At 37.0% G+C, this 70,842-nt stretch overlaps 6 protein-coding genes and 1 long non-coding RNA gene across 8 annotated transcripts in view; 5 read left to right on the forward strand and 2 right to left on the reverse strand.

Moving 5' to 3' along the window:
• Nucleotides 1-8,960: 8,960 nt before the first annotated feature.
• Nucleotides 8,961-13,780, reverse strand: aar2 (AAR2 splicing factor). The gene is made up of 4 exons (XM_058763566.1): nt 13,640-13,780; nt 12,542-13,300; nt 10,878-11,107; nt 8,961-9,290 (listed from the first exon to the last, which is right to left on the reverse strand). Exons 2-4 carry the CDS (start codon nt 13,296-13,298, stop codon nt 9,123-9,125), a joined length of 1,155 nt encoding a protein of 384 aa, XP_058619549.1. The 5' UTR covers nt 13,299-13,300; nt 13,640-13,780; the 3' UTR covers nt 8,961-9,122.
• A 729-nt stretch (nt 13,781-14,509) lies between these two features.
• zgc:113278 (Translocating chain-associated membrane protein 1-like 1-like) lies at nt 14,510-28,874 on the forward strand. The gene is made up of 11 exons (XM_058763889.1): nt 14,510-14,760; nt 15,697-15,763; nt 16,693-16,817; nt 17,810-17,926; nt 18,009-18,067; nt 18,582-18,666; nt 18,763-18,833; nt 19,039-19,143; nt 19,318-19,461; nt 21,065-21,222; nt 24,921-28,874. Exons 1-11 carry the CDS (start codon nt 14,641-14,643, stop codon nt 24,992-24,994), a joined length of 1,125 nt encoding a protein of 374 aa, XP_058619872.1. The 5' UTR covers nt 14,510-14,640; the 3' UTR covers nt 24,995-28,874.
• Nucleotides 28,875-31,665: 2,791 nt separating this feature from the next.
• Nucleotides 31,666-38,477, forward strand: arl6ip5b (ADP-ribosylation factor-like 6 interacting protein 5b). Its single transcript, XM_058764373.1, has 3 exons — nt 31,666-31,914; nt 33,408-33,625; nt 37,647-38,477. Exons 1-3 carry the CDS (start codon nt 31,736-31,738, stop codon nt 37,820-37,822), a joined length of 573 nt encoding a protein of 190 aa, XP_058620356.1. The 5' UTR covers nt 31,666-31,735; the 3' UTR covers nt 37,823-38,477.
• A 3,083-nt stretch (nt 38,478-41,560) lies between these two features.
• On the forward strand, nt 41,561-46,989 carry srsf6a (serine and arginine rich splicing factor 6a). Its single transcript, XM_058763577.1, has 6 exons — nt 41,561-41,762; nt 43,206-43,441; nt 45,141-45,256; nt 45,402-45,604; nt 45,986-46,063; nt 46,144-46,989. Exons 1-6 carry the CDS (start codon nt 41,656-41,658, stop codon nt 46,577-46,579), a joined length of 1,176 nt encoding a protein of 391 aa, XP_058619560.1. The 5' UTR covers nt 41,561-41,655; the 3' UTR covers nt 46,580-46,989.
• A 120-nt stretch (nt 46,990-47,109) lies between these two features.
• Nucleotides 47,110-55,096, forward strand: si:ch211-10d23.5 (uncharacterized protein LOC556599 homolog). The gene is made up of 7 exons (XM_058763578.1): nt 47,110-47,270; nt 50,800-50,866; nt 51,196-51,224; nt 51,441-51,593; nt 51,679-51,801; nt 52,031-52,057; nt 54,223-55,096. Exons 3-7 carry the CDS (start codon nt 51,215-51,217, stop codon nt 55,020-55,022), a joined length of 1,113 nt encoding a protein of 370 aa, XP_058619561.1. The 5' UTR covers nt 47,110-47,270; nt 50,800-50,866; nt 51,196-51,214; the 3' UTR covers nt 55,023-55,096.
• Nucleotides 55,097-56,095: 999 nt separating this feature from the next.
• Nucleotides 56,096-70,842, forward strand: part of l3mbtl1 (L3MBTL histone methyl-lysine binding protein 1) — a 26,702-nt gene continuing 11,955 nt past the window's right edge. The window contains 14 exon segments of the mRNA XM_058763309.1: nt 56,096-56,252; nt 57,939-58,096; nt 58,360-58,526; nt 59,874-60,000; nt 63,436-63,577; nt 63,579-63,599; nt 63,750-63,873; nt 63,992-64,040; nt 66,908-66,999; nt 67,110-67,214; nt 67,291-67,426; nt 68,998-69,089; nt 69,172-69,323; nt 70,140-70,216. Of these exon segments, the coding sequence (XP_058619292.1) occupies nt 56,110-56,252; nt 57,939-58,096; nt 58,360-58,526; nt 59,874-60,000; nt 63,436-63,577; nt 63,579-63,599; nt 63,750-63,873; nt 63,992-64,040; nt 66,908-66,999; nt 67,110-67,214; nt 67,291-67,426; nt 68,998-69,089; nt 69,172-69,323; nt 70,140-70,216 (1,585 nt within the window). The 5' untranslated portion in view covers nt 56,096-56,109.
• LOC131532018 (uncharacterized) overlaps nt 67,350-70,842 on the reverse strand; it is a 19,749-nt gene continuing 16,256 nt past the window's right edge. Inside the window, exon 3 of one of the 2 annotated variants that reach the window (XR_009268832.1) lies at nt 67,350-67,439. This is a non-coding gene — a long non-coding RNA (uncharacterized LOC131532018). Of the gene's footprint in view, nt 67,440-70,695 lie in introns of those variants that run through there. The other variant, XR_009268831.1, reaches the window with a different exon arrangement.

The raw sequence follows: 70,842 nt of genomic DNA on the forward strand, positions 1-70,842 counted from the left end.
TAGTTTAGATGGAATCGGGTCTAACATACATGTTGTTGGTTTAGATGATTTAACAAGTTTATACAATTCTTCCTCTCCCACAGTAGAGAATGAGTGGAATTGTTCCTCAGGGGATCTATAGTGCGCTATCTGATGCGATACTGTAGCTGACGGCTGCAGGGATACAATTTTATCTCTGATAGTATCGATCTTGGAAGTGAAGTAGTTCATAAAGTCATTACTGCTATGCTCTTGGGAAATGCCAACACCTGTTGATGCTTGATTTTTCGTTAATTTAGTTACTGTATTGAATAAATACCGGGGTTATGTTTGTTTTTCTTCTAGAAGAGACGAAAAGTAATCAGATCTAGCAGTTTTAATGCTTTTCTGTAGGATAGGGTACTTTCCGCCAAGCTAAACGAAATACCTCTAATTTAGTTTTCCTCCAGCTGCGCTCCATTTTCCGGGCTGCTCTCTTTAGGCGCGAGTGTGCTCATTATACCACGGTGTTGGACTCTTATCCTTAATCTTCCTTAAGCGTAAAGGAGCAACCGCATCTAAAGTGCTAGAAAAGAGAGAGTCCATAGTTCCTGTTACATCATCAAGTTGTTCTGAGCTATTGGATATGCTGAGGAACTGAGATAAGTCAGGAAGATTATTTATAAAGCAGTCTTTTGTGGTAGAGGTAATGGTTCTACCATATTTGTAACAAGAAGTTGGCTTTACAGCTTTAGCTATATGGAATATACAGGAGACTAGATAATGATCTGAGATATCATCGCTCTGCTGCAAAATTTCAACGCCACTGACATCAATTCCATGTGACAGTATTAAATCTAGAGTATGATTTCGACAATGAGTAGGTCCTGACACGTGTTGTTTAACACCAATTGAGTTTAGAATGTCTATAAATGCTGATCCCAACGAATCTCTGTCATTATCAACATGGATATTAAAATCACCAACGATTAGGACTTTATCTGCAGTCAGCACTAACTCCGATAGAAGATCAGAAAATTCTTTAATAAAGTCTGTATGGTGCCCTGGTGGCCTGTATACAGTAGCCAGTACAAACATCACAGGGGATTTATCATTAACACTTGTTTCTTTGGATAACGTTATATGAAGCACCATTACTTGAGCAATTATACTTGAAACCCAACCTCTGAGAGATACTGAAAATATTTCTATAAATTGTAGCAACACCTCCCCCTTTACCTTTTGGACGCGGTTCATGTTTGTAACAGTAATCTTGGGGTGTAGACTCGTTTAAAGTAATGTAATCATCTTGTTTTAGCCAGGTTTCTGTCAGACAAAGCACATCTAGTTTATGGTCAGTGAACATATCATTTACAAAAAGTGCTTTTGAAGAAAGGGATCTAATATTTAATAAGCCAAGCTTTATCATGTGTTTATCTGTATTATATCGTTTTTATTTGTTGAACATCAATTAAATTGTTACTATTACTTTGGTTTGGATGTTTTCTGTATTTTCTAGTTCGGGAACAGACACAGTCTCTATAGAGTGATATCTAGGTGAAAAAGTTTCTATGTGCTGAGAGTTAACTGACTTTGGTGACGTGAGGCGGCTAGCAGACGGTCGGTTTAGCCAGTCTGTCTGCTTCCTGACCTGGGCTCCAGTTAGTCAAGTACAAACTCTAAGACTATGTGCCATATTTCTAGAGAGAAGAGCGGCACCACCCAGGAGGGATGAACACCATCTCTTTTCAACAGGTCAGGTCTGCCCCAAAAATTCTTCCAATTGTCTATAAAGCCTATGTTATTTTGCGGGCACCACTTAGACATCCAGCCATTAAGTGACGACAGTCTGCTATGAATCTCATCACCCGGTAAGCAGGAGCGGACCAGAGCATATTACAGTGTCTGACATCGTACTTGCAAGTTCACACACCTCTTTAACATTATTGGTGATCTCCGACTGGCGAAGTCAAACATCATTAGCGCCGGCGTGAATAACAATCTTACTGAATTTACGTTTAGCATTAGTCAGCACTTTTAAATTTGCCAAGATGTCAGGCGCTCTGGCTCCTGGTAAACAATGGACTATGGTGGCTGGTGTCTCTATTTTCACGTTCCGTACATAGAATAGCCAATAACTAGAGCACTTTCATCAGGTTTCTCAGTGGGTGCTTCACTGAGTGGGAGAACCTGTTTGATGTTCTGATCGGAACGGAAGAGTGGTGTTTTGACCGCGACTATGCCGCCTCACTGTCACCCAGCTGCCCTGCTGCACGGGCTCAACCGAAACCGAACAATGTACAGGACTCCTGAGCTAGTCGCATCCAAAGCAGTATCTACAGCCCTCACATTCTTACTGTCCTCAACTAAAGTTTGGATGCGTGTCTCTAGTTCTAAAACCTTCTCTGTCAGCCTAACTATTTCCCTGCATTTATCACATGTGAATCCCTCGCTGCTGACAGAGACAGATAAACTATACATGTGGCAAACAGTGCAAACAACAATAGCAGGAGAAGAAGCCATTACTCACCGTGATTGATGAATGATACCAACTTAACTTACCACTTACCACTGTTGTTTGATGAGCTCGTGAAAAACGGAGCGAGGAAAAATAAAATAATAATAGGCGCGAATAGAAATGCAAATGGAACCGCGAGTGACAAGCTAACGGGCTAACAAGCTGCACTCATGCGGTTTTAAAGGAGAACGATCAAATTAGTTAGATTAGTTTGAAAGATAACACCAGAAATATGGTGGGAATTAAGTTATATATTATCACTTTAGACAAAAGGGATTGAAAGTAAAGTAGAGATTCAATAAAAGCGAAGGTACACGGAGCTACAAACACAAACCTCTCAGCAGCGCAACAGACTGAAGCAATCGAACTCAGAGCGAAAGCTTCATCCCTTTGCCTTGTCAGAGCAGGAGCTCTGCTGTTATCCGCCGCTGCAGCACAATACGGCTCTTTGTTGGGGTTTGGAGCAGAGCTCTGAGAAGGTGCTGCTTTTGATGGCGTCATCACAATAACACGGTTTGTTTTAGAGACCATGAAGTCTCTGCTTAACTTAATGTGCAATAACAAACACGTTAAAGTTGTGCAGTTCATCTGCTATTATGCTGTAGTTATCGTGATGATTAGAAATTATGATTATGCTCTTAACTGAGCAATCAGCATATTGCTGATCTCTTGCTTGGTCCAAAAATGTAATGTTATGCCAAAGACACTTAGAGACTCCAGAATGGCATTATTATTGGATCCCGGTAGAGTGTTTTTCCTACCCTTAATAGGCAAAAGGGGTGGGAAAAGATGTTCAGCATTGTGAAGTAGTAGTACATTTTAGCATACTTTTAAAAAAAGAGTACACTTTACAGAAATAATGTACTTTAAAATAAAACTGAATGTACTGGTTTCAGACACTTAAATGCATGTTATTTACAATTAAATAAAATGTATTATCGTTAGATTCACAGTGGTGGCTAAAATTATTAGAACGCTCTTTTGGAGAGTACCATGATGCATGTGCGCACTTTCCAGGGAATGTAAACGATGCTGATTGCGTTGATTACGTTCTGGGGAAAGCACGCGCATGCGTCGTGGTACTCTCCAAAATGGCGGAAGACAATAACTTGGGGAGAAGGATTCTTAAATTATGTTATTTTTGTTTTCTTTGCGCATAAAAATTATTTTCTTGTAGCTTTGCAAAACTGAAGTTGAGCCCATGACGTCACATGGACTGTTTTAGCGATGTCCTTGCTACCTTTGTCTGGGAACATTTCAGTTGTGTTGCTGTCTATGGAGGTCAGAAAGCTCTCAGAACAACATCAGGGAGAGTAATTAATGACAGAATTGTCATTTTGGGGTGAATTGTCCCTTTAAGTCAGTTATTTCTATCTTTTGCTGTAGTGTGTCAGTAGGAAATATCAGTTTACATTTCCAAACATTCATTTTGCCATTAATTGTAATAATCCAGATTTTCATGCACCACACAGAGATGTGATCTGATCATCATCAGTCTGTCTGGAATGACATGAAGAAACAGAACAAACTGAGACTAAATCCAGAAGAACCGTGTCTCCAAGACGCTTCAAGAAAGCTACCTGCAAAGCTACATTACTGTTAACAGTTTTAGGCACTTGTGTAAAAATGCTGTAAAATGAGGATGCTTTCAAAAATAATGACATAAATTGATTTTCTTTATCAGTTAACTTCTATTAACTAAACTAAATCAACATTTGGTGTTAGCATCCTTTAAAGCAGCTTTTGCCCTCGGTGCACTTGAGCAGAGTTTCTCAGGGAGTTTCTTGAAGCGTCTTGACACTACAGTTAAAATTCATATCAAGTACCTTACGCATGCTTTTAGTATGTTACTTAACACATCAAAATAAGTGTACTTCTTCAATGCATGATTTCTTTAATGCATGAGTTGTTGTTCACCGTAGACTAACACGCCACAAAACAGGCATCATATTTCATAAAATTGAATTAACAGAATTAGAATTAAATTACATAAATCTTATTTGCATGTAAAATTAAGTTGTAAAGGATTATTTGTGTGTGTGTGTGTGTGTGTGTTTGTTTAGCCAGTAACTTGGTCAGTTTATTCCATGTAATATATATACAAAATATATTCCCTGATGGAATTATGTTCTGTAAAAACACAGATCATTTGACTGCATGAATAAAAATGTAACTGATGTAACTGTAGTAACTGCGTATCGACTGCCATGCCATCGAACGCCATCACACTTTGAAGGATCCTCTGGAAAGCAGCTTTTGATCTGCATCCTTCTTTGGCTGGTTTTTGAAGTAAGTGCGTTGCCATAATTTCAGAAGTGATTGGGACAGAATGCCAAGCAATTCCAGGGTTTTTTGTTTTGTTTTGATTTTGTGTTTTTAAATGTTACATATCCATGATATTATAGATGTTTCAGTGCTCTGCATAAATAAAAGAGTTAAACGTGTTTTCCTCATATTACACCGAGGTACACTACTGCTGCATAACATCACAACAGACGGTTGACATTCACTGTACTGAATTCATAAAGTCAGTTAATATAAAGATAATGGTCCCACTTTCAAATTTTCTAATTCTCAATATTAACAAACGTTAACTATGACTTTTGCCTCAAACTGCTAATTTGCTGCTTATTAAAAGTCAGTGCGGTAGTTGCTAGGTTTAGGTATTGAGTAGGATTGGGGATGTAGAATGTGTGCTTTATAAATACTAATAAACAGCCAATATGTTGATAATAAGCATGCTAATAAACTACTAGTTAATAGTGAGAATCGGTCCCTATACTAAAGTGTTACCAAGATATTTAAGAAGTAGTTTTCTAACATTACTTTCAATAGTATTTGTGTGCAGGACTGTAAATCTTTATGCTGAGGAAGACTGGGCGAAGTACTTGCTACTCAAACAAAACTCAAGCAGCAATGTTTTACTAGAGTTTAATGGTGTGAACCTTGGAAACTTTGTCAATCAGTTCATCTCTCTGCTTTGTCAGTCACTTCAAATCTAATAATGTAAACTAATTCCCATCTGCGCTTTCTCTGTACTTGATTAAAAGTCTATTTTTTTAGAAAGCAAAAAGCAAACAGTCAATTAAACCCTCTACAGGCCCACAATCATATTTACACGTGCCATACAGAGAGCAAACTCAAAACATGGCAAAGCTCCACGTCTCAATGTATTGTGTGTTTTCTAGGTCATTTTGGGAAAATAACACACAGCCTAATGAATAATCCAGACATCTATCAACTTTTTTATATATATAGTTTTATAGCAGGAAAGGCATGCAGCTGGCTCTATAGCTTCCTGGGACGAAGGGCAAAGCTATAGAAAGAAACAGCCATTTAACTCCACCCGTCTATTATAACGACAGGGATTATGGGAAATGAGAGGGACAGAGGCGTTCATTTAGATTACGAGCTGAGCTCCACATGCAGGCGGAGACAGTTTCTTTCTGAAAGTGTCTGCAAGACAGAGCAGACTAAAGACTAATGCTGACTGACACATTTCAGACCTTTAGCCTGTTCTCTCATTTGACTGAATTACTGGCCCTCACAAAGGAGGCTAAACCTCAAAAAGAGCCATTTCACAACAAGTCTGGATTCAGGGGTGAAACTCTGGTCTCACAAGTGGGCAAGACTTCTAGAAAATCTAGAAAAGCTGAAGTAATAAAATACATTTATTTCATACTAAGTATAGTTTAAACCTATTAACATATTTACTGACAGATAACTCGAGATTTACTGATATAAAAATTATAATTAAACTTAATACTTCTTGTGCACAAAGCACATTTCCTAATATTACGCCTAAAATGTGTTACGCCAAAATCTTTGAATAATATCGGTCTTTAAATGCAAGATATTTAAAGTGTACCTGAAGCATACTTGCAATAGTCTCACTTTAGCACAATCAGATTTACTTCAGTTTATCTTTAGTTGGACTTCAGCACATTTCTGCACAATTAAAGTGCATTAAGGGGAGACACCGCAGGCAAAAACACTGGTTTTTCATGCACCTGTCAAGTTTGAGATTTTGGGCCTTTTGGTTTTTCATAAAGTGTTTTTTCAGACCAGTGGACAGAAAACATCCTCAAGACACTGTGAAGTGTTTCTTTTATAGCACTTTATCTATTTGTGTCAATAGATTTCAATTACAATACATATTTTTAAAGGCCGTTTTCTCAAAATGAGTTTTTCCTCATACACTGAGCCATAAATCTCCACTTCAGCAGCACTTACACACACCAAACTTTACATTTTCATTCCTGTCGATATGCTGAAGGTTTGATTTGTTCATATATAATTTGCTTGATTATATACAACATTTTATTCCGCCAAAAATTGTGAAAATATATTGTTTTCCGTCTGTTCTAAGTATTTTCTGAATTATGGAGTGACAAAATGAGATACTCAGAATTCACTCCGTAAAATCTTTTGACTCTAATATGTCAAAAAAATTAATTAAACAAAAATTTTGAAACTGACTTCATCCAGTGTTTAGATTTTTGTACTAGAAATGTATGCAAATTAGCGCATATTTCATTAAATAATGCCTCATTTGCATATTTAAACCTAACATTTTAGAAAACTTGTAATACAAATATTTTTGCAATTATCAGTGTAATCAGTCAACTAGGCAAGTAAGGCGATAACTATTAGTTTTTTTTTTTTTTCTATTCACCTGCAGTGTCTCGCCTTAAGTACAAAATTAATTGTTCCAATTTAGCAGACTTCAAGTGTACCAGTTTAGTATAGTAAAAGTACAATTGCAGGGCATTTTATTAGTAAATATGAAAATGCATGTAGTAGCTATACTTAGCGTGAAATAAATGTATTTCAAATACATTTAAGTATATTTATTTTTCACTAAGGTACAAACATTTGCATTTTAATGCATTCCAAATGTAATTTTTGCAAATGTTTGTATCTTGAAGTCTTCAAATAGAGAAGACTAGGTCAAGTTATCACACAGTCCATGTATAGCTACAGCAACTATAACGTTTAAGTTATGGGAGACAACCGAAAAGTGTTGTGGCCTTCAGGGGATTATGCTGAAATGAATTTGAGCAGAAACAACCTAAAATTCATTCAGTCTTATTACTGTGGAAGTGATGTGGCTAGTAATCAACAGCCGCTAACAGCTAAAACACCAACTACTTCTAAAAACGTTAAGAAAATAGCTAATACATACACTACAGGCTAAATGAAGGACGTTGGCTATTTAAGCTAACTTCATATTCAGTGTTTATTTTTCCTAAATATAAAATATTTAAAAGTCTGTTGTAATAAGTGAAACTGTTTTGTTGGGAAAAGCTCACCTGATCGCTCACCTCACATCCAGATCATCTGTTGAGCTTCATCACTGATCTATTTCTAGTTCGTTGTCAATTTATTATATGTAAATATATCACTTTTTCCACAGTTTTTTGTGTTTGCGTAGTTTTACCGTTCTAATGATTCAGTGCATAAACGGTCCAAATGATTCACGAACCTATTTACTAGTTTACCGATTAATTTCATTTTAATTTTTCATCAAGTGAGATCAAACGAGACACTGACAACTGTTGACAGTAAATGTGGATTGCATAATGATAAATGTTTGTGTTCATAATGAAATCTTAACAGTTGATTGCAAATCTGAGCACTGTTTATTACTGTTTTCTCTAAAGGATCATACGTATCGGAGAAGCATCTGGGAAGCAGGAGACTTCAGCAAAAACAGGACTGTCCTACGCTGATCAATCTAGTGTGAAATCTTTGGCACTAATTTCAATAAAATTCCAGCGCACAGACATCATCTGACTAGCTGGAAAAACCTGCAGCAAATCTGCCTGATGAAACAGATAGAGATATAGGGCCTGATCACACCTGAACGGTGCGGGACTCCAAAGACTGCCATCATGGATAAATAAACTATTAAAATGCAAATAATTCTACTGACAAATGTAGCCTACTATAGGATATACAGATCAGTGTCTTTTTTTAGGTGGGATTGTGACGGTCAGTGTTTGCTTTGGCAGCTCCACTAACACAAACCCTGAATGAAGTGAAAACCTGCGCCTCCTGCGAACCGCAGACAAACAGAGCACCGGATTGAGATGAATGTGAAGAATAAAGAACAGAATTGCTGCAAACCGATGCCAATAAAATGTTACATTGAGGGAAAATAACAAAGATCATTAAAATCATGCAGTGATCAGCAATTCCCAACTATAGGAGAACTGAAGCTTTGAGATTTGAGTTGACATTTAATATTTAAGGCTCTGGGTTTGTTTAAATCTACATCACGTAGAGCATTGTTAATAGTAATGTTTGTCTCAGCATACACCTCAATAAAGAGGGTGACTTTGAAAGGAGTTTCTTGTGCTGATGATATTGTAGAGACTGTCTGAAGAAATGCCATGATACGCATGACCACATACGCAGACTGGCCTGCCCTCTAGTGGTCATACATGCTATTCAGGGGCAGAACAACAAAAATGAAGACCAATGAAGTGAAATAGTTATCTTTAATAAAACGGAATGGTCAATATTTCTTTAGGAAGTGACAGGAGGATATCCAGATGCTGGAGTATCATGTGAACACAATATAAAAGCTGCTGCGGCCTGCACGGTGTTTATGAGTGAAGTGGATGGGCCGTGTGACGCAGCATCAGTCCAGGGCGACTCCCTCCGGAAGCTCCACCACCACCGGAGCGCATTCATCAAGATCTGCATCAAAGTCCCAACGAAACTTTTTGGTCAGGTGGACTTTAAATTTTTCTGCTCTTTTCCGTAATGTGCTGTCGACTCCGGGACTGCTGGCAAACTGGAAGAAGTCCTGGAATGCAGCGATAGAAAGAAAAGATATTAAAAACATCAGTTACACTAAAAACAGCCACAATTTGTTAAATGCATAACAATGTGCATGTTCGCTGACAAAGACGAATAGATCTCATTAGAATCACTGACGCTTTCTACACTGGATGCAGTATACAGAAGGACCTGAGTGTCAGGAAGAAGAAAAGGATGGTTTTATATGGATAATAATGTTATTAAAACCCTTAATCACATGCGATATCAAGGGGGCCTATACAATGACGTCAGCCTTAAAGGAGCAGCCTCTTTAAAATGTCTTGAAAATCATAATTTTTGCAAATATATGTTTGGATTTAAAACTTTATTAACATTTTATTCATTATAAGTAAACCTCGAGAAATTAAAAAAAACAAAAAAAAACATGTCATGACCACGTTAAAATTTAGCAACTAAACATTGAACAATTATTGAAAAATTAAACATTAACAATGAAACATATTTTGACTTTACAGTTCTCCCATGTCAGTTTTATTAAAAATAAAATAAAGTTTAATCTTTTTTATTTTGATTGTTTTTACTTTAAAGTTATTCATTTAAATGTTATATTATGTTTATAATTTCATTCATTTAGCTTTTAATCAACTCAAGAAGCTCCTGCAGGTCCCTCATGAACTCCTGGGAAACATTTATGAAACATTATATGTGACCCTGGACCACAAAACCAGTCATAAGGGTCCATTTTTTTAAAATTGAGATTTATATATCATCTGAAAACTGAATAAATAAAATCTGAGCTTTCCATTGATGTATGGTTTGTTAGGATCTGACAATATTTGGCTGAGATACAACTATTTGAAAATCTGGAATCGGTGCAAAAAAAATCTAAATATTGAGAAAACTGCATTTAAAATCATCCAAATGAAGTTATTAGCAATGCATATTACTAATCAAAAATCAGGTTTTGATGTATACTTAATATCCTAATGATTTTTGGCATAAAAGAAAAACCGATACAATGTATCGTTGGCTATTGCTACAAATATACTTGCTACTTATGACTGCTTTTGTGCTCCAGGGTCACATATGAAACCCATAGAAAACAGACAATTTTAGACTATCTAAAACAGATTTCTATTAAAATCAACATGAAATGCCTATTTGAACCCTTTTAATTCCATAATGTCATGTATTTCCACATAAAACAATAAGCAATGAGGGGGAAAGGATGGGAATCGATTAGATACAGATAAAAGCCAAACCTGGAGATGAGTTTATAATGGATCACAGAGGACTCCTTTCTAATCTATCATTATTCTAACCTTCATTATATTACGGTTTAAAAAAGGCCCTGCGTAAACAGCTATTTGACTATTAATATTAACCAAAAGCTTGTGTGTCTTTGACATCAGCCATAGAGGAAAAAAAGATTCAGGGATGGAACAAATGATTATATTTTAATGAAAGATCAAATTTGAAAAATAAATTGTGTTTATGCTTTGAAATGTTGCTACCTGAAGAATTATGCTCATCAAAAATATGCATTACTAAAGTAAAAAGGGTCACTTTTTTGATTAGATGTTGACTGTAAGATGAGCTGTGTGAAGCGCACCTGAAGTGTGGTGGTGAGGAAGTTGTTCTGCGACACGATATCCACAAAGAAGTCCGGAGGGATCTCTCCCAGCTGATGGTAGAGGACGGCGATGAGCCCCAGATACAGGTCCCTCCTCTCCTTCATGGCCTCCTCAGAGCGGCACAGCAGAGCCAGCAGGCGCTTCCAGTGCTCGAAGGCCTCGTACACATTCCCCATCAGGAAACAAACAAAGGCAAACTGCAGCTCTCCTGCAAACAGGGACATTGTATAATTCAGTATTTCAGTGCACAAATTATAACTAGATTTATACATTCCCCGGAGAAAATCCCACAGTATTACTTTAATAAAAACAGATGAGCAGTGCTGGGAAGGTTACTTTGGAAATGTAATGGGTTACAAGTTACCCTGTTTAACCATTTCAAATACTTTATCAAAGTAATGTAACTGATTACTTTTCTTCATTTGAATTTCTATTTTTTTGGCTACAATTTTATAAACTGTTAATCATTTTGAAACATTTAAAGCAGAGAGTTAATCTCAACACTTATTACTGTCAGATTTTCCTTCATCACTTGAATTAAGATCATACAGCATTTCATTTTAAAGCACAGCCTCCACAAAATCAGACTTTAGCGCCTCTTTTTGCTTTGAGATCATTCTGAGATTTTTATTAAAATAATAAAATATATTTTAATAGCCTTGATACTGTTTTTGAAATCAATTATTTGTGTAGATATGACCAGAAACACTGGCATCTAACAATGCTTCGGAAAAACAGTCAATTTAAAAAATAAAGCATATACACAAACCCAAACAGGCAATAAAGCAGTTATCTAATAAGCATGCGTCTATTCTGTGTCCTAAACTCCTGAAACATTGGTGTCTCATATTTTAAAGCAGTTGATGCAATTTGGGAAAGAAATCAATCATATCTGTATGTGTGTGAAAATATTCAGATGTAAGCCCTTTGTAATCGTTAACATTTTCATAAGTAACTAATTTAATTACATATGTTTTTTCTCGGTAACTGTAACATATTACAGTTACATTTATTTTGTAATTAAATTACGTAACTCCATTAAAGTTTTTGTTTACATAATATGTGTGTGTACTGTGTATATTTATTATGTATATAAATACACACACATGTACATATTTAAGAAAAATATGTTATGTTTATATATTAAATATATTTATATATAATATAAATTACATGAATGTAAATATATACATGTAAATATTTTCAAAATATATACTGTATGTTGTGTGTATTTATATATACATATTAAATATACACAGTACACACATATATTATGTAAACAAAAACTTTTATTTTGGATGCGATTAATCGTTTGACAGCACTAGTTAGAGGCCTTTTTTTTTGCTTTTTGTTAATTGTATAATAAATAAAAAGAAAACAAATAGATAGAATACAAAAAGAATAGAGAAGCTAGTGTTCGTTTTTTGTTTTTTTGTTTTTGTAAATGAATAGAATGCAAGTCTAAAACGGGCATTTTTTAAAATATATATATATATATAGTACTAGAATAGAGAGTGCTAGAGTTAGAGGGTCAAATAAATATTTTATGATTTTTATAAAAAACAATAAATTAAAAAAAAGACCATGCTTTCAGATTTAACATGACGTTCAGTTAGTAAACCGAACAGCAACCGATGCTCACCTAGTACACTGAGAGGCTGCTCTTTATAATGCCTCTCCAGCACAGAGTTGAGAGCGTAACTCCAATCCATGTTACACTGTGTGATCTGAGCAGGTGTGGCTCCAGGAGGGAACGCCTGTGTGGGGATGGAGGAAAAGCGCAGCTCCGTGCCTTCCCTCTGCTTCATCCGTGGCAGTCTGTCCAGCCCCTCCTTCATGCTCTGACACTCCTGATCGTTGCGGGGCAGGTTCTGCTCCTCGCGGTCTTTAGTGTGGGTCAGCTGCAGCTCCGGGATCACGTCGCTGAAGGCGCACACCCTCCCGCTGAGGGGCTGCAGAGCGGCGGCCAGCTCCTGGCTCAGTCTGTCTGTCAGGGAAACCCACTTGCGGAGAGTGTCGTAGGGATAGGGGCCCAGATAGCCATCCAGCTCTCTGAGGTTGGCCCGTATGCGCTCGGCCTCCTCTGGGTCCTGTGTGAACTCCAGATCTTCTTCTCTCTGGTTCCAGTGGGCTACAAGCACCTCCCGGGGTTTCAGGGACAGAAACAGGCCCATTTTGGGGCCAATGTCACCACATTCTTCATTAGAGTTGGCGGAGCAGTAGTGGAGGAAGTGAAGCCCTGGAGGAATCATCTTCACCCCACGGAACCGAGGGCCCAGGGTCCAGCTTTTGTAGTCGAGTCCCAACACTGATCCCTGAGGAACACCAAGTAAAACAAGCGTGGCTCCTTCTTCAAATAAGCCCCGAGCCACCTCGGGGTCCATATCTGTGGCTGCCATATCTGTTTAAAATAGGTATCACAAACATATCACTATAGTAAATGTGACTGGAATCTCATTACAATGAATGGAAATAACAATTTAAGATATTGTCATTTGTCTGCGTCATGTAATATCATTTTGTCAACTTTAGCAATTTGTGGGTTTGAAAATAATAAATTAATTAAATATAACGTAAAAGACTTGCGTTATATTAATGAAATATTAAAGTAAGGCACTCAATGAGTAAGCTAGAAAATGTGTTTCGAGAGAATAATATAAATAAACAAGCAGCAACAGCAAAACGGGTGTAAAAAATTAATATGTCGTTAAAAAGATGCAAAACTGTAAACTGATAATACCTAAACAACTGCGCTCAATCACAAATCCAAATTTTTACGTAAAGGCCATGTGTGAATCAAGAAAGAAACTTCCGCTGAAGCCGAAGCTAAAGTCAAAATAAAAGCCCTACTTCACGTTTCAACGCTGTTGCAGATAATAACATGTGTTCCCTACACGCGCAACGTTTGAAATCTGGATATTTGTAGATACTTTACTGATGTCATAATTTTTTTAATAACTCCGTGGAGCCCATAATCGCGTGTTTTTTTTTTTGTTTGTTTGTTTTTGCCGAATTATCGTATAACAAAATCCTACAGAACAATTCATATTTCCTAAATAAAATAAAAAACGTATTAGAATTGTATTCAGCTGCTGTTTTCTAAAGAACAATGACTTGTTTTATCAATATCTTCTTTTTTAAGTGTTTGAAGTGATTTAAATTCTCTCTCTTTTTTTTTTTTTTTTTTTTGGATGTTGTGAACTTTGTTATTGTTAGGTAAATATATTCATACAAGCAAATGGAAAAAATGTTAGCCCTCCTTTAATATATTTATTTGTGAGTTTGTGAAAATGTTTCAGAGCTTTAAAAAAACTAAATAGAAAGTCTGAAAGTCTTTGCCTCTCCATCTCAAAACATGTTTTATTGTCATGTGTTTTTGTGCCTCTATTGATTCGTGCTCCTTGTGGGGTTTTTTCTCTTTCCGCATTGTTGCTATTTTTGTTGTGAGTATAATAATTATTATTTATGTTGGTTATTTGTATTATTTATAGTGGATGTGCCTTATGTTGTTGGATGTTCCCTGTCTTGTTATGTACAATCTGCAAAAAAAAAAAAAAAAAAAGATTTGTTGTATCTTTTACTACAGCGCCTGCGCTCTTGGTCGCGCGCTTCACGGCTTCCGGCGCGCGTCGTACGCGGGTGTGAGCGTAGCAGGGCTTCGGAGTGAATTTCCCCGAGATCTGCTTCACCTGCGCGTCTCTGCCCCGATCAGGAGCCTTTGTCCCCCGCGAGAGAAGAGCGATGGGCTTCAGAAAGAAGAACAAGAGTCCTCCCGTGCTGAGCCACGAGTTTGTGATCCAGAATCACGCGGATATGGTGTCGTGTGTGGCCATGATCGTCCTGCTGGGGCTCATGTTTGAGGTGATTATTTCCTACAGACACCATGATCATCCCGCTCCAGCTTACTATTTACTGTGCAACTCATAACATAACACGCAAATCATGTTTGCTTGGTACTACATCTACCAGATAGAGCATGGCCATCATGTTTGAGGTTTTAATGTTAAAATCACATGATAACATGCTGTTGTGATTAAGTATATGTTAATATTTACTATTAAAATCAACCAGGTCATCACCTTTGAGTTCATAATTATTTATAATGAAACATTTTTATTATCATATCACATGATCATGTTTGATGTTATTGAAAATTATACTCATTTGCATCACATTTTAGGTCATTTTTTACTTTTATACGGTTATAAACAACATGATTGTCACATTTTAGGTTATTTTTGACTCTTACACTCACATAATATAACATGATCATCACATAATATTATGCATCAGTGAAGTGTGTTGTATTATGCTACATGCAGACACCCACGTCTATCCTAAAACCTTGGTGTCCGTGTAGTATAATGCAGCAAAGCTATTCCAGTAATTCTTAATAAAATCCCTTCATTTAATTGCTGGAACTAGACAAGTGTTATTTGAATATTTTAGTTAAACGGCAGCACTAAACATGCTGAATTAGATAATGAAAGCATAAAGCCGCTTGATCACATGCTCTGACTTAGCTTCCTCATTACAGTGAGGCAGCTGACTCTCATACAGACAGAAAATACCTCTCCTTTTACACTGGCTTGGAAAAGCTTTATTATAACAGCTGAAGTCATTTTGATTCAGATTTTATCATTCTAGTCACTGATTCTGTACTAATATTGCTGCAGCTTGTATCAGTAATGCCAGGAACTATTTGATGCTCAGCTGTTAAACTTGTGGTTTTTGCAAATATGTTTGTGTTTACTTGTAAGTATTAATATGATTTTTTTATTTTTTTTATTTTTGCAGGTGACAGCAAAATTTGCTATTATGTTCATCACAGTCCAGTATAATGTCACACAAAGCCTGGATACAGGTACGATCAAGATCTTTCAATCACGCTTATACACATAAATAATATATAACTGCTAGGTGCAGTCATCAGGGTCCAAGCTGAAATAAACGTGAGCAAATTGGCAAATTTAAATGATAGACTCGGCGAGTTCAGTGTAAAAATAAATGGCAAACGGTGCGACTGAAGGATTCTGTTAGTGCTGCACGATAAATCGAAATGAAATCGCAATCGCGATTAGACAGAAGCTGCGATTGTCATGCATATCTCTCAGTGAAGCACGGTTCTGTGATTAGTAGTAAATCTCCATCCGAAGGCCAGAGAAACTCCAAATATGCCCCGCAGAAGAACCCCAGGAAATGCCCATTAATTTGATTAATCGTGCGGCCCTAGATTCTGTGAAAACAATCATTTAGATTCTAATAAAATGAATGCAAAGCATGAATTCACTCATTATCACTCCTCTAAAGGCCAGTGCAAATTTCATGTTTTGTGGTCATTCACGTTTGAAATTACTGACTGCTAAAATATGAATTTAGTGTATTGACTGATATAAATTTGCATGTTGTATATATTTGATCTGTAATTTAGTGGGTCATAGAGCCAGAAAACGTCTTCTGGAAAGTTTCAGAAGATATATTTCGAGGCGAAATATAATGAATGAAATGATTTTTGTGAGTATCTACAGATGCGTATCGCTATTCTAGTCAACTGAATGTGTTTTTCTGTGGCTCGTGGCATTTCTCCGCTCACCCAGGCGGCTTCATCCGTTGTGGAAATGTCACTGTGTGTGATGAGATGAAATGTCGAGGCATCACAGGTCTCGCAAATTCTCTAGCTGAGACAATTAGCGGAAAGCGTCTCTAAACGAGCCGCTCTGCTCGGACCCCTAATGAGTGCATAATGAGTTTAAATGAGCAGGCTTTCATTTTTGGCTGCTTGGTTTTGTTCAGATGCAGAGGACAAGCCTGAGCCTGTCAACTACTACAAATACGGTCCCAAGGACATCGCCACTGTCTTCTTTTACCTGCTCATTGCCATAATTCTTCATGCCCTGATTCAAGAGTACATACTCGACGTAAGTTCTCTGCTGTTTTAGCTTATCTGAGTATTTAAGATGTTGTACCTTTTCTTGAGCACTAATCAGATGAGCATGTTTGCACAAAAGCTCGCAGTTCCTTCTGTTGAAGCTGTCAATGCTCTTTGGGACGCTGGACAATCACGGCTCATCAGGTCCAGCCCAGCTCGAGTCCACGCTGACATTAAGAGAAGGGGACACATTTTTCATTTAGCTGTACTTGACTGTTTTCACTCAAATTGTTAGACTGATTGCATAATTTGTCATTAAAAACATGTATACGAGGTCGGTAAGGCTTTTTATGTATATTAATGCTCACCAAGGCTGCATTTATTGAATCAAAAATAGTTAAAAACGCTGAATATTTGTAGCTCAAGAAGCTTTTCTAATTATTGTCAATGTTGTGATTTTTGTCATTAATAGAAAGTTCAGAATTGCATTAGTATGACAATCTTTCGGAACATTTTAAACGGTCACTTTTGATCAATTTAATGCATCCTTGCTGAATAAAAGTAGAAAAAAAAATAATAATAATGAGAAATATTTCACTGACGTGGTAGTTTACTATATACAGTGGCATGCAAAAGTTTGGGAACCCCTTGCAGAATCTGTGAAATATTTTAACAAAATAAGAGAGATCATACAAAATGCATGTTTTTTTTAGTACTGTCCTGAGATATTTTACATAAGATGTTTACATATAGTCCACAAGACAAAAAATAGCTGAAATTATTAAATAAATATTCAGTTATTCCCACTGTATATGTATGCAAAAGAATGTTGTACATGCACATACATTTACATATTTTGTGCAAAAATATTGTGAATTTTCTTTAAATTTTTGGTTTATTTATTTTCCCCTCATTTATTGCTTGTCCGATCAGGCCTTGCTACTGAAGATTTCATCAATACACATCCTCGAAACTAATTTGAATGGTTTCTTCAAATTGCTCTTCATCTCTCAAGACAGTAACCTGATTGTGTTTCAATAGAAAATCAATCGTCGGCTACACTTGTCCAAAACCAAGCACAGCAAGTTCAATGAGTCGGGACAGCTGGCCACCTTCTACTTGTTCTCCTTCGTCTGGGGCTGCAGCATCCTCACCAATGTAAGAGATCTGCTCATGACGTCCCAGATCTGCCCTTCCCTCATTTGTACACAGACTAACTGACTGTTTCTTCAATCAACAGGAGGAGTTTGTGACAAATCCAACGTTTCTTTGGGAAGGTTATCCTCACATCCACATGGCGTGAGTCACGTGACACAGTCATTCTAACGTCCAGTTGTACATCTCCCCTCAATAAAGCACATGATTTGAGGGATGATTGAAGTTGTGTTCCTAAATGCAGTAGTTTTGGTTAAGTGCTTATTCAGATCACTAACCCCAAGTATGCCTTTTCTTTAGAACTGCTCAGCATTAATTAATTCCCGTATACTATTCAGAAATACGTTTCTCACCAGCTTTATTAGAAGATTTGCAAATGTATTGTGGTATGACAGGATTGTCCTTGGTCTTTAATTAGATCTTTTAATACATGACTCACCAAGAAATAAGTAATTAAGTAAACATTTGATATATTGCACACATCATTGTCCATTTTTGGTTATTGCAGGATCTTAAACTATCCAAACAACACTGAAAAACACTCAGCTCGGATTACTCAAACTGTAACCTGTTTGTATTAGTATGTGTAAGTATCTGACGCATTAGGTGCACCGTTGCGGATCACAAGCTGATCTACAAACCTCTTTCTGTCTTGTAGTTTCCAAGTGAAGTTTTTCTATATCTGTCAGATTGCCTACTGGTTCCATGCTCTTCCTGAGCTGTATTTTCAGAAAGTACGAAAGGTAAGGCTTAGTTTTTTGCCATATGTATTTGAAGCTGACAGAAATGGTAGTTGTTATACATTATTAAATTGAAATTGTGTTTATTTTTGTTTTTAGGAGGACATTCCACGTCAACTTTACTACATTTGCCTTTATATATTTCACATCACTGGTGCCTACGTCCTGAAGTGAGTGTTTTCTTACAATCGTAGTGGTATTTTATTTCTGTCACTACTGTGAACTAACCTCCGCACAGGATATGAAAATATGGTTGTTTTTATAACAGTGCATGGTAGATGAGTGCAGCAATAGTGGTTAATTCATAAGGAACCAGTTTGTGGACGTGTGTTTGAATTATTGAAGAGTGAATCTGACTCGTGTGTCCTCTTTCAGTCTCCACCGTCTGGGTCTGGTTCTTCTGGTGCCGCATTATCTGGTAGAGCTGCTCTTTCACGCCTCGCGACTCTTCTACTTCAGTGATGAAAACAAGCAGAAGGGGTTCGTCTCTTCCTATCTTCAGAGCTCACATTGTGCTGCTTTCCACGGTTTTCTTGTCATATAATCCTAGAATTTAATATGATTTCTGCCTGCTTAATTTCCCTTGCTCTGCTGAGGTCTTCTTTGAATTGTTCAGACTGTTGTTAAGAGGCCTGGCCTGTGTTTGCATCTTAGGTTCACGCTGTGGGCTCTGCTGTTTGTCATCACCCGCCTCCTGACGCTCACCGTTTCTGTCCTGACGTTTGGTTTTGGTCTGTCCCGCACAGATAATCAGGGATTCTCTTTAGCAGAGGGAAACTTTAATGTGCTGACTGTCAGGTAAGTCAGCTTGATTTCGCACATGTTTGCCTCCCCTGTGATATTTAGCAGACAAATACATTGTAATGAGACCATAAGGGCAGAAGACGCTAGTCCATGTTATGTAGTAGGGATGTGAACCTGCACTGCTTTCATGGTTCGGTTCGGTACGATTGCATTGACGATGCACTGCATCCTCAATTTTAAATTTTACTTCATGTATACAATTTTGTCAATAAATACAAGCAGTCAGATATATGAACTGAACCTTTAATATTACCTGCTCAAAGAAAACACGCTTCTTGAATGCATCAAACAAAACTCAAGTCTGGGCACAGAAGACAACAGGAGCATTTAGAACAAATACACAAAAGTAAATACTAAAAGTGCATAATGCATGGAGTGATGTAAAACATTTCAATATTAACCAGTTGTATTAATTAAAGGTATTACCCCCTGCATATTTTATTTGTGCGTGACATGATTTACACACAGCGTGTGTCTTCTCCAGGTCATGCTTACCAGGTTGTTCATAAAAGCCGAAATGTGCCCATATGTCGGCTTTTAAAGTAGTTGGAGCATTTTTAATTACTCGCACTCGCGTCTCGCCTCTTTCTGCCATTGCATGCTACCGCGACAAATGACATCAGAAAAGCGTCAGTACGTTATAATCGGTTATGGTCTATTACTGAACCAATACCGAATCGTCCTCGTCTGCATCGCGATGTATCGTAGAAATGATTAATTTCGACACCCCTATTATGTAGTGTGAATCTGCTTGACCAGCGTTCTGTGAAATTAAGCTGGACACCATCAGCAGATCAAAGGCTTTGGGCCGACTTTGATATGTTACTGTGGACAGGTCTGAATTTTGATGTTGTTTTGGCTAGGGATGCAAACTAATCATTTAATATATTGCACACATTATTGTCCATTTTTGATTATTGCAGGATCTTAAATGCCCTCTAATGAAACTATCCAAATAACACTGAGAAAAACTGCAAAACCCAGCTTAGGTTTGAGTGTGCGGTTAAAAACTAGCCCAGAGCGCCATCTGCTGTTAAAAACTAAGCTCAGAATCAATTCCAGATTGACACGAACAGTACACGCATATACTGCTCTGATGACGAAATTCACATCATGTGCATACACACACCCTAGCGTACATGTAAAAAGTGATGCATACTTTGATCTTGATAGTACCGGATCAATAAGCAGTACTGGTAAGAGTAGTAATGCTGTAAAAAACCTTAACGATCGATACCCATCCCTTGTGTTGACCTGCTTGGCAGGATTGTGATTGGATGTGGTTTTCAATGATCCATGTCTCAGACATCCACAAGAATTGTATCTGTATTCTGGGGTCATCAGGCTTAAATAGCAGTCAGAGCTTCACGTCAATAGCATAGCAGGTTGGAAAACCCATGAGGCTGAATGATCTCAGTGTAGTTGTGTATATCAAGAATAGGAGAGGGCCAAACACCGAACCCTGAGGTATGCAATGGTTAGCTGATGTGACTTAGACAGCCCTCCCATCCAAGGATCGAGCAGTGAGGGTAGGACTCAAATTTGAGAGCTTCTGAAGCTATTTTGAAGTATTTGTGAATGATGGTCTCTCTTTTAGGATGACATGCCTGTCAGCCATCTGCCTGACCCAGGCCTGGATGATGTGGAAATTCATCAATTTCCAGCTGAAGAAGTGGAGAGAACAATCTCAAATCCAGGCCAGCAAGAAGAAAGCTGTCAGCCCGAAAAGCAGACCCAGCAAGAAGGACTCTCGAGGTGAGTCTTGCCTGAAAGTCATTTGGCATGTAGATTAGAATATGTTTTGAAAGAACCCTGTTTATCTTTAGCACTCTAGACAGTACTCTTCAAATTGCCTATTCACAAGTGTTGCACAAAAAAAACTCATTCAAAACAACAGCGGTAGGCTCTTTGTTCATAGTGACTTGTATCAGTAAAGATTAACATGATTGTCATGTCAGTATTGAAATTGATGTAAATTAAGACGTTTAAGAATTAAAAAAATTAAACCACAACCAGATGCTCCATGTAGGAGTGAAGAGGGACAGCTACAGTATTGTGTACAGTATTAACAACTGCAGGATATGTAGCACACTTTCTTTTTTTTTTTTTTCTGGTAGATGAATTTAATTATTAGTTTAACCTCTTAACTGTCACCCCCCATTTTTGAACATATACATGAAAGTGCACTATCCGAACTTAAACTCTTATAATTCATGAATGCTTTGGAATACAGACATAAGGTTGGACTCTTTTTTTTTTTTAAGAAGACAATCAGCAGATTACTGCAAAAGTGGAATTATTTTAAAATATGAAAGTATCAAAAAGTTATAGAAGTTTAAATTTACTGTAAAGAAAATACAAAATATTATTTTTTATATATTTTATATAAAATAAATATTTTACATAACAGGTTTTACTCTAAAATTGGCATAAAATTAAAGCCTTATGTCTCAACAAGTTATGTTCCAAATTTGAAGTTGATATGAGAAAAATTGAGGTTCCTGTGAGATTTTATTTAGGGCGTCATACCACAAACAGCCACCGGGTGCCATTCAACTTCATTGAATTTTTTTTTAATGCATTTTTCTGTCACAAATGTCTAAATTTATCTGTCAATATTACTCCGATCACAAAAAGACCACCAAATGTGGAATTGTGAGAGTCAGACCTTTCCGGCAATATGTATTTTGTCAAGATTATAAAAAGTTTTGATTCTAAAAGACCGTAATACATTGTGTAATATGACACTTGACACCACCCACTAAGGGGGAGGAGACCGCCAAACGATTTTAAAGTACAATTTCCATGGTAAAGCAATGTCCGATTTCAAAATGGTTTTCACAGGATGAATTTTGAGGTTTTAAGCTTTCAAATGATATATAATTTATGATGATTACTCAAATATTTGATAGGGAAAAAAGACAACGAAAAAAAGAGCGGGACGGTGACAGTTAAGGGGTTAATAGGTAGAGTCTAGCTGGCTAGTTATGTAATAATATTCTTTACAGGCTCTTAAAGTAAATGACACAAGTCGCATGCTTGCGGTGTTGAAGGTACTTTCAGTAGTTTGGTGCTGATTTAAAACTGTGTATCACCAGTAAAGTTACGATACGTATTACGATACAGGACTGCACTGAATTTCACCTCAGCAGAATTTAGTAAAACTGCTGTTTATTAAACACTGCATGCTATAGGGCCATTACTAACTATAGGCAGAGCAGCAGTTGACCTCTGCATTACAATATAGCTGTACTACTCTGCATTATCCGCAGTACAATATAGATAATGGCATGTTTCATGTTTACATTGGGCACTCCCCACCAGGTACAATATTCTGATTGCTTGCATCTTATTTTTAAGCCAATAAATAATAATGTACTCGTGCTAATGAATTTATATTGTAATGTACTCGTATTAATACAGCGTGTTCCAAATTATTATGCAAGTAACATATCAGTAGGATTTCATTAAAGTAAATATTCAGGTTTTAGTTTTTTTCAAAGAATGTGTTTGTTTGTTTTATTTTTCATGTTTTAATTTAAAGGGAAACCTACTAAGGTTGTTCCACATTATTAAGCAAGTCACGGTTCTCATGCAATATGGGGAGGAAGAAAGATCTTTCTGAAGGTGAAAAGCGTGAAATAGTACAATGTCTTGCAACAGGCCTGAAAATAATTGATATATCACGAAAACTAAAAAGAGATCTTCGAACTGTCAAAAGATTTGTGAGTGATTCACAGCACAGAAGAATTCGATCAGCTGAAGGCTTATTAAGAAAGGTTTCTGTCAGACAAATTAATGTTATTAAAAGGGCAGCTATAAAAAAAAAAAAGCCACTGTTGAGCAGCAAACAGGTATTTGAAGCTGCTGGCGTCTCTGGAGTCCCAAGAACCTCTCGACGCAGGATCTTTCAGAGGCAGTTGTGCATAAAGCTGCATTTCGACCACCCCCTAACCAAAACTCACAAAGAGAAACTTTCGCAATGGGCTCAGAATTATATGAAGACTAATTTTCAATCAGTTTTATTCACTGACGAATGCCGCACTTGATGGTCCAGATGGATGGAGCAAGGAGGTGGTGGAGGGATGATTTGGGCTGGTATATTGGGAAGTGAGATGGTACGTCAAAATGGCCTTTGCAAGATATGTGGAGTTCCTAACAGACCATTTTCTGCTATGGTATAGAAAGAAGAATCGTGCCTTCTGAAATAAAATGATTTTCATGCAGGATAACGCACCATCTGCAAAAAACACCATTGATTCCTTGATTGCTATGGGCATAAAAAGAGAAATCATCATGGTGTGGCCACCATCATCCCCTGACCTCCTTAAATCCTTCAAATGAAGATCTATGAAGGTGGGCGGCAGTATACCTCCAAACAACAGCTCTGGGAGGCAATACTGGCATCCTCAAATGAAATACTGCCAGAAACTATACATGGACTTACAAGTTAAATGGATGAGAGAATTGTTAAAGTCACCTCCAAGAAGAGTGCATATAAATTAATATGTAACTTGAACTGTAAATAGGTTTTTAGTTTTAAATTGTTTATTTTTGGGAAAATGATCTGTCCATGCAGCAAATATGACAGATTTCTGTTTTGAGTTCATTATAACCCATTGAATGCTTTCAAACTGCATTCTGCATAATTATTTGGAACGACATATTTTGTGTTTTTTTTTTTTCCTTCAAAATATCAGTAAAACTGTTGATATTATCAGTTCTTTCACATAAAATAACATTCTCATTGTAAAATAATAGTTGAGGATAAAATGAGTCCTTAATCATACTGACTGATTTGGAAAAACAAACAAAAATGGCATGTGCATAATCATTTGTAACGCGGTGTATAATGGGACTTGTATTGGTTTTAATGGAAACTGTAATGGACCCTGTGGGTCTCTGCTGGTAATTGGTCGCCTTCTATTGGTGGCTTGTTAAAACCAATAAATCCTAATGGAATATGTCCCAAAACACACTACAGATTAATAGTTGATTGTTTGTAATGGTATTTGTAGTGGAAACCATTAAAATTTGCTCACTAGTATCAGTGTCATTTACATAAAGCTCAGACGGTCATGCTGATCCACATTGATAGGTGGCAGTGCCATTGTGATTGAAGAACTTTGAGGTTACTAATGAGTGCACCTTTAACAGTTTCATTAATTATAATAAGAGAGATTAAATAAGGGAGCAATTTAGATATTCCTAAACTTTCCTTTGAGAAAATAAGCATCTGAACTATGAAATGTGCTTTCATCACCTGTCGTCTTGGGGAAAATGCACAACAAGGTAATGGTAGACACCTAAATGTTTGTTATATTAGTTGTGTTTTGGGTTGTAAAAATACTACCAGCTACCATGCTTCAGCACCAGACATGCGCAGTTGCATTGAAATCTCTTTGTTATTGCTTATTTACTTAACCAAATGATCTTTTATTTCTCCTTGACAGGGGGTTCAGTCAATGGAGTCATGAAACCAGATGACAAGACGTCGCCAAGAGCAAGAAAATCTAAAGCCTCGTAAGAGGAAACCGAGAGCAGGTGCCCAAAATGTGATGCTCTGTTTCCACTCTGAACTGTAGAAAAGAAACAGATTTGATAACTGCGAAAAGAACCACAGGAACGAACTACGGCATGGTTCAGGTTTTATTTGTCTCCTGTTTTTCCTGTCTGCATCTTTAAAATGAACTATATAGATTTATAATCAATCATTATATCCATATGCTTGTGACTTTTAGCAAGACTGAGAGGTTTTCTGAAGGTTTTGTGATTGACGTGAAGGGAAGGCTCGCTCGTTGAGTTGTGTGGTTTCTTAAGTCCAGGATCTGCACGACAGAAATGTTTCTGCAAGTCGGTCTTGCTCAGAAGATGAAGCGTTTATCCGGCCCTGAACACGATTAAACCCTATTCGACGTGATTTCTGCGCTTCTTATGAAACACACGGTGTGGACCGAAGCGTTTGATAAGTGTCCTTTGTTAACTGTTCACCTTTAGCCCCTCAGTCCTGTACGCTACTATGACGCTCAGTGAGAAACCCCAGTATGAAGAGGCTGAGGTGGCCAAGGACTGCTACACAACTCCTTTTTACATAGCTTTTAAATGACCTGAGCTGTGTGATTTTACATGTCGATACTGAGAGCAACTGATTTTAGTGTCCCGTTTGCGTGTGAATGTCGTTGTTTGAGGAGAATCGTTTTGTAATTGTTTGAGGCGGAGCTGTTTGTGAGAGTGCCATCTGAAGGCTTGGATGATGCAGTGTTGATCTGGTTTTCAGTTGCGTTTTGTGTTTGAGGTGATTAGATGACGGCTCCCCCTGCAGGCTTGGATCTATTTCTTTAAGGATTGATATGCCTTTTTTGCAGAAGGGTTCACATGCTGCCCCAGGACTATTAAAGAGCCTAACTGGCCGAGTTTGGGGCCTTGGTGCTTATCATGGCTACCTTGCGGTTATCGATATAATCCATAACACATGGTGATATCGCTTTTAGTTTCAGTTGCAAAAGCCTTGGAGCTCGTTAAAGGCTTTACTATGATATTGTGTAAGTGTGGATTTTATCCATGAAGAGGTTTTGAGCGCAGGAGAAAGATTGAAGTTAAATGTGCAGGTGCACCGAGTTATACTGATGTTTATGAAGCCCTGAAGCTCTGTTTTTATGTGAAAAGTGTTGGAACATCACTCTTTCAACACTTTGTGGCCTTTTTCCTTGCGTTTGAGTGATCTGCTCTCTGTTATCTATCACCTGTAACTCTCTGACGGACCGCGTCTGTCAGCATGTAGTTTATATGAAACCATACGATTCTTTAAGTGTCCTTAAGCTGACAACAGTAGAAGTTGTGTTCTTTCTCGGTTTGCGTTCTCTTTGTGTCTGTGTTTATTAGTGTGAAGAGAGAGTTCGATATTATTTTCCTCGTTGAAATGCCGTAAACGTGTGCATGTTGCGATCTGTGGAAGAATTGCCTCACTGAAGCATTTAATGCCTAAAAGCAGAAATAAAACCGTAGGCATGCAATCAAAAGTGGCCGTCTGTTAAACATTTTTTTTTTACTACTGTTTTTTTGTATAACCAAGTGTAAAAGCAAGACACAAACTGCCAGTTTGTTTCATTTTATTTTGTGAACCCTGTCTTAACACACACACACACGCTGTGCTGTGTACCAGTTGCCAAATTATATGAAAGGGACGTGCTGCTCTCTCCCAGTTAACTTTGGTATTGTGTGTACAAGTTAGAAATCATACTTGGCTCTCGGTTCAGTTTGTAGGTCAAGTGCCTAAATCTGGCTGCAGAACTGGGTCCGAATCAATGGTTTGCTTTAGCTCGGTGCATTTCGGTGAAAGAGCCCAGATTCAAAGCAGAGTCAAAGATTTCATAGAAACTTTCACCGTGACCTTCGTAACGCACACAGAGGTCATTCTCAATTCAGGGTTTTAAATCTAGGATCTGTAACTGCTGATAGTGACTGTTAAAGGGATAGTTCACCCAGAAATGAAAATCTGATGTTTATCTGCTTACGCCCGGGGCATCCCAGATGTAGGGGACTTTGTTTCTTCAGTAGAACACAAACGAAGAGTTTTAACTCAAACCGTTGCAGTCTGTCAATGGGACCCACTGCTTTGAGAGTCAAAGAAAACATACACAGACAAAACCAAATGAAACCCTGCGGCTCGTGACGATACATTGAGGTCTTAAGACACGAAACGGTGCGTGACACGGCATAGTAGACGCATGCGTGTTCTTGGCATCCAACTTCAGTGGTGCATTACCGCCACCTACTGTACTGGAGTGTGAACCGGAGCTAGACAGAGATCAACTATAACTAGAAGGGAGACTTCCATCTCTCTTCTTACCCTTCCCCTTTAATTAATTAATAATAATGATGATTTCCAAAACTGTATTCTACATCCTATTTGCTATACCAGTTCTGAACAATGAGTGACGTATATCTACTATGCCAGAGCAGGTTGACGCGTCACACGCCGGATGTTGTGAACGCGCTCGGGACATTGCGGTGGATCAGAGGTAAAAAATGATATAAATACTGTTCAGTTTCTTGCACAAACCAATCATTTCATTTTAATTGGGATTTGTCTGTGCATGTTTTTTTGGCTCTCAAAGCCGTGGAGCCCATTGACTGGCATTATATGACTGACAGACTGCAACGGTTTGAGTTAAAAATCTTCTTTTGTGTTCTACTGAAGAAACAAAGTCCCCTACATCTGGGATGCCCCGGGGGTAAGCAGATGAACATCAGATTTGAATTTTTGGGTGAACTATCCCTTTAATGTTGTTGAAATAACACCTGTACGGATCCGCCTCGCACGTCTTTAAACAAAATGTAAAGCTTTGTTTGCAGTGCAAAGCTAATTCTTAAAATTCAAGTCGGTGCTGGTTCTTCTCTAACAGATGTCTGCAGGACTGAACGCAGGAGTAATGTAGAGTTGAAAAATACTAAAATCTCCCACGTTTACACAAAAATGATACTGTTTTTGTTCCAAACCTGATTAACCCCCATTTCAAAGTAGAATTTTTTTTTTCAAGAGGAAACTTTTTTTTTTTTCTTTTTAGTTTTTTGTTTGCTGACTGATGTTTTGCAAACTAAACATGAAAGGAAAATAATTATATAGAGTAATTCACTACTGAATAATTGTCAGATTTTTAAACTATTTTTATAGCGTTGAACTATTGAGAGATGAACATTATTTAGAGCATATAAATATTTTACTGCTTATGGGTTTATTATTTTTATACTGTGTGGGAGAAGCTTTCTACCATTTCAGTGGCACTGCAAATGATAAATACTTTTGGTGACTTTAAATGTTGTGAAAAGATTCAAACGTTCCTGCCACTTTCCCTGATCTGTCAGTGTGTTTTGTTTTGTTTGAGATTTTAATTTGGGGTATGAACAAGTCTGTACTCTGTACAAGTCTATATTTTGTTTGTTTTTGAGTAGTGAGATTCTGGTGGATAAAAACACGAAGTAAGTGACAATGAGAATAAACTTCACACGCTCCCATTGTTCTGTCATGTGAGAGACTAATGAATAACTGTGCTGTTTTGATGTGGCTTAGTTGTTTTGATTTTGTGTACATAAATGGAAATGGAAAAAAAAAAAAATCTAATTCACAAAATACATGTTTTTATAATATTGTTTGCAGTGATCAGCCATCATAATTATTCTGATATGTCAAATTAAAAGATGCACCAAAGCCTTCTGGAATATCAGATACACGGAACCTAAATTATTTTCACCATGCTTTACATAGTACAAGCACTGTTACTTTTCTAATGCTTGCCTGTATGTTGAGATATATTGGTTTTTATATAAAATGTTATTAATATATGTATTTATGCAAGTCTGTGTGATGCTTTTTGTATGTTTGTCCTTTGATTAAATCTTTTGCTTAACCCTAGTGTGAGCATGTATTTTGTTCATTTTGACTGCTGACGTTTATACTCCTCTCGATGAAAGACTGCATTCTGATGTCTGAAATACCATAATACTGGAAAAGAAGTCATTTTGCTTTTGTTTGTTTTTTTCTCTCACAGTACCGTGCACAAATCGCAGTATTCATTCCAATGGGCAGACTGCACTGAACAAAACTGCTGTGTTAATGCTTTGCTGTGTGTTAAAGTGTAGGAATATTATTGAATGATCCCTGCACACATTGAACAGAGTATATTCCTGCACTTGACTGATGATGATATATATTTGTATTTAAAAAAAGCTTATATGAAAAGTATGAAATTAAAGTGTATATAAAATGTATAAATTATAATATATTAATGTATCTTTACTGTCAATTGAATGAACAGTGGGGACACTATAATTGAGCAAACTTAAAATAATCACTTCAGTACAGTCTTTACAGTTTCATACAGATTTATAAAATGGTTCAAATCTCAAAATAAATGTGTAGTCTTAAAATTGCAATACAAATATTAATTTTACCATGTTGATATTTCTTTAAAATAATACCTCATCCTTTTAAATAATAGCAAAAATAATATTAATAAAATAAAAGCAAAAATGTTGTAATAGCAGATCATTAAAAACGCTCTCTGACTTTGAAACCCAGAGCTATGTTTTTATAAGCTGTCGACCCCAAACAACAAGCGTTTCAGACACTAATAGTTGTAGTTGTCGGTGTATTTCACATTGGGCCATTCAATGTTCATCCAGTTGGATCATTTTCCAAACAAAAGAAAGTTAAGGAAAAGGGGCACTGACATAGACGAATAAAATGTAGTTTCTCGACATATCTCCTCCTCTCAGGTTCACACAGGGTGGTGAAATAATCATTTGACATGGTGGTCACGCTTCTACTTTTGCGTCCTTAAACGCTCGTTTTTGGGGGTCAAAAGCTTATAAAAACATAGTTCTGGGTTTTTTAGCTTGTTTGTTGTACACCTTGTCATATAGCAGCTTTTAGGCGTTGTTCTGTTTTTTGTTATAAGTCAGAAATGACAAGGAGGCAGCTTCCCGCAATACAAAGTCAATGGAGAGCTGGGCGAGGTTTTCAGATTATGACGGTTTGTATCTGAAAAAAAAAAAATCCGATTTTTTTTTTAAATAATCTTATTAAAAATTAATAAAAATCAATTATTTAAAAAATGTACAATATAATATAAATATATTAATTAAAATAAAATTATTATAGAAATTATTAAACATGTTACTAATCACAAACGACTGTGATTGGTCTATTCTGACAGCGTGAAGAAAAGAAACACGTACCACGTGGCGACCAAACTAGTGTTGGGCACGTTACTCTAAAACAATAAATGCTCAAAAATGCCAATATTAAATATGTTAAATGAGTGAAATGGACACTAAATAGCATAAATTATTATTATAAAACATTGTACACTAATCTACACTATTGTAATGTTTCTGTGGGACAATGTGAGAGACACCTATCAAATTCAATTGATTATTGTAAATATTATCTACCCTCTGTGTAATTTTATTTTTTATATATAAAGCTTATGTTTGTAAAATGGCACAGTTTTTTTTAAATATCTGACACTTAGCATCAGTCAGTCAATCATAATAATATGATAATTTAGCACTTTATGATGATATAACTTTAGTAATTAGAATAACCATGTATGAATGCATCTGTCATGTTGACTGAATTTAGGACTGGTGATTTTGTCATTTAGTGTTTCTATAACAAAGGGGGGGTGGACTAAAATAACACTGATAAAATAACAAAACTACTACGAATGCTACTAACAATATAAAACGCACTAAGGATTAACGAGCTGCTGGGTTCATGAATATTAATCACGTAGTCTGCGTTCGCTTGAATTGATTTGCTGAAATCAAAACAGGGACGATTATAGGTGAGCGCCAGCCAATGAGATTGCCGTTTGCGCATTAGCTCCGCCCACTACCGGAGAACCCGGCGTTCTTAAAAGCTGAAGAATTCCAAAGGAACTCCGTTATTTTGACAGAAAAATACAACAAAGAATATCGTTTACATGTAGCGCGTCAATTCTGCATGTTATGAACGACTCTCTCGCTCTGTATCTGTTTGCGCGTGCGAGACAAAGCGAGCCGAGGCGTGCGCCTTCACACTCGAGATTACGGCACGTCAAATACAGGTAGCCTACACTGCGCATCCATTCATGAAATGAAAAATAAAATTATAATAATATTATAATAAATTATAGTAACGCTTCATTTTATTGTCAGTAATGGCATTGTAAAACAGTAATTCGTTTGATTACTCACTGAAAAAAATAACGCCAGTAACGCCATTTATTTACAACGCCGTTATTCCCATCACTGGCAGTTAATGGTAAAAATAAAATTATAATAAATTATAGTAACGCTGCATTTTATTGTCAGTAACAGCATTGTAACGGGGAAATAGTAATTCGTTTGATTACTCAGTGAAAAAAATAACGCCGTTTATTTATAACGCCGTTATTCCCATCACTGGCAGTTAAAAATAGCTAGTAAAGGATTATTATTAATTTGATTCATCGTTTTTGACCAATCAGAGCAGGTTTGGGCCTCGAGCTCCGCCCACTCGTGCTCTGTGTCACGTGAGCGCCTCTCAGTCCACGTGCTTCATCATCGCTCTGCTGTCAGTGATCGCCAAGTATAACAGCAGGCTGGAGCAATGGGCGTGGCGAAAGGTAGGGGCGTGGCGAAAGGTCTTAACGATTGGTCGACAGAGCTGTCTGTCAGGGTGTGGGGGGTAGGGCTAGGGCTAGTGTGTGTAGCAGCTAGCCCCGTCTCGTGATCGCAGAGCATCATGGCAGGGATGGAGCTGGCGCCCTTCAGGCCGTGGGATGACTTCTTCCCTGGTGTTGACCGCTTCTCTAAACCAGAGGTGTCTGATTTAAGCAGATGGAATAACAGAGTGATCAGCAATCTGCTTTATTATCAGACCAACTACTTTGCTGCCGCTATCGTCGTAATTCTGATTGTCGGGTATGTGAAGGTCTTAAATGTATTTATATCTATTAGTGTACACTATAACCTCATTCAGTCTGTTATCAAAGCGTGGTCCACAGTGCTGTGCGTGTTAATTATTTGTAGTAAAGCTGAATAAATGTCGCACCCAGCTTGGATAGAGCAAACTCATCCTCCGTTTAATGCGGAGACTGTATACTTTACACTGCATTATTTCAATCCAGAGCATTAAACACAGTGAGAGATCAGAAACATGCTGTGTGCTTGTTATCGAGTCGTGAGCAGTGTTTTGTTGCTGTGAGGAATGTGTTGAAGGTGGACCCACCCTTCCTTGGCTGTGTTAGTGTTGTCAAGCTCGCAGGCCTGGAATCAGTGAGTCACTGCCTGCTCCAGAAATGTGTTTAACCTGAGTGACAGACCAAAAGCAGACTCAAACATGGATCTGGCTAAAACCATGACATGTAGCCTAACATGTTTAAAAGTCCTTCATAAATAAATAAAATATTATTAAATATAATAACATGCAAATAAAACTCTAAAAACTGAGTTGTAAACAAACATTACCATTTTAAAATCAAACAAAAAATGTATTGCAATATATATATATATATATTTGCTGTCAAACGATTAATCGCAAATAATCACATCCAAAATAAGTTTGTGTTTACATAATATATGTGTATATTTATTATGTATATATAAATACACTCACATGCATGTATATATTCAAGAAAAATGTTATATTTGTATATTAAATTTATTTATATATTATATAAATATATACATGTAAATATTTTCAAAATATATACTGTATGTGTGTGTATTTATATATACATAATAAATATGCACAGTACACACACATATGTTATGTAAATGAAAACTTTTATTTTGGATGTGATTAATCGTTTGACAGCACTAGTGTATATATTATTAATCATCTGCCCTGCATCTATCTTACTCTTTTGGGTGTGAGCTAAAAAAAACATTCACGCTAAGGCTTTCTTTATTTACAAAGTTTTACAATTCTTTATTTAAAAGCCATATTTATTTCTTTATGTTAAAACAATGGTTGAAAAGACCAGTTCACACCAAGAACGACAATTATATTAGCATCCACACCAACGGACAATAACATTATATTTATTATAAGCACATACCGAAGTTAGACTATACCGATAACTTGAGATAAGTATATTGATAACTAACTAACATAAATATACCGATAACGTCAAATAAATATGCAGATAAGTATAAGATAATTAGCTATACCAACTTAAGACATCTGTACCGATAACTTAAGATAGCAATACCGATAACTTTAGTATTGTTATCTTCCTTGATGTGAATGACCCTTAACAGAGTGTCCCAGCTGAGTACTTCCTGTCGTTCACACTGACATTAGGAGCCCTGTTTTATCACCCGTTTGATGCAGCTCTTATATATATATATATATATGTTATAGTAACAGTGATTCATTGATGTGCATTGAATGTCTGGTGTGGTTTTTGTAGCTTTATGAACCCGCTGGGCATGTTTGTCGGTGGGGCGGTCGTGGCTCTGGTCTTCATGGGCTCCGTGTGGGCCGGAGAGAACAAAGCTGTGATCAAGAACTTCAAGAAGAGGAACCCCACCCTGTTTGTTGTGGGTGTTTTGGGAATCAGCTACTTCCTGTTGTCCTTGTGTGGAGGAGTGATGGTGCTTCTCTTTGGTATCACATTCCCCATGCTCCGTGAGTACTCGCACCTGCCTTATTACGGCTGCGCTGTGTCATTTTTAATGTGTTTTCTAGGACATTATACTGACATTAACTGCTGTGGATGCAGCATCACCCCAAAACAAACACTATATTTGGTCTCCAGTGCCATTGCAGAAATACTCCGTTCACAGTCATATTTGTCACCCACACTCTTAGAAATAAAGGCTTCAGAAGCGGGTTTTCACAGCGATGCCATTAATGACAAAAAGCTTTCAGTGAACCGTTCTTTAAAAGAACCACTTTTCTTAAAAATTGAAAGATGTTTCACTATAAGCAACCTTAGAAAGCTTCAGTGATCGTTAAAGTTTTCTAATTGAACATTTATTTTTAAGAGTGCAGGATTGCTTACTTTTTGCAAATTGAAAAGTGAAAGTATTTGTGTATAATAATACAGCAGTAACGACTGATGATGTCTCATTTTAATGTATGTCATGTTTGACACATGCCTTTTATTACTTTAAGTGTAAAAATCCTTTCTGTCAATCATCCTGTGGCAAAAAGACAACACTTCCTGGGTTCAGTTTTTCACTGAAAAAAGCATTAAATCATTAAAACATTTTTGCTAACTAAAAAAAAGCCCACATAAAATAAAATTTGAACATTAGATGAAAATTTAGCTTTGACTACCTGAAATAAGCACTAATATTACTAACTGGAAATGAATAAAAACTAAACCTGAAATAATAAAAAAACAAAAAATGTTTAAAAAGAACAAAACTGATAAAAATGACACAAGCACATAACAGAATTACTAATAAAAGCTCAATATTGATTAAAAACTGTAGTAGTATATAAATAATAACAAAACTGTAAATTCTGTCATTTCTCAACCTGCATGACTTTATTTCTTCTGTGGAACATGACAGAAGATATTTTAAACATTGGACAGTTGGTTGTATGGACATAAAAAATACACTTAGACTTTTTTTTAAAACATCTTTTGTGTTCCACAGAAAGTTTGTAATGACATGAAGGTGAGTAAATGCTCAGAGGCTCATCTGTGTGTAAACCAGCGCTTTAATGTTGGAGGATTTGAGCTTCTACAGTATATCAGTCGCAGAGACGTTCATAATCCACACATCTCTCCTCAGTTCCTCGCTCAGAGTCAGACTGCATGGGTATTTCAAGCTACTGCGGAAAACAGGCAGAGCTCTAGCAGCGTGTTTTGCTTGTAGTTATAGCAACACAAAACAGCATTATCTAATTGTGCTATATTCAGTTTTAGCACTTCCTGACAGTAGCAGATCAGATTCTTGGAAACGTCTCTGCCTAAAACCACAGCGTGAGCCTTTTACAGCAGTCTGCCCTGTTACTACGGTTGCAGTGCTGGGGAGTAACTAGTTACATGTAATGGATAAATGTAATTGTAATCAGTTACAGTTACTGAGAAAAAATGTGTAATTAAATTACAGTTACTTTTGAAAATGTTAATAATTACAAAGGAGATTACAAATTAATATTTTCACACACACACATAATGATTTAATTGACTTCTTTCATAAATTGCATTGACTCTAAAATAGAACAGAATAGGACACATGTTTATTGGATAACTGTTTTATTTCTTATTTGGTTTATGCATATGCTTTATTTTTTAAGATTATTTGTTTTTTCCCAAGGCATTGTTAGATGCAAGTGTTTCTTGTCATAACTATGCAAACATTTGATTTCAAAACCAGTATCATAGCTATTAAACTATTTCTTGTTATGATTTTAAATCTGTATTTAACCTCAGAACGATCTTAAAGTAAATAATGGCTGTGCTTTAGATTAAGTTATTACACGGCTCTGTGGAATGCTTGATTCTGATTGGTCAGTCGATAACCTATCGATATTCCTCGATAACAGACCTAATAACACAGACTCATCCGGGTAACTTAAGCCGGTGCTATACGCTTGCTAGGAACAGTTTCTCTTGGTGGAAGCTTTACATTTGGTTAGCTAATTAAATATTAAAACTCAATTCAATATTATGTATACAATTTCTTAAATTCTGTCATCCTGGTATCGTGGACTCGCTCTCTCGTTTCATACAAACGCAGCTGCTGCCATTTTGTACACAGTAATGGATAATTAGATAACTAACAAACTACTACTGTAAGTACTAGTAAACGTAGTTAAATGTGGTGTAATAAAAGTGACTGCACCGTATCCCTTAAATGTCCGTCTAGTTTGAACTTCATGGAAGCTTTGCGTTTAAATATTTCAACTCGGATCAGTGTTTCATGTCTAATTATTTACTTAGTGGGATAATGTACATCCAGCCAGTTATCGCAAAATAAAGATGTACATTATCCCTTACTTATTATAATCTTAATTCAAGTGATGAAGGTTAACCTGCCTGCTTTAAATGTTTCAAAATGATTAACAGTTGAAAATATTATACATTTTCAAAAGCAATCAAATGTAATAAGTTACACTACTTATTACATGTTAATCATGTAATCTGTAACCTATTGCATTTCCAAAGTAACCTTCCCAACACTGAACAATTGTAATGTGGTCTTAAAATAACTTTGCATTCTGTGCACTATAAAGACTGAATAAATAAATATTTGAATTGTTTGAATTAAATTTTTTAATTGTATTTATTTATTCATTTATAAAATGAATTTCATGTCAAGTTAAGCTGTTTCCAGTTTATCACTACATGTGTATATACAGTGCCCTCCACTAATATTGGCACCCTTGGTATATAATATAATATGAGCAAAGCTGGCTGTGAAAATAAATCTGCATTGTTTATCCTTTTGATCTTTCTTTCAAAGAATTCACAAAATTCCAATCTTTCATTGAAGGAAAACAATTGAAAGTGGGGGAAACTCACATTATGAAATAAATGCTTTCTCTAGTTCATGTTGGCCACAATTATTGGCACCCAATTATTGCAACTTCCTTTTCCGAAGATAACAGCTCTGAGTTTTCTCCTATAATGCCTGAAGAGTTTGGAGAACACCTGATAAGAGATCAGAGACCATTCCTTCATCCAGAATCACTCCAGATCCTTCAGATTCACAGCTTCTTCTCTTCAGTTCACCACTCATTTTCTGTTGGGTTCAGGTCAGAGGACGGGAAGGCCATGGCCATTGTTTAGGCTTTCTGACCCCGAGACTCAACTAATCTCTACAGTTCTCCAGCTGTGATCCTCGGAGAGTCTTTAGCCGCTCAAACTCTCCTCCTCACCGTGCATTAGGACGATATAGACACACGTCCTCTTCCAGGCAGATTTGTAACATCTTTAGTTGATTGGAGCCTCTTAATTATTGCCCTGATGGGGGAAATGGGGATTTTCAACGCTTTAACTCTTTTCTTACAGCCACTTTCTATTTTATGATGCTCAACAAACTTGTTCTGTACATCAGAACTATATTCTTGGGTTTTTCTCCTTGTGATGGATGATTAAGGGAATTTGGGCTTTGTGTTCCTCATATTTATAATCCTGTGGAACAGAAGTCATGGCTGGACAATTTCATGCTCATAATCACCCTGGTGTGCTAAAAAAAATGTTAAATATGAATAGAGATATTTTACTCATAAGAATGTCTAGGGGTGCCAATAATTGTGGCCAACATTCATTGGAGAAGTACATTTATTTCATCATGAGATTTCTCCCCACTTTCAGTTGTTTTACTTCAATGAATGGTTAGAGTTTTGTGAATTTTTTGAGTGAAAGATAAAAAGGAGAAACAATGCAGATTTATTTTCACAGCCGCCTTTGCTCATATTTATCAAGGGTGCCAATATTAGTGGAGGGCACTGTATATGTGTAGATATGTATAAATGGACATTTGAATAAAGTAATACACTGCAATACGGAAAGATTGCATCCACTGGGCTTAATGGGAAAGATGCATGTTCACTAGAAACACTAATAGAGCAACTGAGCTTTAAATACTGAATAGATGGCCTTCTCTGTCATCTTTTTGAGCGCACGGTTCTGTCGCGGTTCATCAAGAGGGTTTTTGTTGCTGAAGTCTTGTGTTTTGCCCTGCAGTGATCCTCATCCACGCTTCTCTGAGACTTCGCAACATGAAGAACAAGTTGGAGAACAAGATCGAGGGCGTTGGCCTGAAGAAGACGCCCATGGGGTTCATATTGGATCTCCTGGATCAACAAGAAGAGAAAATCAACAAAATCCAGGATTTCCTGGAGAGTAAGCTGAAAGATTGAGCATGAAACACCTCGGTGTCCACTACATCCAGCCACTCTTTCTTCTTGAGTTGTTTTGTTTGTTTTGGTTTTGGTTTGACAGCCGAACACCGAAATGGAAATATCTTTTAAATACCAAAGTATGAATAAGTTCCAATCGTATACATGTTTGTCACGTCACAAGGAAGTATGACTGGAACTGATGACAATGCTGTTTTTAGTTCTTGCTAGCATGAGTCTGTCAAACTCTTGTCCCAGCCAGACGCCCTAAACTCATTCCCAATGTGTATGCAGCACCCATTGACGTTTTGTCTCTGTTTTTGTTTTTATACATGATGAATTAGCATAAAAGTGTATGCTTTGTAAAGCTTGAATAGATTTCTACAGACAGAGTCACTGAAAGCACTTTGAAATATTGTAGATTTGGTTATACCTTCCCCTATGGCGAAATGATCATCGTTCTTCTATTGCACATTTGTAATAGTAATGAAATGTTTCCATTTGAGCTGAAATGACATATGATAGAGGAGTGTGTATTTATTGCATCTAAATTGCATGTTTTGTAACGTTTTTTGGCTAACGCAAGCTCTGCAGTGAACAAACATTTACATGCTTCTGAAATCAATGCACACAATACTGTTTGTTTGCTGTTTTGAATAAAGGTGGAATGTGGAAAGGTGTGGGCATGATATGAGTCAGTACAAAGTAAACGCCTCCTTTGGCAGAAATCAGACTGTCCATGACACTTCATTTGAAGTAATGAATTTAGGTACAGTATGTTTGGGATTAAAGTTAGTGCACCTCTCGGATTATATTTTCTTCAAAAACCTTCCTTCAGCTCCCTTTATGCAGTGATAGGAGATTGTTTTATTTGTTTTACCTCATAGAGGACTTCTAGATTGATCGTATATTTGGTTTTAAAGAATTACATTTGATAATTGCTGATAATGCATGATAATAGAGAGTGGACTGCTAAAACACTTTCTTTTTAGTTTGTTTCCTGCGATCGGCTGCAGAGCGGTCTTTGTAGCCAAGTGCTAGTTTTAAAATAAAGCCTTATTTTTCACAGAGAAATATATCATTTGTTGTGCTTAAAACAAATGGCAGATTGTGCATTTGGCAGACACTTTTATCCAAAAAGCAAATGTAGCCTACCATGGCAGTACTATGGTACAACAATGATTTCATTTAGTAATACTATGGTATTTTGATACATTTCGTGGTACTGAATCTAGCAATGTACGTAAGGCTGGACCTCTTACTGTTTGAAGGTAAAAATCTTTCTATATCAACAGTTTCCTTTTCCTCTTACATCCAGAGCAAAGCATGGTTAAACATAAATAACTGCATTTTAAAAATAGACTGTTCGAGTTAATATTGTGATGTACATTTTAGATGCGATATTGTCAGATTGTCAGATGTCAATGAAAATATTTCCAAACAGAGTCACAGCAGAACTGTTGTGTCACAAATCAGCACAGCAAGAACTGAGTGAACGATTCAATGACCCGTTCATTAAGACAGACACCTAACAAATCAGCCGTTTAGAAAGAATTGGTTGAGTGAATCAATCAATGACTTGTATATTTTAAAGTATATATTTCCTCCAACTATTCAGATTTTTATATTAAAAAGGTTTGATATTTAAAACATTAAGCTAATAGCATTATGTATGCAGCTGACACATTGCAGTATAAATGCATTCATGCCATCTCTGAGCTGCATTAAACACTGTAAATACGTCTAAATGCAGCTTCTGTGCCACTTTTGCAGTGCAAAGTTGATTTAATATGACTGATAACAGCCATACTAGTGTCTCATTATTCTAATTGCATTAATTAAATTCATTTGTGCATGAAAGGGAATGCATACATTTAAGAAGACTGGAAAAGTTGCCCTTATTAAGGTGAAAATGCCCCTCAAAATCAGTTTGCTTAAACTGGTCCAACAGTCTTCAATACGCATATTAATGAATCCAGTCCACCAGGCATTTGTGTTTATGAAGTTACACATTAGCATAGTGTTGTGATATTCTTTTGGTCTGCAAACGTCTTATGTGCATGTGGAACAGGGTCGTTCACGAATTAAACGGCTTCATCATCACCTAACAGCCTTACAATAAAGTGGGTGTTACATCGAAGTCAATCCAAATAATCTATTAGTTTTTATAATTAGTTCCAAATAATCAGCTGTGCTTTAATGCAAATGCTTCACATGTTATTATTCACATTCATTCTAAACATTTGGAGGCTAGGCATCCCTAAACCCCTCCACCTTTCAGAACAGTGATCCTACAGCAGGTAATGTCATCAGATAAACTACATTGGTTTTTCTACACTGACAACTCGTTTTCCCCCATTATTTTAAAAAGGTAACTTTATTAAACGTTTTTAAGTCACAAATAAAGCCACTGTGACTAAAAATTAAGGCATCCAGGATTCATCAGCCCGACTAATTTATTTATTTATTTTTACACTGTTCTTATATCTTCCCTTAAAAAGCAATCTTTCTGAAAATCATTCACTCTCTGTCAGGTTCTTCCCATTAGCTTCTTATTAAGTCCTTTTTAAGTATTGTCTGTGTGTGTGTGTGTGTGTGTGTGTGTGCAGCATGCTGAGCTGAGTCTGTTAATTAATATAACGTGAGTGGGTAAAGTTAAAAGCACAATGAGTATACAAAAGAGTTTTTTTTTTAAACTCAAGAACATTTTTTGATATGTTTAATATGGTTTCATTATGAAGAAAATACCTTTCATTCAATCAACTGACTTATTTATGTCTTAATTTTAAAATTAAGAAATATTATTTTTTAAAAAGACAAGAAATTTTAGAGAAGTATCCAGATATTAATACACCAAAGAAACCTATGGAAAACACACTAGATGTTGAGTTCGACATAAATGAACTAAATAGAGCAATTAATGAATGTTAAAAAAAAACAATACAGCACTGAGAGAAGACCAAATATGTTATATCATGTTCAAACATATTCCAATAGAAACACGTGGAAACATACTTAAATTATATAATAGAATCTGGAAAGAAGGGAAAATACCAAAAAACTGGAAAAGTGCACCAGTACTTCCAATAGTAAAGCCTATTAAATCAAATACTCAAAAAGAGTGGCAGAAGAAGTGGGACACAGCTGATACAGGAAGATTTTATTATAAAATTAATTCATCAGTTAAAGAAGTATACAGTTTTGGAAGATGTAGGAAAGATGAGGTGATTTTAAATAGATTACAGTTTGGACACACAGGACTAAATGCATCACTATACAAAATATAAACTTATTACAGGTAAATGTGCTTTTTGTGGGGTAATAAACCGTTGAACAGGTAATAGGCTACTAAAATGTCTGAAATATAATAAGGTAATAATAAAAGATAATAATAAAGAAAAAAGAAGATAAATTGGAAAAGGATTAAAAGAGGGTATTAATCAAAGAATAGTAATGGGAGATTAGAAACAGGATTAAACAAAGGAATTTGAATAGAGAAATAAATAAATAACTCAAAGGAATAGGGGAACAGCTTGGGTGAACCCGAAATAAAACTAACATTAAAGTGAAATAAAATATGAATAGAAACGGGACTGTCATCCATATATGAATACCGTAAAGGCATTTTAGACGTAGCACTTTTAAACAAGTATAGGTAAAGGACTCTTATTTTGTCGCGATAATGCTGCTAAAGGGTTAGTCGCCATTAAACAACAAGAAGAAGACGACGACTCTTATTTTAGAAGGGACGCTCTAGATCGAAGAACTTCCGGTTGACAAACGGACAAAAGCCTGTTGCGGCTGATTTCAGTGCTGGAGATAATCTGCTGCTGCTGAGCTCGAGCGAAATCAAGATGCCTCGTGTGTATATCGGCAGGCTGAGCTATCATGTCCGCGAGAAAGACATCCAGCGGTTCTTCGGCGGCTACGGGAAGCTTCTGGAGGTCGATCTGAAAAACGGGTGAGTTCATTCGTCTGCGCGCGACAAAATAATAAAGCGCGGCACGAGGAAGCTAACGCTAGAATCAGCGCGCGGCGAAACCGCCATTAAACCCATCCGCGATGCTAGACGTCTGTTTGGTGTTCAGCTGCAACTTTTACTCAAATTTAGGTTAGTGTTAAGTCTAAACGTTGTTGTTGTTGTTTTTTTTTTGCAAGTTATATAATAATAGACAAAATGAAAAGCCACTTTTAAAACGAATGCGAGTTTGTTTGTTATCGGTGGTTGATTATGAGGTGATGCTGAGCAATATTCGGCGGGAAATGTTTTGTTTGGGTTGCTGGTTGAAGCAGGTGATTGTTGCAGAGAGAGTCTGATGCTCTCGCCACGTTTACGGCTGAAGCGCCTCCATTTTCTCGACCCTTAAACCGAAGCAGCGGCTGGAGCTGAGATGGGCGGAGCACGCGCGCTACAACTACTATAACGCGTTCACTTATTAATGCTCTGTTAGTTATGTTTCCACGTTATAATTATCACTGCCTTTCGTGTAAAATTCTCACTCACACTTCACGTGGTATCTTGGCTTCAGAAAGCCAACGTGCTGTTCTTTGATTTTCACTTACTCTTTTGAAACTTGACATTTCTGATTCATTCTACTGCTTTAAGCCTCTGTTTTTCTAGTGAAGCCTAACAGCTTTGGACTTGCTAACTACATGCTGAACCATACTAACTAATCCGGGCCATACACTAGTAAAGAACTAAAACATGTTAGCTAAAAATCCCTGGCAGGCACAATAAGACACCCTAGTAACCACATCTGACAGATGTCATGGCCTTGGCTTATAAAGCTTATTAAAACCGCTTATAACAATTCAAACTAGAAACCTTAAAGGTTGTTTTTTTTTTTTTTAAACTACAAACTTTCTCAAGCCAGTATCAGAGTTTTTGACAAACCTTTTTAGGTCGTTACTTTCGTTCCTGGTCTGGTTGTAATTACAGTTAATCACGTTCATTATGCAATTTAAGATAATTACTGCACCATATTTTCATTTGTATCTCAGTTGCTGTTGCATCAATTTAGTAAATTTGCAAGTTTATACTTTGTGTACTGAGTGTCTTCAATTACAAGCTGAGGCTTGACTTTGTCTCAGAAGGATTTAGAGAACTGAAAGTGTAAAAACCCATGCAATGCAAATACATTGTGAAAAAACATGAATTTTCTTCACAGTGGATCTTCAAAAGTAGATCTGATCTGATTAAGAATAGGCACTTGTAATGCTTTCAGCAACATTATCAAATGACCAACACTTGAGAAGTGGAGAGCCTAAGATCATGAGTCTCCTCCAGGAGCAGCTTTAATCTATGACACACGGGCATGTTGGGGTTCAATAACTTTTGGATTTAACCCCATTACATTTGTACACTGCTCTGTGATTCCTGGCCTAATCAGTGCTGTGCTTGTAGGTACGGCTTTGTTGAGTTTGAGGACACCCGTGATGCTGATGACGCCGTCTATGAGCTGAACGGTAAAGAGCTGTGTGGAGAGCGGGTCATGGTGGAGCACGCCAGGGGTCCGCGCCGGGACCGGGACAGCTATGGAGGGGGCTATCATGGTGGTGGAGGAGGAGGAGGAGGTGGAGGAGGAGGAGGAGGAGGAGGTGGTGGTGGTGGAGGAGGTGGTGGAGGAGGAGGAGGACGCAGTAAGTAATGCATTGCATTGAGTACTTGTTTTTAAATTTCTGTAAATCAGATCATTTTTAAGAGGATATTATGAGTGTAAGCAAGCATGTAACAACTTGCTACCCAATTTTATGTTCCTCCAGGTGTAATGTTGCTTACAAGTGGTTTTTTTTTTTTTTTTTTTTTTCCTCTTCTCTATCTCTTTTGCTGTTAATTCAAGCAATTTTTGATTTATCAAAACATCATGCTGGCAGAAACACCTTTCAACTGCTGATGAAAATGCTCTTAAAAAGCAAAGATGTTTTGTTTCCTCTTCCTTTCTTCATTTTTAGTAAAGAAAGCCAAATCTGCTGCACAGCTTTCTGGATTCCTTATGTCTTCGTTACGATGTTCATATAATGCTAGTGAAATGTTAAAAATGAACATTAAGCCTTTAGCCCAGTCATATCGGTGCAAGTCATTGCCAGTTCTTTCTCAAGTGTTTTTTCACACTTTAGTTTCACTAATGACTTGAAACATGTTACTTTTTAGCTTACATGCTTCTACAGTTCTTTTTTTGTTGTTTTTTTTGAGAGGGTGTTTTATATTAGGGCTGGGCGATTATATCGAACACGATGATCATGTGCATCTCGTCAGTAAAGCCGGTTCCGTGATTAGCATTAAATCTCCATCACCTGCTTTCAAATGGAGCGGCATTTAATACACAGAGCCGTAGATCACTGACAAGCTATGCAATATCACAGATGGATCACCTTCGATAATGAACGTGATATTGCATAGCTTGTCAGTGAACTACGGCTCTGTGTATTAAATGCCGCTCCATTTGAAAGCAGGTGATGGCGATTTACCACTAATCACGGAACTGGCTTTACTGACGAGATGCGCATGATCATCGTGTTTGATATCACCCAGCCCTATTTTATGATCGTGTTTCTTTTCCCAATATACCATTTCTTTTGTTTTTGAGTTTAAGCTTGTGTTCTAGCCCAGTGGAAAGTAAGCATCAACGTCCATGTTTAAATCTAATTTTATTTCCAATTTGATTTTCACAATAACAAAGTCCTTGATTGTTTCAATTTGAAAGAGTCCAGTGGGGGCTGAGGCTGAGTCCAAGTGTCGTTGTGGCTAAGATGACTACCTGACCGGTTTGGCCTTGGCCTCTTCACCTTACAATGTGTGTGTGACCTTTGCCCCTTGATGCTTTGGCTGACCTAACCGGAAGCCAAGATGACAGCAGCCTTTTGCCAATAGACCAGGGGTGATGGTGAGGAATGACACTAGTTATTGCTATGTTGTCCATATGGAAAGCCTCTATCCAGGATGTAATAGAAATACCTAAAATGGAGACATTGGGTTACACTAGCATTTCTGTACGGGCAAGTCAAGATGTTCAAGCGAAGGATTTGTGAGCCTAAATAGTAAAACATTTAAATGTTTCATGCTGCCTATCGAAATATCATTTTTGCCCTGAAAGGCCAGAATGGTCTTGTCAGCCTTATTTGTGTCTTATCAGTTTCTCTTTTATCCAAATAGTAATGCCTTTTCTGGGAGGCAGCAAACTGCTCTTGAGTCTGAACAGGTTGGCAATAAGCAACAGAGGGCAAATATATGACTTGTATCTTCTCTTAGGTTCTAATGTTAAGACAATGGCGCTTGTCTTTCCCTGATTTCTCTGTCGTAAGAAGATCTTTTTATGTTCCCTTCCCTTTTCTTATAAAGGTGGTTACAGCAGCAGGAGTCGCACCGGAAGGGACAAGTATGGCCCTCCTGTTCGCACCGAGTACCGCCTCATTGTGGAGAATCTGTCTAGTCGCTGCAGTTGGCAAGACCTCAAGGTAACGGTTGCTGAATTTCGGTTTGTTTAAAAAAAATAAAATAAAATAAAAATCTTCTCTCAGCATCGCCATTTATGACTGAAAAAGTACCTTGCCATCGCCAGCAGTGTTGTGCTCAGAGGTGAAGTTTGGGTTCCCTTTGCAGGATTTTATGCGACAGGCAGGTGAGGTGACCTATGCAGATGCCCATAAGGAGCGTGCCAATGAGGGAGTCATTGAGTTCCGCTCTTACTCTGACATGCAGAGAGCTCTGGACAAACTGGATGGAACAGACATCAATGGCAGGAAGATTCGTCTGGTTGAAGACAAGCAGCGCCGGCGGCGCTCCTACTCTGGTAGCCGGTCTCGGTGAGTGTTAACTTATCACCAACAAGTGCAAAACACCAGTTTCCTGGTAGTGTCGTGCCCCTAAATTGGCTTGGATTTTGACTTAATATTCAAGACATTTCAAATCTTATAGGATTGGGATCTTGCTGGGCAATTTTCACCTCTGGTGTGCCACAAGGTTCTATCCTGGGTCATATTTAATTGCTTCAATGTTTAAAGGCTGTTTTCAAACACTCCCATCTTTGTTTGGACAAACAGTCCAATGCCAAACTGAATGCTCAAGAGCGCTGCTCTGATCAGAGCCTCGGTGTTCATGTTTACAGTTGACTTTGCATATTAGGCTGGGATAGAAGTATGTTCAACAAAAAAAAATATATATATATTTTTTTTTTTTTTCCCCAGTTCTCGTAGCCGGCGTCGTTCTCGTAGTAGGAGTCGCCGTAGCAGCCATTCTCGGAGCAACTCAAGATCTCGCTCAAGGTATTAAAATAACAAAAATTGATTGAATGTAAATATGTCTGTTTGTATCTCTTCTTTCAGCTGCTGTTTGTCTCTTGTAGGTCTCGCTCTCGCCGACACCGCTCCCGTTCCAGGTCGGGAAACAGGTCTCGCTCCAAATCCCCATCAAGCAAGTCTCACTCACGCAACCGTAAATCTCGTTCTCGCTCCCGCACACACAAATCTCGCAGTCGATCAACCAGTCGCAAGTCTCGCTCCCGCTCGGATGAGCGCAAGTCCCGCTCTAAGAGCACTTCTAAAGTGAAGTCGGATCGTGGACGCTCCAAGGAGAAATCGGTCAGCAAGAAATCCAGAAGTAGATCTGCTTCACCGATGGAGAATGGCGACGGAGGTCGTGCCAAGTCTGCTTCTCGCTCTCCATCACCTCAGGCTGAGAAGAGCCAATACAAGTCTCCAGATAAGCATTCACGCTCTCGCTCGAAGTCTGGCTCGCGCTCTAAATCCCGCTCCCGTTCCAGATCTGCATCCCAAGATTAGTATTAAGTGTGGTCTGATTTTTGTTTTGGGTTTTTTCCCCCACCTCCTTACGAGTCCAGTTGTCCAGGATAGTTTTCTAATGGTCATGATGGGATCTAGGTCCAAGGCATTTGTTTTGTTTTATTTTACTCTTCTATAGTAAAAATGAATCACCGCTTTGATATTTTATATTCATAACAATAGCATGGAAATAAGTGATTTAATTTAGTGTGCTGCATGTCAGTCCTTTTTATAAACCATGATCCTATGTGCTGTGTGTGGCTGGAAGAGGCTTCTTGGCAAGGAAACGAAAAGTCACTGCATCTAGTGGCTTGTAAAACTATTATCGGAAAAATCTAGGCTTCAGTTTCTTCATGTAATAGTTCATTGAAAGCTGTCTGATTTTGTTTTATTAAAATCCAGTCTATTTATTTTATTGTTGTGTGTTCTATTTAATGCCTTTTTCACCAAAAATCATTGATTTGTAAAGAGCTATACTTTTTTTTTTTTTTCTTCCTTAGCAGATAAAAGTGGTACTTTAAGGCCTATTCACACCAACAACTATAATAGTAGCACTTTATTTTACAGTTCTGGGGCCTGTTCTTCATACGTCGCTAACTCTGTTAGCTGGATTTGATTGTTGACGATTTGGCATGATCTTGGATCATTTGGTTCTTCGACGCTGATCCCGGAGTTGCTGTCACAGCAACAGGTCCGTAAGCTTAAACCTGCTCAGGAGCAGCTTATTTCATGTAGACCGGATTAGATTGCATCTTTTTTTAGGTGGAATTGATACTTAAAATCTGTTCCTGCTACAGCTACTTTATTACCCTAAGAGTACCCTACTGATCCAGGGACAATAATTTAAAATAATAATTTGAAAATAACATGATGTTGTGTAGTCTATAATGCAGCCAGTTTTACTCACTGAAAGATTTATTCATGATAAAATAATTACTTTATAATTGCATTGGTGTCTTACACGCATGCTATACAGTTGATCGGAGCCATGCATTAATTTGAGTGGTGACGGTTATTATGGGACTGGCTTGGAGCGCAGGAGATGCAGATATCTGGCCGGATTCACAAAACATTCACAAACTGCCATTTTCTTATTTGTGTATATATTTTAAAAAAGCAGCTCAGTTTTAAAATGGCACTATGGTGGGAATTATTAATCACAAGTAAAATTACTGTATGTTTTAAAAACATCAGTATTACTCTGTTTAATATAAACATGACACATGGTTGAAAAATCAAGAGTTATCGATTGTTTATTATTATCCTGGGCTGTTAAATGTATAAAAATGCACATGATGTGTGGTTGACCTGAATACGTGTCTTGCTGTGTGACGGACGGTGATTTCTGCCTCTTAGGGATCCGGATCATTCGGCTCAGCTCCGCAAACAGATCCGGCTCTTTCTTTAGTAGCTTACCGCTTCTGGCTTTTATAATTCAGACACATTTGTCAATGTTTTGATCTATGTGTTCACAAATGTAATGAAATTATTCAAAGTAATTCAACTAAACCACTTAAAAATCTAAATTACACAATACGTAATATTCAGATTTGTTAAATCGCACTATTTACACACTTCAAATCATTTTGTCATATTTCTATAACTTAACATAAACCTGTATGTTATATTATAACAAACCTTTCCAAAATACCATAATTTTACATAATTTTTGGTGTAAAAACCTAATTTATGTAAAAACATTACAGATTGTTATTGCACAGGTAGGCCTCTATAAAGAGTGCTTGATCTGGGAAACATCTGCGGTGTAAAAACATCTGATAAACGTCTTGGCAGATATTCTAAATCATAAACATCTTAAAGACATTTTCTACACATCTATTTCAGATCTGATAGGAAAGAGACATATTGCAGATGAGCAAATGCAGACACTTACTACTCATACAGCTACTGATGTAGCTGTGCAGTATACTGTTCTTATATTTATATATTTAATCCTTAATCTCTTGTATTTATTAATATTTCATTCACTTTGTATACTGTATATTTGCTACATTTGCACTATACCTATTTTGCACTTTTGGTATATACAGTATAACTGTATAACTTTTCTGAATCATTGTTTACACTTTGTTAAATGTGCACTTTGTATCTACAGCTGCTGGTCATATAATTAGAATATCATCAAAAAGTTGATTTATTTCACTAATTCCATTCAAAAAGTGAAACTTGTATATTATATTCATTCATTACACACAGACTGATATATTTCAAATGTTTATTTCTTACAGCTCATGAAAGTCAAAAATCAGTATCTCAAAATATTAGAATATTTACATTTGAGTTTGAATAAATGACCATCCCTACAGTATAAATTCTGGGTATCTCTTGTTCTTTGAAACCACAATAATGGGGAAGACTGCTGACTTGGCAATGATCCAGAAGACGAACATTGACACCCTCCACAAAGAGGGTAAGTCACAGAAGGTCATTACTGAAAGGTGTGGCTGTTTACAGAGTGCTGTATCAAAGCATATTAAATGCAAAGTTGACTGGAAGGAAGAATTTGGGTAGGAAAAGGCGCACAAGCAACAGGGATGACCGCAAGCTTGAGAATACAGTCAAGCAAAGCCGATTCAAACACTTGTGAGAGCTTCACAAGGAGAGAACTGAAGCTGGAGTCAGTGCATCAAGAGTCACCACGCTCAGGCGTCTTCAGGAAAAGGGCTACCAAGCCACTTCTGAACCAGAGACAACGTCAGAAGCATCTTAACTGGGCTGTGGAGAAAAAGAACTGGACTGTTGCTCAGTGGTCCAAAGTCCTCTTTTCAGATGAAAGTAAATTTTACATTTCATTTGGAAATCAAGGTCCCAGAGTCTGAAGGAAGAGTGGAGGCACAGAATCCATGTTGCTTGAAGTCCAGTGTGAAGTTTCCACAGTCTGTGATGATTTGGGCTGCCATGTCATCTGCTGGTGTTGGTCCACTGTGTTTTCTGATGTCCAGTCAACACAGCCATCTACCAGGAAATTTTAGAGCACTTCATGCTTCCTTCTGTTGACAAGCTTTATGGAGATGCTGATTTCATTTTCCAGCAGGACTTGGCACCTGCCCACACTGCCAAAGGTACCAAAAGCTGGTTCAATGACCATAGTGTTACTGTGCTTGATTGGCCAGCAAACTCGCCTGACCTGAACCCCATAGAGAATCTGTGGGGTATTGTCAAGAGGAAGATGAGAGACACCAGACCCAACAATGCAGATGAGCTGAAGGCCACTATCAGAGCAACCTGGGTTCTCATAACACCTGAGCAGTGCCACAGACTGATCGACTCCATGCCACGCCGCATTGCTGCAGTAATTCAGGCAAAAGGAGCCCCAACTAAGTATTGAGTGCTGTACATGCTCATACTTTTCATTTTCATACTTTTCAGTTGGCCAAGATTTCTAAAAATCCTTTCTTTGTATTGGTCTTAAGTAATATTCTAATATTTTGAGATACTGATTTTTGACTTTCATGAGCTGTAAGCTCTAATCATCAAAATTAAAAGAAATAAACATTTGAAATATATCAGTCTGTGTGTAATGAATGAATATAATATACAAGTTTCACTTTTTGAATGGAATTTGTGAAATAAATCAACTTTTTGATGATATTCTAATTATATGACCAGCACCTGTATGTGTGTACTTTCAATGTGAGAGGAAAAATATCGTTGTACAGCTGTACAATGACAAAAAAAAGCTATTCTACTCTGTGTAACAGTATATGTGCTCGCACTCAGGGTGGTGAACCATCCAAAACACAAACTATTTAACAAATCATACTCAAAATGTAACAAAGTGTGCCATATAACAGATAAAAACTAAATTACAGTCTGCAAAACAGAAGCATCCAACACAGTTGCATCGTTAAATCTAGTAACCCTGAAACATTGTCACATCGTGCACGTGCATCTGTTGATGTGCGTGCGACCTATATATATATATATATACACACACACACACATATATATATATAATCGACAGAATACATTGTTATTTTTAAATGGGAACCATGTTTTTTAGGCAGCAGCAGTCGCTAATGGTGTAGTTTACAGCAGCACGTCTTTTAAAAGGCGACAGTCACGTGATTGTGCGTCAGACTCGGCGTCGCATAGCAGCTCAGTCGCGTGTTTTTATTTCTTATATAATGTATATATATATATATATATATTAAAACCGCAGTTGAACGATGCTCTTAAAATTGAGATGTCATCTTTAGAGAATCTGCATCGAGAGATTTGACAGAAAATCTGACTGATTTACATCCACACATCTGCTTGTGGGAGGTTAGTAGACATGTCTTTGTTTATTATGGTTCTAGTAAACGGTTTAAAGGATATTACTATTACCAAAACCACCAGGGTAACCATAGTCTACAACAAAATGCCACAGTTATTGTGCCTACTGTAAATAATGCATCAATAGCTTTCACAATCTGTTATTCTGTGTAATGTCTTGATTTATTTTTGCATAGACTGTGGTGTTAAAAACCAAATTCCCATAGTTTTACTGTAGTAACAATAGTAGTATATTGTTGTAATGGAGATTTCAGATCACATTTTAATACAATAGTATTTGGTACTTCATTGAATTTGTCTTTTAAATGTATTTTTAGGCTCTGGAAGTGAATAGTCATGACTGGTGGTGAGTATAATGCTTTATATTATTACAGTAAGAATTTCCTATGGGTTTGATTTATGGGTAAAGTAACATCACTTTACTGTTCTACATCAGTTAAACACCGTCATAAATATCAAAACATATTTCACTAGAAGTTGCATATCTCAGGTGATCCGCATGCAGTGTAAATGGTTCCATAATAAAGCTTGTATTTCACGTATTTCCCCGACTGTTTTGCAGAGCGAGTGTTTGTGTTTGTTGATGAAGAGGAGCTGTTCAGCGTGATGAAGGACCTCGACTGTCTCTACTGCAGGATTCCAGTCACTGCGTCTAAACATCACCTCAAAAAGAAACATCTCAGATTCGCTATATATTATAAAGACTCTGGCATTGGTAATTGACCAGTAACTGTTTCTACAATACACACAAATAGTGTTTTACGCCCATTCTCGACTTCAATGTTGTCTGTTCTTGACAGGGAAGTTTTCTATCCCCTGTTATTGTTCTGACGGAGGCCATGGCAGGAGCCACTGGCATTGCCCGATGTGCTCAAAAATATTGCATAGGACACAGAATTACAAAATCCATATAACCAACCACGGTTTGTGTCTATTACAATACATTTCTTATTGAGTGGTCATTTAAGGAAAATTTAATATCAAATCTGTATCGGGGCTGTATAGCTAGTAATTTTTCATTGTTGTGCAATTTGTACATACACACTACACTACCAGTCAAAAATGTACACAGTATACACATGCTTGTCTATATTGTAAACCATGTTTATTTGAGCTCGTCCTTCAATTCTGATCTGTTTCATGTGACTGCAGGTGTTGAGATGACAGACAAATCCACAGGTGAGCAATGGCATTTAATCATTTTTCAATAGCACTCATCCATTGATCAAATCCAACACCACAGCAGCTGACTTAACAGACTGCTTTGTGTGACAGTACCTCGTAAAGATGTAGACACACTTACCATTTTCACAGATGAAATGCAGTAGCTGCAGTAGGAGTACACACAGTCTGGGATTTCTCGTGAGGGCGAAGGATTTCTTCATGCAGATTTCAGTGTTACAACAGAAAACAGTGTTGGGGGCAACGCATTACAAGTAACGCGAGTCACGCAGATTACTTTTTTCAAGTAACTAGCAAAGTAACACATTAATTTTTAATTTACAAGAAAATATCTGAGTTACTTTTTCAAATAAGTCACGCCAGTTATGTTTTTCCCATTGATTGACTGACAGCTCTGCTGTCCCCATGTTGAGAGAAATCAAGAGTAAGATGTTATTGTAGTTCTAGAGTAAATGTGAACATGCATTAATTCATCTCACTTGCAAAAAAAAAAAACAGATTGAGTATTCCTCAAAATGAATAAAATTCAACTCCGAATATGACGCAAACCTGCAATAATTAAATGTTAAATAGCACAAATATCCTTTATGTATTTAATCCCATTTTATTAACCGATGTCTTTGCTGCTGCCCTTCGATGATCCAGTTCAACCATACTAATAAGCAAACATGACTCTAAATAAACATCTGTGCTTCTTTCTTTTTTTTTATTGCTGAAGAGTGTTGAACCTTCTTCTCGTGCGTTCTACTGTACAGACGTGAATTCACTTTTCCTTCAGCCTGAGGTTTATTCATTACACTTTTTGGTATGAAAGGGCTTTTACATTTGCTATAAATAGAACTTCTTATATTAAAAACAAACAATCAAGCCCTGCTCATATTTAAAAAGTAACGTAACACAGTACTTTCCATAAAAAGTAACTAAGTAACGTAATTAGTTACGTTTTTAGGAAGTAACGCAATATTTTAATGCATTACGTTTAAAAGTAACTTTCCCAAACACTGATTGCAAGTGACGTGTGAGCTGTGCCTCATACATCGATAACAAACAGAGGACCTTTTTGCCTCTGAAATTTTGCTAATGCGACTATTCTTTAAGGGTATAATTTTAGACCAGCTTCCAAGGCATCATAATATACACATAATATGCTCCTATTTCCGGCCTGCTTCAGCTCACCTGGCTTGTTGTGTTTGTTTCTAGTGATTCCAGTGAAGAGCCTGATTAGCTGGTTCTGATGTGTTTGATTGAGGTTGTAGCTAAACTCTGCAGGATAGGTTTTGGACACCCCTGACTTTGGATGTGTAACAAATTCTCTGGAGATATATCCAAGAGAATATTAAATCACAAAAAAAAATGGTTTTGGTTCACAGACCAGATGGAGACATCATGGTAGACGACGTTGTATTTGATTGAGTCACATACAGTGGTGGACAGTAACTAGTATTTTTATTTTGGGAAACTTTTATTTTTACTTTTACTACTATTTCATAAGAACATGTTGAAACAGGTTGGAAATTTACAAAATATCTTCATGGAACATGATCTTTACTTAATATCCTAATGATTTTTGGCATAAAAAAAAGGATAATTTTGACTCATACAATGTATTGTTAGCTATTGCTACAAATATACCCGTGCTGCTTATGACTGCTTTTGTGCTCCAGGGTCACAAATATCAGTAGTAATCAAGTGTACGACATGTATTTTTAACAGGAGGATAGAGTATATAAAATTGCTAAATAAATAAACATTCATCAATCAGTACTTTTTACTTTTAATACTTAAGTAGTGCATTAAAAACCAAGTACTTTTGTGCTTTTACCCAAGTGAAATTGAAAAGGAGGAGTACACTTATCGGTTACACTTTATTTTAAGGTGTCCTTGTTACAGTGTAATTATACAGTAGTATTAATTAACTGCATGTACTTACTATACGGTTAGGATTAGGGTCACTTGCATGTAATTAAGTTATTGTTATTATAATAGTAAGTACATGTGTGACAAGGACACCTTAAAATAAAGTGTTACCCACTTATTATTACTGAAATAATATGTACTTGATTTGTGTACTTCGTCCAGCTCTGGTCACACAGTGGCTGATCATTCAGTTTCAGAAATATATCCCAAACTGAGATTCATCTCAAAGTTTTCTCCTCTTCCAGTTGAGCTACAGCCTACAACAGTGCTGCTAGAGAGCCTACGAGCGGACAGCGAAGACAAGACAGCAGGCAAGGCAGCGTGCCAAAAGTGTGGGATCCTCTTTACCACAACCTCAAATTTGAGGCGGCATGAGAGACTACAGCACGGCCAAGACCAACAGCCCATTTTATGCATAGATGCCAAAAATGCAATTTATGTTACGCCCAAATATCTGCACGGACCGAGAGTGCCCATTCATATCCGCAAGTCCTTCACCCTGCAGATTCTGCTGTGTGAGCTGGAGGAGTGCTGGGATTTCATGAAAGCGCAGGCCCAGAGCGGGAATCCTGGGAAGGAATGCCGTCACCTGGTCAGAACGAATCACGCAGGGCACTACGTCCCCCCTCCGCCGCTGTGCGTTAACTCTCTGGAGGAGATGAGCCACAAACACCTCCTGTCCGCATCCGAGAAACACGAGTGCCAGGAGATGAACTCTAGGGCATGCATACAGGGGGTGGATTGTGTGTACCCTATTTTTTGGGGCGAGCATGACCTTTCAGAGAGATGTGTCTTCTTCTCTGTGTACACCGACCTTGAGGACAAATGGTGTCCGTTTGGGAGGACACGCGTCTCGTTTGACACCAAGTCTGTCAACTGGAAGTGTCTGTGTAAGCACAAAAGAAGCCGCTGCGTCCACAAGTGCTTATCTATGTGGTGGTTGTTTCAGGAGCGTCCTGAACTGTTGCACAGTGCCCTAGATGTCCACGCGGAAAGAGTCGACGCGCTTGAGGAAGCGGTCAGGGACGCAGAGGACGTGGTTTAAATGACAGACTCAACATCCCTCAGAGCTTCACTCTCGTTTTCTGTGTCTTCACTCAATAAAAACACTGGACGTAACCTTTATTTTGGCTTGTAATTTGTTAACGGTTGGTTTGCAAAAGCTCATGTGCTGTGCTATGTCTGCAGTGTTGAGGTAAAGTCATTACAATTAAACCCTAGTTATGTATTCAGATGACTTTTTTCAAGTAACTAGTCAATAACACATTACTTTTACATTTACGATGAAATATTGAATTTACCTTTTTCCATTTTAGTCACTGGCAGCTCTCCTGAAATTGCCTTCCTTCAGCCTGAGGCAAAATGTGTGTTCTTATGCATTTAAAGCCAAATGTAATGCATATTAAGTCCAATAACAAAGTTGATTCCTCTTTGTGGGGAAGTTTCACTTCAGGCTTTGCATTGCACTGTAATGTGACGTGATTGTGTGCTGACACACATATCTAACAACACAAGACCCAAATACTGATGCACTGATGTTCAGTGACTATAAATTCCCTCATGGCTTTGACTGGTTTAATGAGAATTTAACTAAGTTTACACAGTTATGTCCAGTACTCTGATTTTTTTTAAATGCATCTTTATCTATGTTTGAACAGCAACGTCTGAATTACATAATAATAAAGAAATCAAAGATATATTGGCTTATAGGATGCCAAAGCGTGATGCATAACATATTTCAAGTCGGAAAGAGCTTTATTTCCAAGTAGGCTATGTTTACACACAAACAATCTGTCTTGCATACATAGGCATTATAACACATGAGAAAAAAAAAACCAGAAAATTAAATAATGCATTATATACAGAAGTAGAAATATAGAATATAGTTGTTTAAATGTATTCTGGTTCACCTCCACATTCATGTTCAGGTGAATTCAAAGGCAGGATCGGAAATGAACTTCAGATAAAAGAGAACTAATGTCAATTCAGCTTCATTTAAAAATGACATTTCCATTCCCCGATAAAAAATGATGACTGTCACATGCCAAAGCCTCAGCTGAATGTGGACAGTGCAGTTTATTTATTCGTTTGTTTTTATTTACTCGTTTGCTCCAGTGTCATTATGTTGTATAATGATGCTTACAGCAGCAGAGATGTGTTACCGCTGCACACTGTCACATGTGAACCGCTGTAAACGCAACACACTTTCAAACATCAAAGGACTCCTGATGCGCGCATGCGCAGATCATACTCCTCCCGAGCAAGACCAGCACTGGTGAGAATAAATTCATTATCTGATCGCCTTCACATTACACACAATTCATGTCATGCCATTAATACGCGATCGATATGAATAGATTTGACTTTGCATGCATTTCTGGATACTTGTGAAGACGCGCGTTCCATCGTATTTTTCCTTCATGAAATTATTAAACACCCTTATAATTAGCAATTAAACTGAGGTTGCCTTGAAATTACAGCATATGTTTGAATATCGATCATCATAACAAAGCGCATCTGTCTTTTCCTTCCAAATGCATCGGAATCGGATGTTCCTCATAAAGCAGTCTTTCAGACAAGAACGGAATGAAATAATGAATGGTTCGCCTACTTTACAGTTTACTGCACAGGAACATGGACTTCCGCCATTTTGCACTGGTAGAGTAAAGATTATTTTGGGCAGAGGAGAGGATGCGCTGGAACTGATGCTTTTTGACATGGAACTGAAGATTCACTCACATCACCACCATCAGTTATGCATTATGCATAATCATCACCATCATCAGCACCATGGGTTTATGGGATCATCACCATGAGTTTATGGATTGTGGATTATGCATCACCATCAATTAAAATGGTCATCACTATCAGATGATAGGTTGAGCATTAACATCATTGTGCATTATCCTGTTTCTCTTTCATTTTTCTTTGTAAAGGAATGACTGAAAATATCCTCCTAAACAGCCTCTTAAAATATCTGATGAACTACAGCATTTTAACTGTGCTGTTACCTTTATTTCAGACACCAAAACAGTGTTGCCAACTTTGCAATTTTGTTGCTAAATTTAGCAACTTTTCAGACTACCCTAGCAACTTTTTCTTCTGAAAGCACCTAGCAACATACTTAGCTGTTTAAAATTTAGTGACTCAGACTCAAAAAGGCACACATTTACCATTTAAATTACAAAAAGAAAAAGATGCCTAGTAGTACACACACATCACATGAATTAAGTTAGCTGCTATTTGCAATTGTTTCATTTAATAACTGAATAATGTAATAATTGTTCATTTGTGATACACTTTGTTAGTAGCTTGTACCTGCGATTGTTAGTACACTGTAAGAAAAATTGCTAGAAAAATGGAAAAGGTACTAGTAATTTTCCAGGACATTATCTGTTATCTGTTATCTGATGTAGCCCTGTAACCTGAAAACACAAAATACAATGCGTAAATAAAAATTCAGGTAAAAACTTATAATTATGGAAAATTCCTTCATATTAAGATGGTAGACTGTGCCATATTTTACAGACTTTTCTTAGAATGTAGCATACTTCTAAAACACCGATTAAAACTATAATTGTTCAGAATGCGTAGTTTTGTTTACTAGCTAATAAAAAAATAAAAAACGTAAATTATAATCGTTCAAAAATGTGTAAGTTTTCAACAATTCAATGTATTTAAAAATAGCTATTTATATTTTAATATTATATTATGCATTATGGAACAATTCCAAATTAACATACAGAAAAAAATGTTTTTGCTGAGATTTGATGCCGTGACACAATTTTGCGACAATCACGTCATTTAGCAACTTTTAGCAACAAATCAGCCTTTCTTTAGCAACTTCCCCTGAAAATGAGTTGGCAGCACTGCATCAACATTCGGTTCTCTGCCAGTGTTCCATATGAATAGTGAAATGACTTCTGTACTATCACAATGTCCTCAATTTCTCTGTTGTTAGTGGTATTGAGCAGAGCCTTGCTATGAGTGCCAAAGCAGACCTGGATGTCCTGCCACATGATGCAGATGTCCCGTCTGAAAGCAGCGTCTCTCACGCTCCCAATGACAGCTCTGCACAGCGGCTCAAACCCCAGGAGACCACCACTATCATTTTTCCAGGTGCTTACAGTTGAATAGAAATCAGTGTAGAATGTAAATAATTTTTTTTCTCTTTTTAAAACTAAAAAGGTAAACAAACTTGGCTTGCTGTCCAAGGTGACAGAGCTTGAGACTCGATCATCTGTTTATATTTCCTTGCAGTTTGACTGACAGGATTAAATGAACATACTCCTCCTGAACAATTGTTTACTCCATATTTAGAGGTGTTAAATATTGTGGATGCAACAGTATTTACAAAACAAAAAGTTTTTATTTTCCCAAAGCTTCTGCTCATCCATTGCCAAAAGTGGAGCTGCCTCCAAATGCAATCAAGGTGATTAAAGGCAGTGAACTGGAGGCCGCATCACTTCCTGCTCAGGTTGGAGGGACGATTGTCCATGTTCTGGGCTGGAAGGAGGGAATGGCCATCCTCCCTGGAAGCAATCTGAAGGTGAGCAAAATGTCTGTGTTTGTGTGGCCGGCCCCGTATGTCTTGACCTTAATGGCAACAAGCTCTCGAGTCCTTCAAGTTTAAAAAGCACAAGACAGCCGCCTCTGTGCCTACATGTAGATGTGATGTTACAGTACCTGGGAATGAAGAGCTTTAGTTTGATCAATTACAACATTTTCGCCACATGTGACAAAGTTTATCTGAAATAAATGTTTAACCATGACGTGTTAACATATTCAGTATGATTGCTGAAGATAACCGTGAAACCAAATTCAGGGAGTGGAAAACAGAGATTGAATGCGTATCATTTTAGTCAATAAAATATAAAAGATGTCTAAATACATTCATTCCTTTAGCAAAGCAAGATGCAAGTGAGGAATTCTGCAACATAAGCATTTCACGCTAAGGGATCAGGAAGGTTTTTTCCTAACATAATTCAAATGATAAATCAAATGCCCAAAATTGCACCTGAAGTAACCTGCCATATGATATGAAAATACAATGCTAAAACAATAACAAAACAAAAAAAATCAAATTTAAAAAAGCCTGTCAAATGATCAGTTAAATGCCATTTGATCTCCTCATATGGTGAAGCATAAACTCTTAACAAAAGCAAATGTTGTGTTTAATAACTGATTTTCATAATCCACTACAATGCAAATATAAATAATACTCATATAATTAATCAAATGCTCAGAGGAACATCTCCAATGTTAAATCAAATGCTCAAGCAGTTTTAAATGCCTGAGGTTGTACAGTGTAAATTTGCATGACTGTGTGATTTTGTGATGTGGTTTGAGAAGTTAAAATGGTTGCCGAATGCTACCCCCAACTTCCTGGCTGAAATGGATGGCATTATAAAAAGATTAAGCTGAAGGTGATGTTTTTCTTCCATGCTAAGGTGTCTACAAGGCAGGCAGAAGTCTACTGTTACCATAGTTTGGAAATCTAAGTGCATGAATAATAAGTGATTTTGTGTATATTGAGAAGAGGAGAGGGCCAAACACCAAACCCTGAGGCACCCCCTGAGACACTGCTCCACTCCAAGTTACCTTGAAGGATCTGCCTGTTCTGATATCAGCCCGGTGGAGTGCAGTTCACACGATGACCAGTGTAGAGAGGGAAGGTCTGGTGATTTAAAATGTCAAAAACTGCAGACAACTTGCTCTCTCACCAGTCAAAAGGCAATTTCTGTTGAGGGAGTGGATGCAATCTTATCACTGGAGTGAGAAAAGAAAGCATTTTACATTACAACAAATAATTATATAGTGTGGTGAATGCTTCCTGAAGGCACTGTATATTACTTTTTATTATTGCATAACAATAATACTACTCTGCTTTCTGCAGTTATGTGTTAGTGATACTGGTTCACTGGAAGTGATCAGTGAAGGGAAAATAGGCTCTGCTAACCTGACGACTGAAGGAGTGCAGACAAAATCAGCTGATGTGGAGCTCAAACAGGCTGAAAAACCAGGTAATTATTCATTTTATGCCTCTGGATTATTACATCATTCTTACAAGCATGGCTTTATGATGTTTTGAAGTCTGGCTGTCAGTCATTGCTCAAAATTAACACTAAAGCAGGAGTAAAAATTGGCTTTGATGAGTACATAAAAGAGTTACTTTACTGTTAGCCAGTCTCTTTATCATTATGCTAATTATCAGTCAAATCTTTTTTGTTGACTTTTAGCACATAAATTCTATGTCCTGAAAAACTAGTTTGAAGAAAAATGGCTTTATGCAAATGGTGTCACATGACTGAATTACATACAGTGAGGAAAATAAGTATTTGAACACCCTGCTATTTTGCAAGTTCTCCCACTTAGAAATCATGGAGGGTCTGAAATTGTCATCGTAGGTGCATGTCCACTGTGAGAGACATAATCTAAAAAAAATCCAGAAATCACAATGTATGATTTTTTAACTATTTATTTGTATGATACAGCTGCAAATAAGTATTTGAACACCTGTCTATCAGCTAGAATTCTGACCCTCAAAGACCTGTTAGTCTGCCTTTAAAATGTCCACCTCCACTCCATTTATTATCCTAAATTAGATGCACCTGTTTGAGGTCGTTAGCTGCATAAAGACACCTGTCCACCCCATACAATCAGTAAGAATCCAACTACTAACATGGCCAAGACCAAAGAGCTGTCCAAAGACACTAGAGACAAAATTGTACACCTCCACAAGGCTGGAAAGGGCTACGGGAAATTGCCAAGCAGCTTGGTGAAAAAGGTCCACTGTTGGAGCAATCATTAGAAAATGGAAGAAGCTAAACATGACTGTCAATCTCCCTCGGACTGGGGCTCCATGCAAGATCTCACCGTGGGGTCTCAATGATCCTAAGAAAGGTGAGAAATCAGCCCAGAACTACACGGGAGGAGCTGGTCAATGACCTGAAAAGAGCTGGGACCACCGCTTCCAAGGTTACTGTTGGTAATACACTAAGACGTCATGGTTTGAAATCATGCATGGCACGGAAGGTTCCCCTGCTTAAACCAGCACATGTCCAGGCCCGACTTAAGTTTGCCAATGACCATTTGGATGATCCAGAGGAGTCATGGGAGAAAGTCATGTGGTCAGATGAGACCAAAATAGAACTTTTGGTCATAATTCCACTAAACGTGTTTGGAGGAAGAAGAATGATGAGTACCATCCCAAGAACACCATCCCTACTGTGAAGCATGGGGTGGTAGCATCATGCTTTGGGGTGTTTTTCTGCACATGGGACAGGGCGACTGCACTGTATTAAGGAGAGGATGACCGGGGCCATGTATTGCGAGATTTTGGGGAACAACCTCCTTCCCTCAGTTAGAGCATTGAAGATGGGTCGAGGCTGGGTCTTCCAACATGACAATGACCAAGCACACAGCCAGGATAACCAAGGAGTGGCTCTGTAAGAAGCATATCAAGGTTCTGGCGTGGCCTAGCCAGTCTCCAGACCTAAACCCAATAGAGAATCTTTGAGGGAGCTCAAACTCCGTGTTTCTCAGCGACAGGCCAGAAACCTGACTGATCTAGAGAAGATCTGTGTGGAGGAGTGGGCCAAAATCCCTCCTGCAGTGTGTGCAAACCTGGTGAAAAACTACAGGAAACGTTTGACCTCTGTAATTGCAAACAAAGGCTACTGTACCAAATATTAACATTGATTTTCTCAGGTGTTCAAATACTTATTTGCAGCTGTATCATACAAATAAATAGTTAAAAATCATACATTGTGATTTCTGGATTTTTTTTTAGATTATGTCTCTCACAGTGGACATGCACCTACGATGACAATTTCAGACCCCTCCATGATTTCTAAGTGGGAGAACTTGCAAAATAGCAGGGTGTTCAAATACTTATTTTCCTCACTGTATGTGTCTGCGTCTGTATGTTACTTCTATTTATGTGCTGGTTCACTGTAATGTTCGGGGATGCGTTATATCTATTTGGACTTCATACATAGTGAATTGTTGTGGGTGTATTATTGACATGTCAAAGTCTAGACCCTGAATATAAGACGACTGCGTTTTTTCGCATGTATTTCCAAGAAAAAAACATTTCATATTCGGGTCAATACGGTAAATATAAAGACAGTTAATAATGTCCTTAGTTCACCATCAGTTCAAGCCCGAGAGGGGAACACAGTCACGTGACAGACACAGTGATCGTGCTCGTATGTATTTGCACACAAACTGCGATTAAGACGATTTCTGACGGGCTGTACACTCCGCTGTGATGTTCCCCTCACACACACACACACACACACACACACGATGGGTTACACACACACACTGCGCAAAACTCTGCATTTGAACAGTCAATAGCAAATACTTAAAATAATAATAAAACATACTTACAGTCGCTGATTCAGAAGCACCACATTGTCGTAGCGAAGTCTGAATTGTCCCATTTTTAAAAATAAAATAAAATAGCACAAAATAGCCTTTGTGCACAGCCAGCCTCGTACTCTCCTAGGTTCACGAAACTGTCATTTATAAAATGCGTTGCACAAATTCGTACATTTGGGTTGTGCTGTTCTGTTGTAAACAAATCTTAACCAATGATTCCTAATTGCATCTACTTTCAGAAGTCCAAATAAAGTGATTTTGCATTCGCACAGAAACACACAGCGTCTCCCTGACATGGCTGCATCAACACTACTGCAGTTACTGAAACCATGCCTTCTTTCTTTGCGTGAACATTTGGGCGGCATTACGCAAATAATTCCACATCGTGACATAGACATGTGGGGGCGTGTTTGAATGAGGCGTTTTAACCCAATCTGGATCAGCCTTCTCTGTTAGATAGAATAAATCCTTTTGTGGGAGACGCTGAGCTTTGTAACTCTGCAGATCGTATACATGCACAAACAGCTACATAACACACTAAAGAAAAGGAAAACGAGAAATCGCATCATACGACCCCTTTAAATGGACTCTTATATTTTGCATACAGAATAAGATTGAGCTGCCCTGTTGTATCCAGACCCATTGGCTTCTTCGGATAAAGGCAGTCGTAGTCTTCGTATATGAGTAACGTCATGTTGTGATATTTCCTAATATTTCTTAATTTAATAATATTACATTATGTGTGAAATTAGTAGCCTAAGCAGTAAGATTACCAGTTGTGCTTTCCATTTTACAAAGATTTGGGTAAATCTAGGAAGATGAACAATACAGAATTTGTAATATATCAATTTTTATATTTTATTATTTTTTTGAATAACTTTATTACACCCAACATTTTATCAGTAAAATGTCAATTAGGTGGAAACAGCTAATTTATTCCAGTTTAACTCAAACTGGATGAACAGTAGTCCAATGAAAAGTTCAGTAACCATTGAGAACATGCATTAAATCTTAAAGCTATTAGCATTTGTCTTTCCAATAGCACCATCACAAACGGGAATGTTTGCTTGCAGACGTCTCAGCAGGGGGGAATGTCCGCTCTGCTGCCTTTGTGGAGGCCGGCAGACTTCAGAGAGCACGTATGGAGGCTCAGGACAATCCAGCTCATAGCAAGTGCACTGAGACCTCGGCCAAACAGACTTACCTGACAGAGCTACGGAGAGACGATGTCTGAAAAGTAAATTAACTACCAGACTTACACATCTAACTCATGCAATATATAAATATGTATGAGACAGATTTCTGGTAAAAATCATGTGCATATTACAGTCAGATTAAGGATATTGAGGTTATTCTATCAGTATGGTGTTCTGTATGGATGCTTTAGTCCTGCAGGGATTGCTGAAGCACAGGTGATCTATCATGAGCATGAAATGCTGAAGCCCATGAAGAAGAGGAAGAGGAGAGAATACAACAGCCCATCAGAGGAAGAGTCTGATGCTGAGCCAATGGTGCAGTTCTTTTAAATGAATGCCATTGCTGTGCTTGATGTCTATTTTTACACTATTGTGCATTTCATATGGTGCTTTAAGGTTTTTAATGCAATTAAATGAACTTGTGTGATTAAAGGAGGAGAAAGTGGAGGATTTAAAAATGGATGGCAGACAGAACAAAGCAGGTACGTCATCACACCCCCATGATACACAGTAATATTTTTACGAAACCATCACTAATGAACTAAAGTTAGATTTCATATGCTTGCACTCTGCACCCTCACAATTATCAATCACTGCATTACTTGAAAATTGTGTTCCATTGACTGTCGAAATGCAGGCTTGTTGTCCTTACTAGGGTTGCAAAGGCGGAAAATTTCCAGTAAATTTCCATGGGAACTTCGTCTGGGGAACTTTGGAAATATTCCAAATTTGAAACTTACCAGGAATTTATGGGAATTTACGGGAATTTTTGGGAATTTATGGGAATTAATTGAAAATTTATAAAACTGAATCATATACAAACATAAATATATATATATATATTTTTTGATCATAGGCTCACTTGCATGCAAACTAATACAAATTTTAAAAATGACATTTTTGGGGGGGAATCTGTGATGCTTTTTTCAGGATTTATTGATGAATAAAAACGTATGAACAGTTTATATATTTTATATATATTTTAAAACAGTTTTATATTGTCTAACAATATAAGTCTTTGCTACTACTTTTTAAAAATTAATTTAACACATCCTTGTTGAATAAAAGTATTAATTAATTTCAAAAAAGAGAAAAGATACTGACCCCAAACTTTTGAATGGTAGTGTATTGTTAAAAAAGGATTTCTATTTTAAATAAATGTGTGTGTTTTTTTTTAACTCAATTCATCAAGGAATCCTGAAAAAAGAATCACAGGTAGTAATAATAATAATAATAAAATATTAAGCAGCACAACTCTTTCCAAAATTGATAATAAATAAGCATATTAGAATGATGTCTGAAGAATCATGTGACACTGAAGACTGTAGCTTTGATCACAGAAATACATTATATTTTAAAGTATATTACAACAGAAAACCATTATTTTAAATTGGAATACCGGCAATACTGCACAATATCACTGTTTTTTGTTTTGTTTTTTTTCTGTATTTTTGATCAAATAAATGAAGGCTTGATGAGCAAAAGATATGCAATGTTTAAAAACATTAAAAATGGTAATGATAACAGAAAACTTGCTAGCAGAAGGAGCATCACAGCTTGAGCTATATAGCACACAGCCTACCTCATAAACTGTCTAGCTACTGTATAAACACTTTTTGGTATTTACTAGTTAAACGTGAATCCCATAGATCAAATATATTTAGAGTATCAAAACTCAGATGTAGTCTTTGGGCTCAAATGCAGAAAGTGCGGCTTCAGAGAAAATGGAGGGGAATCCCCCTCTTAGGTGACTAGAGAGGATTGTGTGTGGGGGAGGGTCATTTTTAGACTTTTGTTTTATTATTATCTCACCTGAATGTTTGTTCAGTCAGTGTATGTGTTTTTACTATGGTATAGCCTAATTTAGTTGCACAGTATATTACACACAGCACAAGGAAGTTTTACAAAATTTTTGTAATATTCATGTAATTTATATGAATACTTGCCAAGATGGACATTTTGATATTTTGTGTGCAGGATTTAAGAAATGATATGTGCATGTAATGGTAGATAAGCACAGTGCATGTAGGGGGCGTGGCCTCGATAGCCCCGCAGTAAGCAGTGTGCTGTGTGCGATTGAGCAACGTGTAGAGTAGAAATTAAACTGAAATTGCATTAAATCTGGTTGTTTTAACCAAGATTATGCTGCAAGTTTTTGTTCTCAACCACATTTAAGTTCCCAGTTCCTGCAATTTAGCAAATTTCCAGTTTATTTCCATTAATTCCCATTAATTCCCATGGAAAGTTTCCAGTCTTGAAAATTCCCGGAATTTTGCAACCCTAGTCCTTACCAATGTGATTTCATTAGTATTTGCAGGTATTCTAATGTAAAGTGACACTGTGTGTGTGTGTGTGTGTGTGTGTGTGTGTGTGTGTTAGTGCTGTCAAACAATTAATCGCAATTAATCGCATCCAAAATAATAGTTCTTGTTTACATAATATATGTGTGTGTACTGTGTATATTTATTATGAATATATAAATACACACACATGCATGTATATATTTAAGAAAAATATGTTAAATTTGCATATTAAATATATTTATATATAATATAAATTATATAAATAAAATATATACATGTAAATGCATGTAAATATTTTCAAAATATATACTGTATGAGTGTGTATTTATATATACATAATAAATATACACAGTACACACATAAATAACAACATAAATAAAAACTTATTTTGGATGCAATTAATCGCGATTAATCGTTTGACAGCACTATATATATATATATATATATATGTGCAAATGTTATTATAGTTAACTGCAACTAAATCTAAACCCAAAACCCCATAAAAGAAAAATGGTTACTTTAAAAAAAAATTACATTAACTGAAATAAAATATATATTACACAAAATTGTAAAATAATTTTTTTTCAGCCAGTTGCCAAAACATTTCAAATTTGTGTTTAGTTTAACTTGATTTACAAACATCACAAAAATTTAAAACTAATATAAAGTATACAGACACATCAAAAACACACAAAAAATAACTGAAACTTTAACAAAAATTAAATGTAAAAGTAAAAAATACCACTATGACCACTATGAACTTACAACGGAAGTCCATTTCTGTGCTTTTACAAACTATGGGACGAGTCTAAAATATTTTCTGTGGTAATGGAGCACATTCTTCTTTTGAACATTAATGGTGCTGATAATAAATATAATGAAATCTATGAGTTTTGTGAATTCAGCACTCTATGAACCTAAACAGAGCATTTGAAAAGATGTCTCATGTAAGTAGTATATGAATGGATCTACATGTATATTGATGAATCAGTTTTTGCTAATAATGTTTTCACACACGTGTAACTGTGTAAGCGCTCTCTCTGTAGGCTCAGCAGAGAGTAAGCTGGAGATGTGGTCCTGGCCGCAGTATCTAGAGCAGCAGAAAGCTGTGGCCGCTCCAGCCAGACTCTTCCAGGAGGTTTGACTTCTGTGTTTCACTCTAGGAAGTGAATAACGCCACTGATGCAGCTGTGATGTGTTGTACACATTAACTTGTTCAGTTATGGATTAACGTTTATCCATGTCTAGACCCAGAGGGTTCCCCTGATTAAGAACAGCTACAGACAGGGGATGAAGTTAGAAGGCATCGACCCCCAGCACCCCTCGATGTATTTCGTCCTGACCGTCGCTGAGGTACATTGACGTTTGTTATGATTGTAATCAGTGCAGAGGGGTCTGTCTCTCATTCTCTGGACATGCTCGTCTCTAGGTCTGCGGCTTCAGATTACGCCTTCATTTTGATGGCTATTCTGACTGCCATGACTTCTGGGTCAACGCCAGCTGCCCTGATATTCACCCCGCTGGATGGTGTGAGGGCACAGGGCACAAGCTGTACACCCCAAAAGGTGAATTACAAATCTGTTTAGATGAAAAATAAGTCAAATGGGGGATAACCATACAATGTGATAGACATACATACAATTTTAGGATGAATTATATACACACAACAGAAGTTTGGAATAAGACGCCTCTTCTGCACACCAAGACTGCATTTATTTGATCAAAAATACAGTAAGAACTGTAATATTGTTCAATATTTTTACAATTTAAAATAACTGTTTTCTATTTTGATATGTAATTTATTTCTGTGACGCAGTGCTGTATTTTCAGCATCATTACTGCAGTCTTCAGTGTCACATGATCTTCAGAAATCATAATAATACGCTGATTTACTGCTCAAGAAACATGTTGAAAACAGTTGTGCTGCACAATATTTTTGTGGAAACGGTGATAAATTTGATTTTTTTTAGGACTTTTAAGTTCAAAAGAACAACATTTAGCTGAAATATAAATCTTTTGTAACATGTAAATGTCTTTACTGTTACTTTTGATCAATTTAACATGACTTTGCTGAATAAAAGTGTTAATTTCTTTTTTCTTTCTTTCTTTATTTCTTTCCCCTTCACTTTTGAATAGTGGTAGTGTATCAGTTTCTACAAAAAGATTAAAAAGAAAAAACTGTTATATACAATTATATAACTGTATACACACACACACATTTTTACACATATATTTATTTTACACACACAGAGAGAGAACATAAACAAAAATATATACAAGACACTCATATACAGATTTTTTTTTTCTTCTCAGTAAATATATTTCTAAAGGTGCTGTTGACATGAAATTTTCACCAGACGTCAGTAACAACCCAAGCAATCCATACATACACAGAAAACAATACAAATAGAAATTAAGAAATTAAGTTCTGTGTAATAAATGTAATGACAGGGAAAAAGTACTGAACTACTGAAATGTATTTAATACTTCTTATAAAAGGCTTAGTTGGTAATGACAGCTTTAAGACGCTCCTGCAGGAGAAACTAGTGCCATGCATCACTCAGGTGTGGTTTTGTCTTCAAATCTTGAATCTAGACTGAAGCAGATAATATTAATTTCCACTGACGAGGGGCAGGATTGCTTTCTAATTACTGATAGATTTCAGCTGGAGTCTTGGCTTTCATGCCTTTTTGAGCCTCACTGTCTTCATGTGTTCGCTGTCATTACATTTTATTACACAGAGCTTCATTTCTGAACTATTTGTTTTCTTTGCATGTATGGATTACTTGGGTTGTTACTGACGTCTGGTGAAAATTTCATGTCAACAGCACCTTTAGAAATATATTTACTGAGAAAATGGTGACGTGTTCAATACTTATATTACCCGCTGTATAATAATAAAATAAAAAATTAACAAAAATGAACAACAGTTACATGAGATTTTACAAGAACTCAAGTCTAGCCATTGCTCGTTTGAAGTATATTACAATCCCATTTCACTATTATGGCTTATTGCTTTAACATAGTTCAAAAACATGTACTAGGATCTATTATATATCACAGCTGTTATAGATGTGCTAATATACAGTTATATTGTAAATTCATATTTCAGCAGTTCAACACTCTTCCCTTGCAGGATGTAAAGAAGAAGAGTTTTCTTGGTCCAACTACCTAAAAATCACCCGATCACAAGCCGCCCCGAAGGAACTGTTCTCCAGCTCGGTCAAAGTGAGTCAAACACTAAAGCTGTGCTGCCGCGTCCCACTAAAGGACTCAGTGTGAACACAGAGCTGCTTTTCTGACTGTGCAGCCGGAGACAGACTGTGGGTTTGAGGTGGGGATGAAGCTGGAGGCCGTGGACCGCATGAACCCGTCTCTCATCTGTGTTGCCACGGTAACGGACAAAGTGGGCAACCGCTTCCTGGTTCACTTTGATAACTGGGACGACACGTATGACTACTGGTGAGTTACAGCTGCTGGCCACGCTTGTTTAAATGATGCTGTATACAGTGTTTGGGAAATAATGCGTTACAATATTGCGCTACTCCCTAAAAAAGTAACTAATTATGTTACTTAGTTACTTTTTATGGAAAGTAATGCGTTGCATTACTTTTGCGTTACTTTTTAAATCTGAGCAGGGCTTGTTTGTTTGTTTTTAATATAAAAAGTTATATTTCAATCAATAAATGGGGAAAAAAAGGAACTGGCATTACTTATTTGAAAAAGTATATTTTCTTGTAAATTAAAAAAGTAATGCGTTACTTTGCCAGTTACTTAAAAAAAGTAATCTGCGTGACTCACGTTATTTGTAATGTTACCCCCAACACTGACCATATATGCAGCGGGTAATATAAGTATTGACCACGTCACCATTTTTCTCAGTAAATATATTTCTAAAGGTGCTGTTGACATGAAATTTTCACCAGATGTCAGTAATAACCCAAGCAATCCATACATACACAGAAAACAAAACAAATACGTTCAGAAATTAAGGCTTTTGTACAAAGTATTAAATACATTTCAGTAGTCATCCCTGTCATTCCATTTTATTACACATAACTTCATTTCTGAACTTATTTGTATTGTTTTCTTTGTATGTATGGATTACTTGGGTTATTACTGACATCTGGTGAAAATTTCATGTCAACAGCACCTTTAGAAATATATTTACTGAGAAAAACGGTGACGTGTTCAATACTTATATTACCCGCTGCATATAGTCCAGTGTGAAATGAATGGGTTTATTATTGAAGATGAAGTGGTAATGTGTTCCCGCAGGTGTGATGCTCACTGCCCGTACATTCATCCCACCGGCTGGTGTCAGGAGAGAGGTCTCCCGCTGACGCCCCCTCAGGGTAACACACCTCCTCACTACGCTTTAGCTTCTTTACTCTGATATAAATGTTTCTAAATGGTGCGAAAAGCACACAGATACTATTACTTTGTTCCAGAATTTGTGACCAAATTGTTATTTTGAAATTTAAGTGTTGTTATTAACATGGATTTTACTTGAGTTGTTTCTTTCAAAGTTGTTCCCTTTCAAAAGTTTGATGTCTTTTTTATTTTGTTTATTTTTTAAATTTTGACTTTTTTTTCAGCAGGGATGTATTAAACTGATCAGAAGTTACAGTGAATAATGTGACAGTATAATGTCGTGAAAGTATATGCAATAAAAATATCAAGTAGCACAATTGTTTTCAAAATTGATAAAAATAAGAAATACCATGGTAAAATCACTGTACTCTGGCCACAGAGCTATGAAAAAAGACAGCGATATTCAATATATAATAACATTTATTATTAATATTATTCACAGAAAACCTTTTAAGCCAAGTAATGTAGTTCATTTGTGATACTGTAGAAAAGCAGACTTGTGACGTTCATATAATATATTTATACAGTACCAGTTAAACGTTTGGAATGATTATATATGACGAAACACACACACATATATACACACACGTATACACTACACAAAAAG

Source organism: Onychostoma macrolepis, chromosome 23 (assembly GCF_012432095.1).
Source record: "Onychostoma macrolepis isolate SWU-2019 chromosome 23, ASM1243209v1, whole genome shotgun sequence".
In the NCBI taxonomy this organism is placed as follows: domain Eukaryota; kingdom Metazoa; phylum Chordata; class Actinopteri; order Cypriniformes; family Cyprinidae; genus Onychostoma; species Onychostoma macrolepis.

Excerpts from the sequence above, each read along its gene's own strand:
- aar2 (XM_058763566.1), bottom strand. The coding sequence starts at position 13,298 with ATGGCAGCCACAGATATGGACCCCGAGGTGGCTCGGGGCTTATTTGAA. Across the intron at positions 11,108-12,541 it reads GCAGCCTCTCAGTGTACTAG|GAGAGCTGCAGTTTGCCTTT; the intron begins GTGAGCATCGGT and ends CCCTGTTTGCAG. Across the intron at positions 9,291-10,877 it reads TCCTCACCACCACACTTCAG|GACTTCTTCCAGTTTGCCAG; the intron begins GTGCGCTTCACA and ends GCTGCATTCCAG.
- zgc:113278 (XM_058763889.1), top strand. The coding sequence starts at position 14,641 with ATGGGCTTCAGAAAGAAGAACAAGAGTCCTCCCGTGCTGAGCCACGAG. Across the intron at positions 18,068-18,581 it reads TATCCTCACATCCACATGGC|TTTCCAAGTGAAGTTTTTCT; the intron begins GTGAGTCACGTG and ends TCTGTCTTGTAG. Across the intron at positions 18,667-18,762 it reads ATTTTCAGAAAGTACGAAAG|GAGGACATTCCACGTCAACT; the intron begins GTAAGGCTTAGT and ends TTTTGTTTTTAG.
- arl6ip5b (XM_058764373.1), top strand. The coding sequence starts at position 31,736 with ATGGCAGGGATGGAGCTGGCGCCCTTCAGGCCGTGGGATGACTTCTTC. Across the intron at positions 31,915-33,407 it reads GTCGTAATTCTGATTGTCGG|CTTTATGAACCCGCTGGGCA; the intron begins GTATGTGAAGGT and ends TGGTTTTTGTAG. Across the intron at positions 33,626-37,646 it reads TATCACATTCCCCATGCTCC|TGATCCTCATCCACGCTTCT; the intron begins GTGAGTACTCGC and ends TTTGCCCTGCAG.
- srsf6a (XM_058763577.1), top strand. The coding sequence starts at position 41,656 with ATGCCTCGTGTGTATATCGGCAGGCTGAGCTATCATGTCCGCGAGAAA. Across the intron at positions 41,763-43,205 it reads GAGGTCGATCTGAAAAACGG|GTACGGCTTTGTTGAGTTTG; the intron begins GTGAGTTCATTC and ends CTGTGCTTGTAG. Across the intron at positions 45,257-45,401 it reads GCAGTTGGCAAGACCTCAAG|GATTTTATGCGACAGGCAGG; the intron begins GTAACGGTTGCT and ends TTCCCTTTGCAG.
- si:ch211-10d23.5 (XM_058763578.1), top strand. Across the intron at positions 51,594-51,678 it reads TTATAAAGACTCTGGCATTG|GGAAGTTTTCTATCCCCTGT; the intron begins GTAATTGACCAG and ends TGTTCTTGACAG. Across the intron at positions 51,802-52,030 it reads AATCCATATAACCAACCACG|GTGTTGAGATGACAGACAAA; the intron begins GTTTGTGTCTAT and ends ATGTGACTGCAG.